Source organism: Stenella coeruleoalba (genome assembly GCF_951394435.1).
Source record: "Stenella coeruleoalba genome assembly, chromosome: 6".
Taxonomy (NCBI): Eukaryota; Metazoa; Chordata; class Mammalia; order Artiodactyla; family Delphinidae; genus Stenella; species Stenella coeruleoalba.
In genome coordinates this window covers 29,730,171-29,802,259 of record NC_137151.1, presented here as the reverse complement: position 1 = coordinate 29,802,259, position 72,089 = coordinate 29,730,171, and positions in this window count along the sequence as shown.

The following is a 72,089-nucleotide window of genomic DNA, read 5'->3' as shown; positions in this document are numbered from 1 at the left end:
GAAAGCGGGGCAGAATTGCAGGAAACCGATTTCAGGAGGTAGACTGGAATTGCATTGAAAGCATAGGAAAAGAGGCAGAACGTCCACAATGATGCACTTGGCCAAAAAGTGCGTATGCGTTTTGTCCTGAATATATTCAGGAAAAAACGCATACGCCCTTTTTGGCCAACCAAGCAAGCTTGCAAAGGAAATCTGCACTACAATGAAGTCTCACTTCCCCCCGGTCAAAAGGGCCATCTGAAAAAAGTGTAAAATCCAGAAAGGCAGGACAGGCCATGGAGAACTGGGAGCCATGTTATGCTGATGGGCGGGATGTAAATTGCCAACAGACACTCAGGAGAAGTGTATGGTGTTTCCTGAAACATCTAAAAAACAAAGCAACAGAGCCTAGGGCACTTCCACTTATGGTCCTATAGCTTAGGGAAATTAAATCAAAAAGACACAGCCACCCCAAAGTTTGGGATGCCTCCGTTTACAAGAACCTCGTTTACCGTACAAGTTCAATATCACAGAAAGTGAAAAATGGATAAAGAACATGTGGTACTTACGTACAATGCAGTATCACTCAGCAATGAAATCTATGTCATCAGGCCCGTAGCAGCATAATGAGTGGATTCAGGTACGATGATTCTAACTGAAATAAGTCACACAGAAAAAGAAACATCATAAGATATCAGTAATACACGGAATGGAAACTTGGCTACACAGGAACTGAATTACTGAACACAACAGGGTCTCAAATTTAGAAAACCAACTTATTCTTGCTTAAGGGTAAAGGTGAGTTGGGGTGCTGCATAAAACCAGAGATTGAAATGAGCACAGATAAAGTTCCTTAAGCCAAATATGGAATAGACAAGAGCTACTCCTTGCTCAACGAAATGGACTCAACACCCCATATTAAACGCCTAAGAATGTACCTGACTAGTAAGTATCTTAAAACCTATGGATTGCTATGTCTCCGAAAGAGAATCAAGCATGTGTACAGGGGCATAAACGCAGCAGTGATAGGATTGGAGAGGTTCGGTGAGCAAATGAAGACCCTTTGAAGTCATATTGCATGGTACCCATTCCACGGGTTTCAACTACCCAGGTTTAAGGTATTCTTCCTTCAGCTAAAACATGCATGTGGAACCTAGAGTATGATCAACCATGTGAACGGGAGACGTGTTCAAATATGCCTCAGTTTTCTTCCCCTGGTACTCGGGTGCAACATTCGAGACGCTTTACTAACACTCTCCCCACTTGGAGAGTCAGCGCCTTTAACCTCCTGTTTGGCCCAGTTTGCAATTTCTGTGGAAGATGAACAGGAATAGCGAGAACCAATGAGAGGCTAGCTGGAGGTGTCTGGATGGGCAAATTTAACTCTCATTTCCCACCAGGAAGAGGAAATAACCAAAGGCTCAGCGTGCCATACCGGAACCAGATTAGGGCCTGAAGCCATCCTGCGGTGTTGCGGCCAGGTCACAAGAAAGCGAGTTGAAGAAAGGAGCTCAGGGGCACTGTAATTCACAAACCTGCAGAGTTATAAATGACAGCTATCGTCCAAAAATAGACTGAACTAAGGCTGCCAAGAGGACTTGAAAGCGGGGCAGAATTGCAGGAAACCAATTTCAGGTAGTAGACTGGAATTGCATTGAAAGCATAGGAAAAGAGGCAGAACGTCCACAATGATGCACTTGGCCAAAAAGGGCGTATGCGTCTTTTCCTGAATATATTCAGGAAAAGACGCATACGCCCTTTTTGGCCAACCAAGCAAGCTTGCAAAGGAAATCTGCACTACAATGAAGTCTCACTTCCCCCCGGTCAAAAGGGCCATCTGAGAAAAGTGTAAAATCCAGAAAGGCAGGACAGTCCATGGGGAACTGGGAGCCTTGTTATGCTGATGGGCGGGATGTAAATTGCCAACAACCACTGGGGAGAAGTGTATGGTGTTTCCTGAAACATCTAAAAAACAAAGCAACAGAGCCTAGGGCACTGCCACTTATGGTCCTATAGCTTAGGGAAATTAAAATCAAAAAGACACAGCCACCCCAAAGTTTGGAACGGCTCTGTTTACAAGAACCTCGTTTACAGTACAAGTTCAACATCGCAGAAAGTAAAAAATGGATAAAGAAGTTGTGGTATTTACTTACAAAGCAATATCACTCAGCAATGAAATCTGTGTCATCAGGCCCTTAGCAGCACAATGAGTGGATTCAGGTATGATGATTTTAACTGAAGTAAGTCACACAGAAAAAGAAACATCATAAGATATCAGTAATACACGGAATGTAAACTTGGCTACACAGGAACTGAATTACAGAACAGAACAGGGTCTCAAATTTAGAAAACCAACTTATGCTTGCTTAAGGGGAAAGGTGAGTTGGGGTGCTGCATAAAACCAGAGATTGAAATGAGCACAGATAAAGTTCCTTAAGTCAAATATGGAATAGACAAGAGCTACTCCTTGCTCAATGAAATGGACTCAACACCGCATATTAAACGCCTAAGAATGTACCTGACTAGTAAGTATCTTAAAACCTAGGGATTGCTATGTCTCCGAAAGAGAATCAAGCATGTGTACAGGGGCATAAACGCAGCAGTGATAGGATTGGAGAGGTTCGGTGAGCAAATGAAGACCCTCTGAAGTCATATTGCATGGTTCCCATTAAACGGGTCTTAACTCTCCAGATTTAAGGTATTCTTCCTTCAGCTAAAACATGCATGTGGAACCCAAGTATGATCAACCATGTGAACGGGAGACGTGTTCAAATATGTCTCAGTTTTCCTCCCCTGGTACTCGGGTGCAACATTCCAGACGCTTTACTAACACTCTCCCCACTTGGAGAGTCAGCGCCTTTAACCTCCTGTTTGGCCCAGTTTGCAATTTCTGCGGAAGATGAACAGGAATAGCGAGAACCAATGAGAGACTAGCTGGAGGTGTCTGGACGGGCAAATTTAACTCTCATTTCCCACCGGGAAGAGGAAATAACCAAAGGCTCAGCGTGCCGTGCCGGAACCAGATTAGGGCCTGAAGCCATCCTGCGGTGTTGCGGCCAGGTCACAGGAAAGCGAGTTGAAGAAAGGAGCTCAGGGGCACTGTAATTCACAAACCTGCAGAGTTATAAATGACAGCTATCGTCCAAAAATAGACTGAAGTAAGGCTGCCAAGAGGACTTGAAAGCGGGGCAGAATTGCAGGAAACCGATTTCAGGAGGTAGACTGGAATTGCATTGAAAGCATAGGAAAAGAGGCAGAAGGTCCACAATGATGCACTTGGCCAAAAAGGGCGTATGCGTTTTTTCCTGAATATATTCAGGAAAAAACGCATACGCCCTTTTTGGCCAACCAAGCAAGCTTGCAAAGGAAATCTGCACTACAATGAAGTCTCACTTCCCCCCGGTCAAAAGGGCCATCTGAAAAAAGTGTAAAATCCAGAAAGGCAGGACAGGCCATGGAGAACTGGGAGCCTTGTTATGCTGATGGGCGGGATGTAAATTGCCAACAACCACTCGGGAGAAGTGTATGGTGTTTCCTGAAACATCTAAAAAACAAAGCAACAGAGCCTAGGGCACTGCCACTTATGGTCCTATAGCTTAGGGAAATTAAAATCAAAAAGACACAGCCACCCCAAAGTTTGGAACGGCTCTGTTTACAAGAACCTCGTTTACAGTACAAGTTCAACATCGCAGAAAGTGAAAAATGGATAAAGAAGTTGTGGTATTTACTTACAAAGCAATATCACTCAGCAATGAAATCTGTGTCATCAGGCACTTAGCAGCAGAATGAGTGGATTCAGGTATGATGATTCTAACTGAAATAAGTCACACAGAAAAAGAAACATCATAAGATATCAGTAATACACGGAATGGAAACTTGGCTACACAGGAACTGAATTATAGAACAGAACAGGGTCTCAAATTTAGAAAACCAACTTATGCTTGCTTAAGGGGAAAGGTGAGTTGGGGTGCTGCATAAAACCAGAGATTGAAATGAGCACAGATAAAGTTCCTTAAGCCAAATATGGAATAGACAAGAGCTACTCCTTGCTCAACGAAATGGACTCAACACCGCATATTAAACGCCTAAGAATGTACCTGACTAGTAAGTATCTTAAAACCTATGGATTGCTATGTCTCCGAAAGAGAATCAAGCATGTGTACAGGGGCATAAACGCAGCAGTGATAGGATTGGAGAGGTTCGTGAGCAAATGAAGACCCTTTGAAGTCATATTGCATGGTACCCATTCCACGGGTTTCAACTACCCAGGTTTAAGGTATTCTTCCTTCAGCTAAAACATGCATGTGGAACCTAGAGTATGATCAACCATGTGCTCGGGAGAAATGTTCAAATATGTCTCAGTTTTCGTACCCTGGTACTCGGGTGCAACATTCCAGACGCTTTACTAACACTCTCCCCACTTGGAGAGTCAGTCCCTTTAACCTCCTGTTTGGCCCAGTTTGCAATTTCTGCGGAAGATGAACAGGAATAGCGAGAACCAATGAGAGACTAGCTGGAGGTGTCTGGACGGGCAAATTTAACTCTCATTTCCCACCAGGAAGAGGAAATAACCAAAGGCTCAGCGTGCGGTACCGGAACCAGATTAGGGCCTGAAGCCATCCTGCGGTGTTGCGGCCAGGTCACAAGAAAGCGAGTTGAAGAAAGGAGCTCAGGGGCACTGTAATTCACAAACCTGCAGAGTTATAAATGACAGCTATCGTCCAAAAATAGACTGAAGTAAGGCTGCCAGGAGGACTTGAAAGCGGGGCAGAATTGCAGGAAACCGATTTCAGGAGGTAGACTGGAATTGCATTGAAAGCATAGGAAAAGAGGCAGAACGTCCACAATGATGCACTTGGCCAAAAAGTGCGTATGCGTTTTGTCCTGAATATATTCAGGAAAAAACGCATACGCCCTTTTTGGCCAACCAAGCAAGCTTGCAAAGGAAATCTGCACTACAATGAAGTCTCACTTCCCCCCGGTCAAAAGGGCCATCTGAAAAAAGTGTAAAATCCAGAAAGGCAGGACAGGCCATGGAGAACTGAGAGCCATGTTATGCTGATGGGCGGGATGTAAATTGCCAACAGACACTCAGGAGAAGTGTATGGTGTTTCCTGAAACATCTAAAAAACAAAGCAACAGAGCCTAGGGCACTTCCACTTATGGTCCTATAGCTTAGGGAAATTAAATCAAAAAGACACAGCCACCCCAATGTTTGGGACGCCTCCGTTTACAAGAACCTCGTTTACCGTACAAGTTCAATATCACAGAAAGTGAAAAATGGATAAAGAACATGTGGTACTTACGTACAATGCAGTATCACTCAGCAATGAAATCTATGTCATCAGGCCCGTAGCAGCATAATGAGTGGATTCAGGTACGATGATTCTAACTGAAATAAGTCACACAGAAAAAGAAACATCATAAGATATCACTAATACACGAAATGTAAACTTGGCTACACAGGAACTGCATTCCAAAACAGAACAGGGTCTCAAATTTAGAAAACCAACTTATGCTTGCTTAAGGGGAAAGGTGAGTTGGGGTGCTGCATAAAACCAGAGATTGAAATGAGCACAGATAAAGTTCCTTAAGCCAAATATGGAATAGACAAGAGCTACTCCTTGCTCAACGAAATGGACTCAACACCCCATATTAAACGCCTAAGAATGTACCTGACTAGTAAGTATCATAAACCTATGGATTGCTATGTCTCCAAAAGAGAATCAAGCGTGTGTACAGGGGCATAAACGCAGCAGTGATAGGATTGGAGAGGTTCGGTGAGCAAATGAAGACCCTTTGAACTCATATTGCATGGTACCCATTACACGGGTCTCAACTCTCCAGGTTTAAGGTATTCTTCCTTCAGCTAAAACATGCATGTGGAACCCAAGTATGATCAACCATGTGAACGGGAGACGTGTTCAAATATGTCTCAGTTTTCCTCCCCTGGTACTCGGGTGCAACATTCCAGATGCTTTACTAACACTCTCCCGACTTGGAGAGTCAGTCCCTTTAACCTCCTGTTTGGCCCAGTTTGCAATTTCTGCGGAAGATGAACAGGAATAGCGAGAACCAATGAGAGGCTAGCTGGAGGTGTCTGGACGGGCAAATTTAACTCTCATTTCCCACCAGGAAGAGGAAATAACCAAAGGCTCAGCGTGCCGTACCGGAACCAGATTAGGGCCTGAAGCCATCCTGCGGTGTTGCGGCCAGGTCACAAGAAAGCGAGTTGAAGAAAGGAGCTCAGGGGCACTGTAATTCACAAACCTGCAGAGTTTTAAATGACAGGTATCATCCAAAAATAGACTGAAGTAAGGCTGCCAAGAGGACTTGAAAGCGGGGCAGAATTGCAGGAAACCGATTTCAGGAGGTAGACTGGAATTGCATTGAAAGCATAGGAAAAGAGGCAGAACGTCCACAATGATGCACTTGGCCAAAAAGGGCGTATGCGTTTTTTCCTGAATATATTCAGGAAAAAACGCATACGCCCTTTTTGGCCAACCAAGCAAGCTTGCAAAGGAAATCTGCACTACAATGAAGTCTCACTTCCCCCCAGTCAAAAGGGCCATCTGAAAAATGTGTAAAATCCAGAAAGGCAGGACAGGCCATGGAGAACTGGGAGCCTTGTTATGCTGATGGGCGGGATGTAAATTGCCAACAACCACTCGGGAGAAGTGTATGGTATCTCCTGAAACATCTAAAAAACAAAGCAACAGAGCCTAGGGCACTGCCACTTATGGTCCTATAGCTTAGGGAAATTAAAATCAAAAAGACACAGCCACCCCAAAGTTTGGGACACCTCTGTTTACAAGAACCTCGTTTACAGTACAAGTTCAACATCGCAGAAAGTGAAAAATGGATAAAGAAGTTGTGGTATTTACTTACAAAGCAATATCACTCAGCAATGAAATCTATGTCATCAGTCCCTTAGCATCACAATGAGTGGATTCAGGTATGATGATTCTAACTGAAATAAGTCACACAGAAAAAGAAACATCATAAGATATCAGTAATACACGGAATGTAAACTTGGCTACACAGGAACTGAATTACAGAACAGAACAGGTTCTCAAATTTAGAAAACCAACTTATGCTTGCTTAAGGGGAAAGGTGAGTTGGGGTGCTGCATAAAACCAGAGATTGAAATGAGCACAGATAAAGTTCCTTAAGTCAAATATGGAATAGACAAGAGCTACTCCTTGCTCAACGAAATGGACTCAACACCGCATATTAAACGCCTAAGAATGTACGTGACTAGTAAGTATCGTAAAACCTATGGATTGCTATGTCTCCAAAAGAGAATCAAGCATGTGTACAGGGGCATAAACGCAGCAGTGATAGGATTGGAGAGGTTCGGTGAGCAAATGAAGACCCTTTGAAGTCATATTGCCTGGTACCCATTACACGGGTCTCAACTCTCCAGGTTTAAGGTATTCTTCCTTCAGCTAAAACATGCATGTGGAACCCAAGTATGATCAACCATGTGAACGGGAGACGTGTTCAAATATGTCTCAGTTTTCCTCCCCTGGTACTCGGGTGCAACATTCCAGATGCTTTACTAACACTCTCCCCACTTGGAGAGTCAGTGCCTTTAACCTCCTGTTTGGCCCAGTTTGCAATTTCTGCGGAAGATGAACAGGAATAGCGAGAACCAATGAGAGGCTAGCTGGAGGTGTCTGGACGGGCAAATTTAACTCTCATTTCCCACCAGGAAGAGGAAATAACCAAAGGCTCAGCGTGCCGTACCGGAACCAGATTAGGGCCTGAAGCCATCCTGCGGTGTTGCGGCCAGGTCACAAGAAAGCGAGTTGAAGAAAGGAGCTCAGGGACACTGTAATTCACAAACCTGCAGAGTTATAAATGACAGCTATCGTCCAAAAATAGACTGAAGTAAGGCTGCCAAGAGGACTTGAAAGCGGGGCAGAATTGCAGGAAACCGATTTCAGGAGGTAGACTGGAATTGCATTGAAAGCATAGGAAAAGAGGCAGAACGTCCACAATGATGCACTTGGCCAAAAAGTGCGTATGCGTTTTTTTCCTGAATGTATTCAGGAAAAAACGCATACGCCCTTTTTGGCCAACCAAGCAAGCTTGCAAAGGAAATCTGCACTACAATGAAGTCTCACTTCCCCCCGGTCAAAAGGGCCATCTGAAAAAAGTGTAAAATCCAGAAAGGCAGGACAGGCCATGGAGAACTGGGAGCCTTGTTATGCTGATGGGCGGGATGTAAATTGCCAACAACCACTCGGGAGAAGTGTATGGTGTTTCCTGAAACATCTAAAAAACAAAGCAACAGAGCCTAGGGCACTGCCACTTATGGTCCTATAGCTTAGGGAAATTAAAATCAAAAAGACACAGCCACCCCAAAGTTTTGAACGGCTCTGTTTACAAGAACCTCGTTTACAGTACAAGTTCAACATCGCAGAAAGTGAAAAATGGATAAAGAAGTTGTGGTATTTACTTACAAAGCAATATCACTCAGCAATGAAATCTGTGTCATCAGGCCCTTAGCAGCACAATGAGTGGATTCAGGTATGATGATTCTAACTGAAATAAGTCACACAGAAAAAGAAACATCATAAGATATCAGTAATACACGGAATGGAAACTTGGCTACACAGGAACTGAATTACAGAACACAACACGGTCTCAAATTTAGAAAACCAACTTATTCTTGCTTAAGGGTAAAGGTGAGTTGGGGTGCTGCATAAAACCAGAGATTGAAAGGAGCACAGATAAAGTTCCTTAAGCCAAATATGGAATAGACAAGAGCTACTCCTTGCTCAACGAAATGGACTCAACACCCCATATTAAACGCCTAAGAATGTACCTGACTAGTAAGTATCTTAAAACCTATGGATTGCTATGTCTCCGAAAGAGAATCAAGCATGTGTACAGGGGCATAAACGCAGCAGTGATAGGATTGGAGAGGTTCGGTGAGCAAATGAAGACCCTTTGAAGTCATATTGCATGGTACCCATTCCACGGGTTTCAACTACCCAGGTTTAAGGTATTCTTCCTTCAGCTAAAACATGCATGTGGAACCTAGAGTATGATCAACCATGTGAACGGGAGACGTGTTCAAATATGCCTCAGTTTTCTTCCCCTGGTACTCGGGTGCAACATTCGAGACGCTTTACTAACACTCTCCCCACATGGAGAGTCAGTCCCTTTAACCTCCTGTTTGGCCCAGTTTGCAATTTCTGCAGAAGATGAACAGGAATAGTGAGAACCAATGAGAGGCTAGCTGGAGGTGTCTGGACGGGCAAATTTAACTCTCATTTCCCACCAGGAAGAGGAATTAACCAAAGGCTCAGCATGCCGGGCCGGAACCAGATTAGGGCCTGAAGCCATCCTGCGGTGTTGCGGCCAGGTCACAAGAAAGCGAGTTGAAGAAAGGAGCTCAGGGGCACTGTAATTCACAAACCTGCAGAGTTATAAATGACAGCTATCGTCCAAAAATAGACTGAAGTAAGGCTGCCAAGAGGACTTGAAAGCGGGGCAGAATTGCAGGAAACCGATTTCAGGAGGTAGACTGGAATTGCATTGAAAGCATAGGAAAAGAGGCAGAACGTCCACAATGATGCACTTGGCCAAAAAGGGCGTATGCGTTTTTTCCTGAATATATTCAGGAAAAAACGCATACGCCCTTTTTGGCCAACCAAGCAAGCTTGCAAAGGAAATCTGCACTAAAATGAAGTCTCACTTCCCCCCCGGTCAAAAGGGCCATCTGAAAAAAGTGTAAAATCCAGAAAGGCAGGACAGGCCATGGAGAACTGGGAGCCTTGTTATGCTGATGGGCGGGATGTAAATTGCCAACAACCACTCGGGAGAAGTGTATGGTGTTTCCTGAAACATCTAAAAAACAAAGCAACAGAACCTAGGGCACTTCCACTTATGGTCCTATAGCTTAGGGAAATTAAAATCAAAAAGACACAGCCACCCCAAAGTTTGGAACGGCTCTGTTTACAAGAACCTCATTTACAGTACAAGTTCAACATCGCAGAAAGTGAAAAATGGATAAAGAAGTTGTGGTATTTACTTACAAAGCAATATCATTCAGCAATGAAATCTGTGTCATCAGGCCCTTAGCAGCACAATGAGTGGATTCAGGTATGATGATTCTAACTGAAATAAGTCACACAGAAAATGAAACATCATAAGATATCAGTAATACACGGAATGGAAACTTGGCTACACAGGAACTGAATTACAGAACAGAACAGGGTCTCAAATTTAGAAAACCAACTTATTCTTGCTTAAGGGTAAAGGTGAGTTGGGGTGCTGCATAAAACCAGAGATTGAAATGAGCACAGATAAAGTTCCTTAAGCCAAATATGGAATAGACAAGAGCTACTCCTTGCTCAACGAAATGGACTCAACACCCCATATTAAACGCCTAAGAATGTACCTGACTAGTAAGTATATTAAAACCTATGGATTGCTATGTCTCCGAAAGAGAATCAAGCATGTGTACAGGGGCAAAAACGCAGCAGTGATAGGATTGGAGAGGTTCGGTGAGCAAATGAAGACCCTTTGAAGTCATATTGCATGGTACCCATTCCACGGGTTTCAACTACCCAGGTTTAAGGTATTCTTCCTTCAGCTAAAACATGCATGTGGAACCTAGAGTATGATCAACCATGTGAACGGGAGACGTGTTCAAATATGCCTCAGTTTTCCTCCCCTGGTACTCGGGTGCAACATTCCAGACGCTTTACTAACACTCTCCCCACATGGAGAGTCAGTCCCTTTAACCTCCTGTTTGGCCCAGTTTGCAATTTCTGCAGAAGATGAACAGGAATAGCGAGAACCAATGAGGGGCTAGCTGGAGGTGTCTGGACGGGCAAATTTAACTCTCATTTCCCACCAGGAAGAGGAATTAACCAAAGGCTCATCATGCCGGGCCGGAACCAGATTAGGGCCTGAAGCCATCCTGCGGTGTTGCGGCCAGGTCACAAGAAAGCGAGTTGAAGAAAGGAGCTCAGGGACACTGTAATTCACAAACCTGCAGAGTTATAAATGACAGCTATCGTCCAAAAATGTACTGAAGTAAGGCTGCCAAGAGGACTTGAAAGCGGGGCAGAATTGCAGGAAACCGATTTCAGGAGGTAGACTGGAATTGCATTGAAAGCATAGGAAAAGAGGCAGAACGTCCACAATGAAGCACTTGGCCAAAAAGGGCGTATGCGTTTTTTCCTGAATATATTCAGGAAAAAACGCATACGCCCTTTTTGGCCAACCAAGCAAGCTTGCAAAGGAAATCTGCACTACAATGAAGTCTCACTTCCCCCCGGTCAAAAGGGCCATCTGAAAAAAGTGTAAAATCCAGAAAGGCAGGACAGGCCATGGACAACTGGGAGCCTTGTTATGCTGATGGGCGGGATGTAAATTGCCAACAGACACTCGGGAGAAGTGTATGGTGTTTCCTGAAACATCTAAAAAACAAAGCAACAGAGCCTAGGGCACTGCCACTTATGGTCCTATAGCTTAGGGAAATTAAAATCAAAAAGACACAGCCACCCCAAAGTTTGGGACGCCTCTGTTTACAAGAACCTCGTTTACAGTACAAGTTCAACATCGCAGAAAGTGAAAAATGGATAAAGAAGTTGTGGTATTTACTTACAAAGCAATATCACTCAGCAATGAAATCTATGTCATCAGGCCCTTAGCATCACAATGAGTAGATTCAGGTATGATGATTCTAACTGAAATAAGTCACACAGAAAAAGAAACATCATAAGATATCAGTAATGCACGGAATGTAAACTTGGCTACACAGGAACTGAATTCCAAAACAGAACAGGGTCTCAAATTTAGAAAACCAACTTATGCTTGCTTAAGGGTAAAGGTGAGTTGGGTTGCTGCATAAAACCAGAGATTGAAATGAGCACAGATAAAGTTCCTTAAGCCAAATATGGAATAGACAAGAGCTACTCCTTGCTCAACGAAATGGACTCAACACCGCATATTAAACGCCTAAGAATGTACCTGACTAGTAAGTATCGTAAAACCTATGGATTGCTATGTCTCCAAAAGAGAATCAAGCATGTGTACAGGGGCATAAACGCAGCAGTGATAGGATTGGAGAGGTTCGGTGAGCAAATGAAGACCCTTTGAAGTCATATTGCATGGTACCCATTACACGGGTCTCAACTCTCCAGGTTTAAGGTATTCTTCCTTCAGCTAAAACATGCATGTGGAACCCAAGTATGATCAACCATGTGAACGGGAGACGTGTTCAAATATGTCTCAGTTTTCCTCCCCTGGTACTCGGGTGCAACATTCCTGACGCTTTACTAACACTCTCCCCACTTGGAGAGTCAGCGCCTTTAACCTCCTGTTTGGCCCAGTTTGCAATTTCTGCGGAAGATGAACAGGATAAGCGAGAACCAATGAGAGACTAGCTGGAGGTGTCTGGACGGGCAAATTTAACTCTCATTTCCCACCAGGAAGAGGAAATAACCAAAGGCTCAGCGTGCCGTGCCGGAACCAGATTAGGGCCTGAAGCCATCCTGCGGTGTTGCGGCCAGGTCACAAGAAAGCGAGTTGAAGAAAGGAGCTCAGGGGCACTGTAATTCACAAACCTGCAGAGTTATAAATGACAGCTATCGTCCAAAAATAGAGTGAAGTAAGGCTGCCAAGAGGACTTGAAAGCGGGGCAGAATTGCAGGAAACCGATTTCAGGAGGTAGACTGGAATTGCATTGAAAGCATAGGAAAAGAGGCAGAACGTCCACAATGATGCACTTGGCCAAAAAGGGCGTATGCGTTTTTTCCTGAATATATTCAGGAAAAAACGCATACGCCCTTTTTGGCCAACCAAGCAAGATTGCAAAGGAAATCTGCACTACAATGAAGTCTCACTTCCCCCCGGTCAAAAGGGCCATCTGAATAAAGTGTAAAATCCAGAAAGGCAGGACAGGCCATGGAGAACTGGGAGCCTTGTTATGCTGATGGGCGGGATGTAAATTGCCAACAACCACTCGGGAGAAGTGTATGGTGTTTCCTGAAACATCTAAAAAACAAAGCAACAGAACCTAGGGCACTTCCACTTATGGTCCTATAGCTTACGGAAATTAAAATCAAAAAGACACAGCCACCCCAAAGTTTGGAACGGCTCTGTTTACAAGAACCTCGTTTACAGTACAAGTTCAACATCGCAGAAAGTGAAAAATGGATAAAGAAGTTGTGGTATTTACTTACAAAGCAATATCACTCAGCAATGAAATCTGTGTCATCAGGCCCTTAGCAGCACAATGAGAGGATTCAGGTATGATGATTCTAACTGAAATAAGTCACACAGAAAAAGAAACATCATATGATATCAGTAATACACGGAATGTAAACTTGGCTACACAGGAACTGAATTACAGAACAGAACAGGGTCTCAAATTTAGAAAAACAACTTATGCTTGCTTAAGGGGAAAGGTGAGTTGGGGTGCTGCATAAAACCAGAGATTGAAATGAGCACAGATAAAGTTCCTTAAGCCAAATATGGAATAGACAAGAGCTACTCCTTGCTCAACGAAATGGACTCAACACCGCATATTAAACGCATAAGAATGTACCTGACTAGTAAGTATCTTAAAACCTATGGATTGCTATGTCTCTGAAAGAGAATCAAGCATGTGTACAGGGGCATAAACGCAGCAGTGATAGGATTGGAGAGGTTCGGTGAGCAAATGAAGACCCTTTGAAGTCATATTGCATGGTACCCATTCCACGGGTTTCAACTACCCAGGATTTAGGTATTCTTCCTTCAGCTAAAACATGCATGTGGAACCTAGAATATGATCAACCATGTGATCGGGAGACGTGTTCAAATATGTCTCAGTTTTCCTCCCCTGGTACTCAGGTGCAACATTCCAGACGCTTTACTAACACTCTCCCCACTTGGAGAGTCAGCGCCTTTAACCTCCTGTTTGGCCCAGTTTGCAATTTCTGCGGAAGATGAACAGGATAAGCGAGAACCAATGAGAGACTAGCTGGAGGTGTCTGGACGGGCAAATTTAACTCTCATTTCCCACCAGGAAGAGGAAATAACCAAAGGCTCAGCGTGCCGTGCCGGAACCAGATTAGGGTCTGAAGCCATCCTGCGGTGTTGCGGCCAGGTCACAAGAAAGCGAGTTGAAGAAAGGAGCTCAGGGGCACTGTAATTCACAAACCTGCAGAGTTATAAATGACAGCTATCGTCCAAAAATAGACTGAAGTAAGGCTGCCAAGAGGACTTGAAAACGGGGCAGAATTGCAGGAAACCGATTTCAGGAGGTAGACTGGAATTGCATTGAAAGCATAGGAAAAGAGGCAGAACGTCCACAATGATGCACTTGGCCAAAAAGGGCGTATGCGTTTTTTCCTGAATATATTCAGGAAAAAACGCATACGCCCTTTTTGGCCAACCAAGCAAGCTTGCAAAGGAAATCTGCACTACAATGAAGTCTCACTTCCCCCCGGTCAAAAGTGCCATCTGAAAAAAGTATAAAATCCAGAAAGGCAGGACAGGCCATGGAGAACTGGGAGCCTTGTTATGCTGATGGGCGGGATGTAAATTGCCAACAGACACTCGGGAGAAGTGTATGGTGTTTCCTGAAACATCTAAAAAACAAAGCAACAGAGCCTAGGGCACTGCCACTTATGGTCCTATAGCTTAGGGAAATTAAAATCAAAAAGACACAGCCACCCCAAAGTTTGGAACGGCTCTGTTTACAAGAACCTCGTTTACAGTACAAGTTCAACATTGCAGAAAGTGAAAAATGGATAAAGAACTTGTGGTACTTACGTACAATGCAGTATCACTCAGCAATGAAATCTATGTCATCAGGCCCGTAGCAGCATAATGAGTAGATTCAGGTACGATGATTCTAACTGAAATAAGTCACACAGAAAAAGAAACATCATAAGATATCACTAATACACGGAATGTAAACTTGGCTACACAGGAACTGAATTCCAAAACAGAACAGGTTCTCAAATTTTGAAAACCAACTTATGCTTGCTTAAGGGGAAAGGTGAGTTGGGTTGCTGCATAAAACCAGAGATTGAAATGAGCACAGATAAAGTTCCTTAAGCCAAATATGGAATAGACAAGAGCTACTCCTTGCTCAATGAAATGGACTCAACACCGCATATTAAATGCCTAAGAATGTACCTGACTAGTAAGTATCTTAAAACCTATGGATTGCTATGTCTCCGAAAGAGAATCAAGCATGTGTACAGGGGCATAAACGCAGCAGTGATAGGATTGGAGAGGTTCGGTGAGCAAATGAAGACCCTTTGAAGTCATATTGCATGGTACCCATTACACGGGTCTCAACTCTCCAGGTTTAAGGTATTCTTCCTTCAGCTAAAACATGCATGTGGAACCCAAGTATGATCAACCATGTGAACGGGAGACGTGTTCAAATATGTCTCAGTTTTCCTCCCCTGGTACTCGGGTGCAACATTCCAGACGCTTTACTAACACTCTCCCCACTTGGAGAGTCAGCGCCTTTAACCTCCTGTTTGGCCCAGTTTGCAATTTCTGCGGAAGATGAACAGGAATAGCGAGAACCAATGAGAGAATAGCTGGAGGTGTCTGGATGGGCAAATTTAACTCTCATTTCCCACCAGGAAGAGGAATTAACCAAAGGCTCAGCGTACCATGCCAGAACCAGATTAGGGCCTGAAGACATCCTGCGGTGTTGCGGCCAGGTCACAAGAAAGCGAGTTGAAGAAAGGAGCTCAGGGGCACTGTAATTCACAAACCTGCAGAGTTATAAATGACAGCTATCGTCCAAAAATAGACTGAAGTAAGGCTGCCAAGAGGACTTGAAAGCGGGGCAGAATTGCAGGAAACCGATTTCAGGAGGCAGACTGGAATTGCATTGAAAGCATAGGAAAAGAGGCAGAACGTCCACAATGATGCACTTGGCCAAAAAGGGCGTATGCGTTTTTTTCTGAATATATTCAGGAAAAAACGCATATGCCCTTTTTGGCCAACCAAGCAAACTTGCAAAGGAAATCTGCACTACAATGAAGTCTCACTTCTCCCCGGTCAAAAGGGCCATCTGAAAAAAGTGTAAAATCCAGAAAGGCAGGACAGGCCATGGAGAACTGGGAGCCTTGTTATGCTGATGGGCGGGATGTAAATTGCCAACAGACACTCAGGAGAAGTGTATGGTGTTTCCTGAAACATCTATAAAACAAAGCAACAGAGCCTAGGGCACTTCCACTTATGGTCCTATAGCTTAGGGAAATTAAAATCAAAAAGACACAGCCACCCCAAAGTTTGGGACGCCTCTGTTTACAAGAACCTCGTTTACCGTACAAGTTCAATATCACAGAAAGTGAAAAATGGATAAAGAACTTGTGGTACTTACGTACAATGCAGTATCACTCAGCAATGAAATCTATGTCATCAGGCCCGTAGCAGCATAATGAGTGGATTCAGGTACGATGATTCTAACTGAAATAAGTCACACAGAAAAAGAAACATCATAAGATATCACTAATACACGGAATGTAAACTTGGCTACACAGGAACTGCATTCCAAAACAGAACAGGGTCTCAAATTTAGAATACCAACTTATGCTTGCTTAAGGGGAAAGGTGAGTTGGGGTGCTGCATAAAACCAGAGATTGAAATGAGCACAGATAAAGTTCCTTAAGCCAAATATGGAATAGACAAGAGCTACTCCTTGCTCAACGAAATGGACTCAACACCCCATATTAAACGCCTAAGAATGTACCTGACTAGTAAGTATCTTAAAACCTATGGATTGCTATGTCTCCGAAAGAGAATCAAGCATGTGTACAGGGGCATAAACGCAGCAGTGATAGGATTGGAGAGGTTCGGTGAGCAAATGAAGACCCTTTGAAGTCATATTGCATGGTACCCATTCCACGGGTTTCAACTACCCAGGTTTAAGGTATTCTTCCTTCAGCTAAAACATGCATGTGGAACCTAGAGTATGATCAACCATGTGAACGGGAGACGTGTTCAAATATGCCTCAGTTTTCTTCCCCTGGTACTCGGGTGCAACATTCGAGACGCTTTACTAACACTCTCCCCACATGGAGAGTCAGTCCCTTTAACCTCCTGTTTGGCCCAGTTTGCAATTTCTGCAGAAGATGAACAGGAATAGTGAGAACCAATGAGAGGCTAGCTGGAGGTGTCTGGACGGGCAAATTTAACTCTCATTTCCCACCAGGAAGAGGAATTAACCAAAGGCTCAGCATGCCGGGCCGGAACCAGATTAGGGCCTGAAGCCATCCTGCGGTGTTGCGGCCAGGTCACAAGAAAGCGAGTTGAAGAAAGGAGCTCAGGGGCACTGTAATTCACAAACCTGCAGAGTTATAAATGACAGCTATCGTCCAAAAATAGACTGAAGTAAGGCTGCCAAGAGGACTTGAAAGCGGGGCAGAATTGCAGGAAACCGATTTCAGGAGGTAGACTGGAATTGCATTGAAAGCATAGGAAAAGAGGCAGAACGTCCACAATGATGCACTTGGCCAAAAAGGGCGTATGCGTTTTTTCCTGAATATATTCAGGAAAAAACGCATACGCCCTTTTTGGCCAACCAAGCAAGCTTGCAAAGGAAATCTGCACTAAAATGAAGTCTCACTTCCCCCCCGGTCAAAAGGGCCATCTGAATAAAGTGTAAAATCCAGAAAGGCAGGACAGGCCATGGAGAACTGGGAGCCTTGTTATGCTGATGGGCGGGATGTAAATTGCCAACAACCACTCGGGAGAAGTGTATGGTGTTTCCTGAAACATCTAAAAAACAAAGCAACAGAACCTAGGGCACTTCCACTTATGGTCCTATAGCTTAGGGAAATTAAAATCAAAAAGACACAGCCACCCCAAACTTTGGAACGGCTCTGTTTACAAGAACCTCATTTACAGTACAAGTTCAACATCGCAGAAAGTGAAAAATGGATAAAGAAGTTGTGGTATTTACTTACAAAGCAATATCATTCAGCAATGAAATCTGTGTCATCAGGCCCTTAGCAGCACAATGAGTGGATTCAGGTATGATGATTCTAACTGAAATAAGTCACACAGAAAATGAAACATCATAAGATATCAGTAATACACGGAATGGAAACTTGGCTACACAGGAACTGAATTACAGAACAGAACAGGGTCTCAAATTTAGAAAACCAACTTATTCTTGCTTAAGGGTAAAGGTGAGTTGGGGTGCTGCATAAAACCAGAGATTGAAATGAGCACAGATAAAGTTCCTTAAGCCAAATATGGAATAGACAAGAGCTACTCCTTGCTCAACGAAATGGACTCAACACCCCATATTAAACGCCTAAGAATGTACCTGACTAGTAAGTATCTTAAAACCTATGGATTGCTATGTCTCCGAAAGAGAATCAAGCATGTGTACAGGGGCAAAAACGCAGCAGTGATAGGATTGGAGAGGTTCGGTGAGCAAATGAAGACCCTTTGAAGTCATATTGCATGGTACCCATTCCACGGGTTTCAACTACCCAGGTTTAAGGTATTCTTCCTTCAGCTAAAACATGCATGTGGAACCTAGAGTATGATCAACCATGTGAACGGGAGACGTGTTCAAATATGCCTCAGTTTTCCTCCCCTGGTACTCGGGTGCAACATTCCAGACGCTTTACTAACACTCTCCCCACATGGAGAGTCAGTCCCTTTAACCTCCTGTTTGGCCCAGTTTGCAATTTCTGCAGAAGATGAACAGGAATAGCGAGAACCAATGAGGGGCTAGCTGGAGGTGTCTGGACGGGCAAATTTAACTCTCATTTCCCACCAGGAAGAGGAATTAACCAAAGGCTCATCATGCCGGGCCGGAACCAGATTAGGGCCTGAAGCCATCCTGCGGTGTTGCGGCCAGGTCACAAGAAAGCGAGTTGAAGAAAGGAGCTCAGGGGCACTGTAATTCACAAACCTGCAGAGTTATAAATGACAGCTATCGTCCAAAAATAGACTGAAGTAAGGCTGCCAAGAGGACTTGAAAGCGGGGCAGAATTGCAGGAAACCGATTTCAGGAGGTAGACTGGAATTGCATTGAAAGCATAGGAAAAGAGGCAGAACGTCCACAATGAAGCACTTGGCCAAAAAGGGCGTATGCGTTTTTTCCTGAATATATTCAGGAAAAAACGCATACGCCCTTTTTGGCCAACCAAGCAAGCTTGCAAAGGAAATCTGCACTACAATGAAGTCTCACTTCCCCCCGGTCAAAAGGGCCATCTGAAAAAAGTGTAAAATCCAGAAAGGCAGGACAGGCCATGGAGAACTGGGAGCCTTGTTATGCTGATGGGCGGGATGTAAATTGCCAACAGACACTCGGGAGAAGTGTATGGTGTTTCCTGAAACATCTAAAAAACAAAGCAACAGAGCCTAGGGCACTGCCACTTATGGTCCTATAGCTTAGGGAAATTAAAATCAAAAAGACACAGCCACCCCAAAGTTTGGGACGCCTCTGTTTACAAGAACCTCGTTTACAGTACAAGTTCAACATCGCAGAAAGTGAAAAATGGATAAAGAAGTTGTGGTATTTACTTACAAAGCAATATCACTCAGCAATGAAATCTATGTCATCAGGCCCTTAGCATCACAATGAGTAGATTCAGGTATGATGATTCTAACTGAAATAAGTCACACAGAAAAAGAAACATCATAAGATATCAGTAATGCACGGAATGTAAACTTGGCTACACAGGAACTGAATTCCAAAACAGAACAGGGTCTCAAATTTAGAAAACCAACTTATGCTTGCTTAAGGGTAAAGGTGAGTTGGGGTGCTGCATAAAACCAGAGATTGAAATGAGCACAGATAAAGTTCCTTAAGCCAAATATGGAATAGACAAGAGCTACTCCTTGCTCAACGAAATGGACTCAACACCGCATATTAAACGCCTAAGAATGTACCTGACTAGTAAGTATCGTAAAACCTATGGATTGCTATGTCTCCAAAAGAGAATCAAGCATGTGTACAGGGGCATAAACGCAGCAGTGATAGGATTGGAGAGGTTCGGTGAGCAAATGAAGACCCTTTGAAGTCATATTGCATGGTACCCATTCCACGGGTCTCAACTCTCCAGGTTTAAGGTATTCTTCCTTCAGCTAAAACATGCATGTGGAACCCAAGTATGATCAACCATGTGAACGGGAGACGTGTTCAAATATGTCTCAGTTTTCCTCCCCTGGTACTCGGGTGCAACATTCCAGACGCTTTACTAACACTCTCCCCACTTGGAGAGTCAGCGCCTTTAACCTCCTGTTTGGCCCAGTTTGCAATTTCTGCGGAAGATGAACAGGAATAGCGAGAACCAATGAGAGGCTAGCTGGAGGTGTCTGGACGGGCAAATTTAACTCTCATTTCCCACCAGGAAGAGGAAATAACCAAAGGCTCAGCGTGCCGTACCGGAACCAGATTAGGGCCTGAAGCCATCCTGCGGTGTTGCGGCCAGCTCAAAAGAAAGCGAGTTGAAGATAGGAGCTCAGGGGCACTGTAATTCACAAACCTGCAGAGTTATAAATGACAGCTATCGTCCAAAAATAGACTGAAGTAAGGCTGCCAAGAGGACTTGAAAGCGGGACAGAATTGCAGGAAACCGATTTCAGGAGGTAGACTGGAATTGCATTGAAAGCATAGGAAAAGAGGCAGAACGTCCACAATGATGCACTTGGCCAAAAAGGGCGTATGCGTTTTTTCCTGAATATATTCAGGAGAAAACGCATACGCCCTTTTTGGCCAACCAAGCAAGCTTGCAAAGGAAATCTGCACTACAATGAAGTCTCACTTCCCCCCGGTCAAAAGGGCCATCTGAAAAAAGTGTAAAATCCAGAAAGGCAGGACAGGCCATGGAGAACTGGGAGCCTTGTTATGCTGATGGGCGGGATGTAAATTGCCAACAACCACTCGGGAGAAGTGTATGGTGTTTCCTGAAACATCTAAAAAACAAAGCAACAGAACCTAGGGCACTTCCACTTATGGTCCTATAGCTTAGGGAAATTAAAATCAAAAAGACACAGCCACCCCAAAGTTTGGAACGGCTCTGTTTACAAGAACCTCGTTTACAGTACAAGTTCAACATCGCAGAAAGTGAAAAATGGATAAAGAAGTTGTGGTATTTACTTACAAAGCAATATCACTCAGCAATGAAATCTGTGTCATCAGGCCCTTAGCAGCACAATGAGTGGATTCAGGTATGATGATTCTAACTGAAGTAAGTCACACAGAAAAAGAAACATCATAAGATATCAGTAATACACGGAATGTAAACTTGGCTACACAGGAACTGAATTACAGAACAGAACAGGGTCTCAAATTTAGAAAAACAACTTATGCTTGCTTAAGGGTAAAGGTGAGTTGGGGTGCTGCATAAAACCAGAGATTGAAATGAGCACAGATAAAGTTCCTTAAGTCAAATATGGAATAGACAAGAGCTACTCCTTGCTCAACGAAATGGACTCAACACCGCATATTAAACGCCTAAGAATGTACCTGACTAGTAAGTATCGTAAAACCTATGGATTGCTATGTCTCCGAAAGAGAATCAAGCATGTGTACAGGGGCATAAACGCAGCAGTGATAGGATTGGAGAGGTTCGGTGAGCAAATGAAGACCCTTTGAAGTCATATTGCATGGTACCCATTCCACGGGTCTCAACTCTCCAGGTTTAAGGTATTCTTCCTTCAGCTAAAACATGCATGTGGAACCCAAGTGTGATCAACCATGTGAACGGGAGACGTGTTCAAATATGTCTCAGTTTTCCTCCCCTGGTACTCGGGTGCAACATTCCAGACGCTTTACTAACACTCTCCCCACTTGGAGAGTCAGCGCCTTTAACCTCCTGTTTGGCCCAGTTTGCAATTTCTGCGGAAGATGAACAGGAATAGCGAGAACCAATGAGAGGCTAGCTGGAGGTGCCTGGACGGGCAAATTTAACTCTCATTTCCCACCAGGAAGAGGAAATAACCAAAGGCTCAGCGTGCCATACCGGAACCAGATTAGGGCCTGAAGCCATCCTGCGGTGTTGCGGCCAGCTCAAAAGAAAGCGAGTTGAAGAAAGGAGCTCAGGGGCACTGTAATTCACAAACCTGCAGAGTTATAAATGACAGCTATCGTCCAAAAATAGACTGAAGTAAGGCTGCTAAGAGGACTTGAAAGCGGGGCAGAATTGCAGGAAACCGATTTCAGGAGGTAGACTGGAATTGCATTGAAAGCATAGGAAAAGAGGCAGAACGTCCACAATGATGCACTTGGCCAAAAAGGGCGTATGCGTTTTTTCCTGAATATATTCAGGAAAAAACGCATACGCCCTTTTTGGCCAACCAAGCAAGCTTGCAAAGGAAATCTGCACTACAATGAAGTCTCACTTCCCCCCGGTCAAAAGGGCCATCTGAAAAAAGTGTAAAATCCAGAAAGGCAGGACAGGCCATGGAGAACTGGGAGCCTTGTTATGCTGATGGGCGGGATGTAAATTGCCAACAGACACTCAGGAGAAGTGTATGGTGTTTCCTGAAACATCTATAAAACAAAGCAACAGAGCCTAGGGCACTTCCACTTATGGTCCTATAGCTTAGGGAAATTAAAATCAGAAAGACACAGCCACCCCAAAGTTTGGGACGCCTCTGTTTACAAGAACCTCGTTTACCGTACAAGTTCAATATCACAGAAAGTGAAAAATGGATAAAGAACTTGTGGTACTTACGTACAATGCAGTATCACTCAGCAATGAAATCTATGTCATCAGGCCCGTAGCAGCATAATGAGTGGATTCAGGTACGATGATTCTAACTGAAATAAGTCACACAGAAAAAGAAACATCATAAGATATCACTAATACACGGAATGTAAACTTGGCTACACAGGAACTGCATTCCATAACAGAACAGGGTCTCAAATTTAGAAAACCAACTTATACTTGCTTAAGGGGAAAGGTGAGTTGGGGTGCTGCATAAAACCAGAGATTGAAATGAGCACAGATAAAGTTCCTTAAGCCAAATATGGAATAGACAAGAGCTACTCCTTGCTCAACGAAATGGACTCAGCACCCCATATTAAACGCCTAAGAATGTACCTGACTAGTAAGTATCTTAAAACCTATGGATTGCTATGTCTCCAAAAGAGTATCAAGCGTGTGTACAGGGGCATAAACGCAGCAGTGATAGGATTGGAGAGGTTCGGTGAACAAATGAAGACCCTTTGAAGTAATATTGCATGGTACCCATTACACGGGTCTCAACTCTCCAGGTTTAAGGTATTCTTCCTTCAGCTAAAACATGCATGTGGAACCCAGAGTATGATCAACCATGTGAACGGGAGACGTGTTCAAATATGTCTCAATTTTCGTACCCTGGTACTCGGGTGCAACATTCCAGACGCTTTACTAACACTCTCCCGACTTGCAGAGTCAGTCCCTTTAACCTCCTGTTTGGCCCAGTTTGCAATTTCTGCGGAAGATGAACAGGAATAGCGAGAACCAATGAGAGACTAGCTGGAGGTGTCTGGACGGGCAAATTTAACTCTCATTTCCCACCAGTAAGAAGAATTAACCAAAGGCTCAGCGTGCCGTGCCAGAACCAGATTAGGGCCTGAAGCCATCCTGCGGTGTTGCGGCCAGGTCACAAGAAAGCGAGTTGAAGAAAGGAGCTCAGGGGCACTGTAATTCACAAACCTGCAGAGTTATAAATGACAGCTATCGTCCAAAAATAGACTGAAGTAAGGCTGCCAAGAGGACTTGAAAGCGGGGCAGAATTGCAGGAAACCGATTTCAGGAGGTAGACTGGAATTGCATTGAAAGCATAGGAAAAGAGGCAGAACGTCCACAATGATGCACTTGGCCAAAAAGGGCGTATGCGTTTTTTCCTGAATATATTCAGGAAAAAACGCATACGCCCTTTTTGGCCAACCAAGCAAGCTTGCAAAGGAAATCTGCACTACAATGAAGTCTCACTTCCCCCCGGACAAAAGGGCCATCTGAAAAAAGTGTAAAATCCAGAAAGGCAGGACAGGCCATGGAGAACTGGGAGCCTTGTTATGCTGATGGGCGGGATGTAAATTGCCAACAGACATTCGGGAGAAGTGTATGGTGTTTCCTGAAACATCTAAAAAACAAAGCAACAGAATCTAGGGCACTTCCACTTATGGTCCTATAGCTTAGGGAAATTAAAATCAAAAAGACACAGCCACCCCAAAGTTTGGGACGCCTCTGTTTACAAGAACCTCGTTTACAGTACAAGTTCAACATCGCAGAAAGTGAAAAATGGATAAAGAAGTTGTGGTATTTACTTACAAAGCAATATCACTCAGCAATGAAATCTATGTCATCAGGCCCTTAGCAGCACAATGAGTGGATTCAGGTATGATGATTCTAACTGAAATAAGTCACACAGAAAAAGAAACATCATAAGATATCACTAATACACGGAATGGAAACTTGGCTACACAGGAACTGAATTACAGAACAGAACAGGGTCTCAAATTTAGAAAACCAACTTATGCTTGCTTAAGGGGAAAGGTGAGTTGGGGTGCTGCATAAAACCAGAGATTGAAATGAGCACAGATAAAGTTCCTTAAGCCAAATATGGAATAGACAAGAGCTACTCCTTGCTCAAAGAAATGGACTCAACACCGCATATTAAACGCCTAAGAATGTACCTGACTAGTAAGTATCTTAAAACCTATGGATTGCTAAGTCTCCGAAAGAGAATCAAGCATGTGTACAGGGGCATAAACGCAGCAGTGATAGGATTGGAGAGGTTCATGAGCAAATGAAGACCCTTTGAAGTCATATTGCATGGTACCCATTCCACGGCTTTCAACTACCCAGGTTTAAGGTATTCTTCCTTCAGCTAAAACATGCATGTGGAACCTAGAGTATGATCAACCATGTTATCGGGAGACGTGTTCAAATATGTCTCAGTTTTCGTACCCTGGTACTCGGGTGCAGCATTCCAGACGCTTTACTAACACTCTCCCCACTTGGAGAGTCAGTCCCTTTAACCTCCTGTTTGGCCCAGTTTGCAATTTCTGCGGAAGATGAACAGGAATAGCGAGAACCAATGAGAGACTAGCTGGAGGTGTCTGGATGGGCAAATTTAACTCTCATTTCCCACCAGGAAGAGGAATTAACCAAAGGCTCAGCGTGCCATGCCACAACCAGATTAGGGCCTGAAACCATCCTGCGGTGTTGCGGCCAGGTCACAAGAAAGCGAGTTGAAGAAAGGAGCTCAGGGGCACTGTAATTCACAAACCTGCAGAGTTATAAATGACAGCTATCGTCCAAAAATATACTGAAGTAAGGCTGCCAAGAGGACTTGAAAGCTGGGCAGAATTGCAGGAAACCGATTTCAGGAGGCAGACTGGAATTGCATTGAAAGCATAGGAAAAGAGGCAGAACGTCCACAATGATGCACTTGGCCAAAAAGGGCGTATGCGTTTTTTTCTGAATATATTCAGGAAAAAAGGCATATGCCCTTTTTGGCCAACCAAGCGAACTTGCAAAGGAAATCTGCACTACAATGAAGTCTCACTTCTCCCCGGTCAAAAGGGCCATCTGAAAAAAGTGTAAAATCCAGAAAGGCAGGACAGGCCATGGAGAACTGGGAGCCTTGTTATGCTGATGGGCGGGATGTAAATTGCCAACAGACACTCAGGAGAAGTGTATGGTGTTTCCTGAAACATCTATAAAACAAAGCAACAGAGCCTAGGGCACTTCCACTTATGGTCCTATAGCTTAGGGAAATTAAAATCAAAAAGACACAGCCACCCCAAAGTTTGGGACGCCTCTGTTTACAAGAACCTCGTTTACCGTACAAGTTCAATATCACAGAAAGTGAAAAATGGATAAAGAACTTGTGGTACTTACGTACAATGCAGTATCACTCAGCAATGAAATCTATGTCATCAGGCCCATAGCAGCATAATGAGTGGATTCAGGTACGATGATTCTAACTGAAATAAGTCACACAGAAAAAGAAACATCATAAGATATCACTAGTACACGGAATGTAAACTTGGCTACACAGGAACTGCATTCCAAAACAGAACAGGGTCTCAAATTTAGAATACCAACTTATGCTTGCTTAAGGGGAAAGGTGAGTTGGGGTGCTGCATAAAACCAGAGATTGAAATGAGCACAGATAAACTTCCTTAAGCCAAATATGGAATAGACAAGAGCTACTCCTTGCTCAACGAAATGGACTCAAAACCCCATATTAAACGCCTAAGAATGTACCTGACTAGTAAGTATCTTAAAACCTATGGATTGCTATGTCTCCAAAAGAGAATCAAGCGTGTGTACAGGGGCATAAACGCAGCAGTGATAGGATTGGAGAGGTTCGGTGAGCAAATGAAGACCCTTTGAAGTCATATTGCATGGTACCCATTACACGGGTCTCAACTCTCCAGGTTTAAGGTATTCTTCCTTCAGCTAAAACATGCATGTGGAACCCAGAGTATGATCAACCATGTGAACGGGAGACGTGTTCAAATATGTCTCAATTTTCGTACCCTGGTACTCGGGTGCAACATTCCAGACGCTTTACTAACACTCTCCCGACTTGGAGAGTCAGTCCCTTTAACCTCCTGTTTGGCCCAGTTTGCAATTTCTGCGGAAGATGAACAGGAATAGCGAGAACCAATGAGAGACTAGCTGGAGGTGTCTGGACGGGCAAATTTAACTCTCATTTCCCACCAGTAAGAAGAATTAACCAAAGGCTCAGCGTGCCGTGCCAGAACCAGATTAGGGCCTGAAGCCATCCTGCGGTGTTGCGGCCAGGTCACAAGAAAGCGAGTTGAAGAAAGGAGCTCAGGGGCACTGTAATTCACAAACCTGCAGAGTTATAAATGACAGCTATCGTCCAAAAATAGACTGAAGTAAGGCTGCCAAGAGGACTTGAAAGCAGGGCAGAATTGCAGGAAACCGATTTCAGGAGGTAGACTGGAATTGCATTGAAAGCATAGGAAAAGAGGCAGAACGTCCACAATGATGCACTTGGCCAAAAAGGGCGTATGCGTTTTTTCCTGAATATATTCAGGAAAAAACGCATACGCCCTTTTTGGCCAACCAAGCAAGCTTGCAAAGGAAATCTGCACTACAATGAAGTCTCACTTCCCCCCGGTCAAAAGGGCCATCTGAAAAAAGTGTAAAATCCAGAAAGGCAGGACAGGCCATGGAGAACTGGGAGCCTTGTTATGCTGATGGGCGGGATGTAAATTGCCAACAGACATTCGGGAGAAGTGTATGGTGTTTCCTGAAACATATAAAAAACAAAGCAACAGAATCTAGGGCACTTCCACTTATGGTCCTATAGCTTAGGGAAATTAAAATCAAAAAGACACAGCCACCCCAAAGTTTGGAACGGCTCTGTTTACAAGAACCTCGTTTACAGTACAAGTTCAACATCGCAGAAAGTGAAAAATGGATAAAGAAGTTGTGGTATTCACTTACAAACAATATCACTCAGCAATGAAATCTATGTCCTCAGGCCCTTAGCAGCACAATGAGTGGATTCAGGTATGATGATTCTAACTGAAATAAGTCACACAGAAAAAGAAACATCATAAGATATCAGTAATACACGGAATGGAAACTTGTCTACACAGGAACTGAATTACAGAACAGAACAGGGTCTCAAATTTAGAAAACCAACTTATGCTTGCTTAAGGGTAAAGGTGAGTTGGGGTGCTGCATAAAACCAGAGATTGAAATGAGCACAGATAAAGTTCCTTAAGCCAAATATGGAATAGACAAGAGCTACTCCTTGCTCAACGCAATGGACTCAACACCGCATATTAAACGCCTAAGAATGTACCTGACTAGTAAGTATCTTAAAACCTATGGATTGCTATGTCTCTGAAAGAGAATCAAGCATGTGTACAGGGGCATAAACGCAGCAGTGATAGGATTGGAGAGGTTCAGTGAGCAAATGAAGACCCTTTGAATTCATATTGCATGGTACCCATTCCACGGGTCTCAACTCTCCAGTTTTAAAGTATTCTTCCTTCAGCTAAAACATGCATGTGGAACCTAGAGTATGATCAACCATGTGATCGGGAGACTTGTTCAAATATGTCTCAGTTTTCGTACCTGGTACTCGGGTGCAACATTCCAGACGCTTTACTAACACTCTCCCCACTTGGAGAGTCAGTCCCTTTAACCTCCTGTTTGGCCTAGTTTGCAATTTCTGCGGAAGATGAACAGGAATAGCGAGAACCAATGAGAGGCTAGCTGGAGGTGTCTGGACGGGCAAATTTAACTCTCATTTCCCACCAGGAAGAGGAATTAACCAAAGGCTCAGCATGCCGGGCCGGAACCAGATTAGGGCCTGAAGCCATCCTGCGGTGTTGCGGCCAGGTCACAAGAAAGCGAGTTGAAGAAAGGAGCTCAGGGGCACTGTAATTCACAAACCTGCAGAGTTATAAATGACAGCTATCGTCCAAAAATAGACTGAAGTAAGGCTGCCAAGAGGACTTGAAAGCGGGGCAGAATTGCAGGAAACCGATTTCAGGAGGTAGACTGGAATTGCATTGAAAGCATAGGAAAAGAGGCAGAGCGTCCACAATGATGCACTTGGCCAAAAAGTGCGTATGCGTTTTTTCCTGAATATATTCAGGAAAAAACGCATACGCACTTTTTGGCCAACCAAGCAAACTTGCAAAGGAAATCTGCACTACAATGAAGTCTCACTTCCCCCCGGTCAAAAGGGCCATCTGAAAAAAGTGTAAAATCCAGAAAGGCAGGACAGGCCATGGAGAACTGGGAGCCTTGTTATGCTGATGGGCGGGATGTAAATTGCCAACAGACACTCAGGAGAAGTGTATGGTGTTTCCTGAAACATCTATAAAACAAAGCAACAGAGCCTAGGGCACTTCCACTTATGGTCCTATAGCTTAGGGAAATTAAAATCAAAAAGACACAGCCACCCCAAAGTTTGGGACGCCTCTGTTTACAAGAACCTCGTTTACCGTACAAGTTCAATATCACAGAAAGTGAAAAATGGATAAAGAACTTGTGGTACTTACGTACAATGCAATATCACTCAGCAATGAAATCTATGTCATCAGGCCCGTAGCAGCATAATGAGTGGATTCGGGTTCGATGATTCTAACTGAAATAAGTCACACAGAAAAAGAAACATCATAAGATATCACTAATACACGGAATGTAAACTTGGCTACACAGGAACTGCATTCCAAAACAGAACAGGGTCTCAAATTTAGATAACCAACTTATGCTTGCTTAAGGGGAAAGGTGAGTTGGGGTGCTGCATAAAACCAGAGATTGAAATGAGCACAGATAAAGTTCCTTAAGCCAAATATGAATAGACAAGAGCTACTCCTTGCTCAACGAAATGGACTCAACACCCCATATTAAACGCCTAAGAATGTACCTGACTAGTAAGTATCTTAAAACCTATGGATTGCTATGTCTCCAAAAGAGAATCAAGCGTGTGTACAGGGGCATAAATGCAGCAGTGATAGGATTGGAGAGGTTCGGTGAGCAAATGAAGACCCTTTGAAGTCATATTGCATGGTACCCATTCCACGGGTCTCAACTCTCCAGGTTTAAGGTATTCTTCCTTCAGCTAAAACATGCATGTGGAACCCAGAGTATGATCAACCATGTGAACGGGAGACGTGTTCAAATATGTCTCAGTTTTCCTCCCCTGGTACTCGGGTGCAACATTCCAGACGCTTTACTAACACTCTCCCCACTTGGAGAGTCAGCGCCTTTAACCTCCTGTTTGGCCCAGTTTGCAATTTCTGCGGAAGATGAACAGGAATAGCGAGAACCAATGAGAGACTAGCTGGAGGTGTCTGAACGGGCAAATTTAACTCTCATTTCCCACCAGTAAGAGGAAATAACCAAAGGCTCAGCATGCCGTGCCGGAACCAGATTAAGGCCTGAAGCCATCCTGCGGTGTTGCGGCCAGGTCACAAGAAAGCGAGTTGAAGAAAGGAGCTCAGGGGCACTGTAATTCACAAACCTGCAGAGTTATAAATGACAGCTATCGTCCAAAAATAGACTGAAGTAAGGCTGCCAAGAGGACTTGAAAGCGGGGCAGAATTGCAGGAAACCGATTTCAGGAGGTAGACTGGAATTGCATTGAAAGCATAGGAAAAGAGGCAGAACGTCCACAATGATGCACTTGGCCAAAAAGGGCGTATGCGTTTTTTCCTGAATATATTCAGGAAAAAACGCATACGCTCTTTTTGGCCAACCAAGCAAGCTTGCAAAGGAAATCTGCACTACAATGAAGTCTCACTTCCCCCTGGTCAAAAGGGCCATCTGAAAAAAGTGTAAAATCCAGAAAGGCAACAGGCCATTGAGAAGTGGGAGCCTTGTTATGCTGATGGGCAGGATGTAAATTGCCAACAGACACTTGGGAGAAGTGTATGGTGCTTCCTGAAACATCTAAAAAACAAAGCAACAGAGCCTAGGGCACTTCCACTTATGGTCCTATAGCTTAGGGAAATTAAAATCAAAAAGACACAGCCACCCCAAAGTTTGGAACGGCTCTGTTTACAAGAACCTCGTTTACAGTACAAGTTCAACATTGCAGAAAGTGAAAAATGGATAAAGAAGTTGTGGTATTCACTTACAAAGCAATATCACTCAGCAATGAAATCTATGTCATCAGGCCCTTAGCAGCACAATGAGTGGATTCAGGTATGATGATTCTAACTGAAATAAGTCACACAGAAAAAGAAACATCATAAGATATCAGTAATACACGGAATGTAAACTTGGCTACACAGGAACTGAATTACAGAACAGAACAGGGTCTCAAATTTAGAAAACCAACTTATGCTTGCTTAAGGGTAAAGGTGAGTTGGGGTGCTGCATAAAACCAGAGATTGAAATGAGCACAGATAAAGTTCCTTAAGCCAAATATGGAATAGACAAGAGCTACTCCTTGCTCAACGAAATGGACTCAACACCGCATATTAAACGCCTAAGAATGTACCTGACTAGTAAGTATCTTAAAACCTATGGATTACTATGTCTCCGAAAGAGAATCAAGCATGTGTACAGGGGCATAAACGCAGCAGCGATAGGATTGGAGAGGTTCGGTGAGCAAATGAAGACCCTTTGAAGTCATATTGCATGGTACCCATTCCACGGGTTTCAACTACCCAGGTTTAAGGTATTCTTCCTTCAGCTAAAATATGCATGTGGAACCTAGAGTATGATCAACCATGTGATCGGGAGACGTGTTCAAATATGTCTCAGTTTTCGTACCGTGGTACTTGGGTGCAACATTCCAGACGCTTTACTAACACTCTCCCGACTTGGAGAGTCAGTCCCTTTAACCTCCTGTTTGGCCCAGTTTGCAATTTCTGCGGAAGATGAACAGGAATAGCGAGAACCAATGAGAGACTAGCTGGAGGTGTCTGGACGGGCAAATTTAACTCTCATTTCCCACCAGGAAGCGGAATTAAGCAAAGGCTCAGCGTGCCGTGCCGGAACCAGATTAGGGCCTGAAGCCATCCTGCGGTGTTGCGGCCAGCTCAAAAGAAAGCGAGTTGAAGAAAGGAGCTCAGAGGCACTGTAATTCACAAACCTGCAGAGTTATAAATGACAGCTATCGTCCAAAAATAGACTGAAGTAAGGCTGCCAAGAGGACTTGAGAGCGGGGCAGAATTGCAGGAAACCGATTTCAGGAGGTAGACTGGAATTGCATTTCAAGCATAGGAAAAGAGGCAGAACGTCCACAATGATGCACTTGGCCAAAAAGGGCGTATGCGTTTTTTCCTGAATATATTCAGGAAAAAACGCATACGCCCTTTTTGGACAACCAAGCAGGCTTACAAAGGTAATCTGCACTACAATGAAGTCTCAATTCCCCCTGCTCAAAGGGGCCAATTGAAAAAAGTGTAAAATCCAGAAAGGCAGGACAGGCCATGGAGAACTGGGAGCCTTGTTATGCTGATGGGCGGGATGTAAATTGCCAACAGACACTCGGGAGAAATGTATGGTGTTTCCTGAAACATCTAAAAAACAAAGCAACAGAGCCTAGGGCACTTCCACTTATGGTCCTATAGCTTAGGGAAATTAAAATCAAAAAGACACAGCCACCCCAAAGTTTGCGACGCCTCTGTTTACAAGAACCTCGTTTACCGTACAATTTCAATATCACAGAAAGTGAAAAATGGATAAAGAAGTTGTGGTTCTTACGTACAATGCAGTATCAATCAGCAATGAAATCTATGTCATCAGGCCCGTAGCGGCATAATGAGTGGATTCAGGTACGATGATTCTAACTGAAATAAGTCACACAGAAAAAGAAACATCATAAGATATCACTAATACACGGAATGTAAGCTGGCTACACAGGAACTGAATTCCAAAACAGAACAGGGTCTCAAATTTAGAAAAACAACTTATGCTTGCTTAAGGGTAAAGGTGAGTTGGGGTGCTGCATAAAACCAGAGATTGAAATGAGCACAGATAAAGTTCCTTAAGTCAAATATGGAATAGACAAGAGCTACTCCTTGCTCAACGAAATGGACTCAACACCCCATATTAAACGCCTAAGAATATACCTGACTAGTAAGTATCTTAAAACCTATGGATTGCTATGTCTCCAAAAGAGAATCAAGCATGTGTTCAGGGGCATAAACGCAGCAGTGATAGGATTGGAGAGGTTCGGTGAGCAAATGAAGACCCTTTGAAGTCATATTGCATGGTACCCATTACACGGGTCTCAACTCTCCAGGTTTAAGGTATTCTTCCTTCAGCTAAAACATGCATGTGGAACCCAGAGTATGATCAACCGTGTGATCGGGAGACGTGTTCAAATATGTCTCAGTTTTCGTCCCCTGGTACTTCGGTGCAACATTCCAGACGCTTTACTAACACTCTCCCCACTTGGAGAGTCAGTGCCTTTAACTTCCTGTTTGGCCCAGTTTGCAATTTCTGCGGAAGATGTACAGAAATAGGGAGAACCAATGAGAGACAAGCGGGAGGTGTCTGGACGGGCAAATTTAACTCTCATTTCCCACCAGGATGAGGAATTAAACAAAGGCTCAGCGTGCCGTGCCGGAAACAGATTAGGGCCTGAAGCAATCCTGCGGTGTGGCGGCCAGCTCACAAGAAAGTGAGTTGAAGAAAGGAGCTCAGGGGCACTGTAATTCACAAACCTGCAGACTTATAAATGACAGCTATCATCCAAAAATACACTGAAGTAAGGCTGCCAAGAGGACTTGAAAGCGGGGCAGAATTGCAGGAAACCGATTTCAGGAGGTAGACTGGAATTGCATTGAAAGCATAGGAAAAGAGGCAGAACGTCCACAATGATGCACTTGGCCAAAAAGGGCGTATGCGTTTTTTCCTGAATATATTCAGGAAAAAACGCATACGCCCTTTTTGGCCAACCAAGCAAGCTTGCAAAGGAAATCTGCACTACAATGAAGTCTCACTTCCCCCCGGTCAAAAGGGCCATCTGAAAAAAGTGTAACATCCAGAAAGGCAGGACAGGCCATGGAGAACTGGGAGCCTTGTTATGCTGATGGGCGGGATGTAAATTGCCAACAACCACTCGGGAGAAGTGTATGGTGTTTCCTGAAACATCTAAAAAACAAAGCAACAGAGCCTAGGGCACTTCCACTTATGGTCCTATAGCTTAGGGAAATTAAAATCAAAAAGACACAGCCACCCCAAAGTTTGGAACGGCTCTGTTTACAAGAACCTCGTTTACAGTACAAGTTCAACATCTCAGAAAGTGAAAAATGGATAAAGAAGTTGTGGTATTTACTTACAAAGCAATATCACTCAGCAATGAAATCTATGTCATCAGGCCCTTAGCAGCACAATGAGTGGATTCAGGTATGATGATTCTAACTGAAATAAGTCACAAAGAAAAAGAAACATCATAAGATATCAGTAATACACGGAATGTAAACTTGGCTACACAGGAACTGAATTACAGAACAGAACAGGGTCTCAAATTTAGAAAACCAACTTATGCTTGCTTAAGGGTAAAGGTGAGTTCGGGTGCTGCATAAAACCAGAGATTCAAATGAGCACAGATAAAGTTCCTTAAGCCAAATATGGAATAGACAAGAGCTACTCCTTGCTCAACGAAATGGACTCAACACCCCATATTAAACGCCTAAGAATGTACCTGACTAGTAAGTAACTTAAAACCTATGGATTGCTATGTCTCCGAAAGAGAATCAAGCATGTGTACAGGGGCATAAACGCAGCAGTGATAGGATTGCATACGTTCGGTAAGCAAATGAAGTCCCTTTGAAGTCATATTGCATGGTACCCGTTCCATGGGTTTCAACTACCCAGGTTTAAGGTATTCTTCCTTCAGCTAAAACATGCATGTGGAACCCAGAGTATGATCAACCGTGTGAACGGGAGACGTGTTCAAATATGTCTCAGTTTTCGTACGCTGGTACTCGGGTGCAACATTCCAGATGCTTTACTAACACTCTCCCGACTTGGACAGTCAGTCCCTTTAACCTCCTGTTTGGCCCAGTTTGCAATTTCTGCGGAAGATGAACAGGAATAGCGAGAACCAATGAGAGACTAGCTGGAGGTGTCTGGACGGGCAAATTTAACTCTCATTTCCCACCAGGAAGAGGAATTAACCAAAGGCTCAGCGTGCCATGCCGGAACCAGATTAGGGCCTGAAGCCATCCTGCGGTGTTGCGGCCAGGTCACAAGAAAGTGAGTTGAAGAAAGGAGCTCAGGGGCACTGTAATTCTCAAACATGCAGAGTTATAAATGACAGCTATTGTCCAAAAATATACTGAAGTAAGGCTGCCAAGAGAACTAGAAAGCGGGGCAGAATTGCAGGAAACCGATTTCAGGAGGTAGACTGGAAATGCATTGAAAGCATAGTAAAAGAGGCAGAACGTCCACAATGATGCACTTGGCCAAAAAGGGCGTATGCGTTTTTTCCTGAATATATTCAGAAAAAAACGCATACGCCCTTTTTGGCCAACCAAGCAAACTTGCAAAGGAAATCTGAACTACAATGAAGTCCCACTTCCCCCCAGTCAAAAGGGCCATCTGAAAAAAGTGTAAAATTCAGAAAGTCAGGACAGGCAATGGAGAACTGGGAGCCTTGTTATGCTGATGGGCGGGAAGTAAATTGCCAACAACCACTCGGGAGAAGTGTATGGTGTTTCCTGAAACATCTAAAAAACAAAGCAACAGAGCCTAGGGCACTTCCACTTATGGTCCTATAGCTTAGGGAAATTAAAATCAAAAAGACACAGCCACCCAAAATTTGGGACGCCTCTGTTTACAAGAACCTCGTTTACTGTAAAAGTTCAATATCGCAGAAAGTGAAAAATGGATAAAGAAGTTGTGGTACTTACGTACAATGCAGTATCACTCAGCAATGAAATCTTGGTCATCAGGCCCGTAGCAGCATAGAGTGGATTCAGGTACGATGTTTCTAACTGAAATAAGTCACACAGAAAAAGAAACATCATAAGATATCAGTAATACACGGAATGTAAACTTGGCTACACAGGAACTGAATTACAGAACAGAACAGGGTCTCAAATTTAGAAAATCAACTTCTGCTTGCTTAACGGGAAAGGTGAGTTGGGGTGCTCCATAAAACCAGAGATTGAAATGAGCACAGATAAAGTTCCTTAAGCCAAATATGGAATAGACAAGAGCTACTCCTTGCTCAACGAAATGGACTCAACACCCCATATTAAACTCCTAAGAATGTACCTGACTAGTAAGTATCTTAAAACCTAGGGATTGTTATTTCTCCGAAAGAGAATCAAGCGTGTGTACTGGGGCATAAACAGAGCAGTGATAAGATTGGAGAGGTTCGGTGAGCAAATGAAGACACTTTGAAGTCATACTGCATGGTACCCATTACACGGGTCTCAACTCTCCAGCTTTAAGGTATTCTTCCTTCAGCTAAAACATGCATGTGGAACCCAGAGTATGATCAACCGTGTGATCGGGAGACGTGTTCAAATATGTCTCAGTTTTCCTCCCCTGGTACTCGGGTGCAACATTACAGACGCTTTACTAACACTCTCCCGACTTGGACAGTCAGTGCCTTTAACCTCCTGTTTGGCCCAGTTTGCAATTTCTGCGGAAGATGAACAGGAATAGCGAGAACCAATGAGAGACTAGCTGGAGGTGTCTGAACGGGCAAATTTAACTCTCATTTCCCACTAGGAAGAGTAATTAACCAAAGGCTCAGCGTGCCATGCCGGAACCAGATTAGGGCCTGAAGCCATCCTGCGGTGTTGCGGCCAGCTCACAAGAAAGTGAGTTGAAGAAAGGAGCTCAGGGGCTCTGTAATTCACAAACCTGCAGAGTTATAAATGACAGCTATCGTCCAAAAATAGACTGAAGTAAGGCTGCCAAGAGGACTTGAAAGCGGGGCAGAATTGCAGGATACCGATTTCAGGAGGTAGACTGGAATTGCATTGAAAGCGTAGGAAAAGAGGCAGAACGTCCACAATGATGCACTTTGCCAAAAGGGCATATGCGTTTTTTCCTGAATATATTCAGGAAAAAACGCATACGCCCTTTTTGGCCAACCAAGCAAGCTTGCAAAGGAAATCTGCACTACAATGAAGTCTCACTTCCCCCGGTCAAAAGGGCCATCAGAATGAAGTGTAAAATCCAGAAAGGCAGGACAGGCCATGGAGAACTGGGAGCCTTGTTATGCTGATGGGCGGGATGTAAATTGCCAACAGACACTCGGGAGAAGTGTATGGTGTTTCCTGAAACATCTAAAAAACAAAGCAACAGAGCCTAGGGCACTTCCACTTATGGTCCTATAGCTTAGGGAAATTAATATCAAAAAGACACAGCAACCCCAAAATTTGGGACGGCTCTTTTTACAGGAATCTCTTCTACGGCACAAGTTAAATATCCCAGAGAGCAAATAATGGATAAAGAAGTTGCGGTACTTATGTACAAGAGAATACCACTCAGCAATGAAATCTATGTCACCAGGCCCGTACCAGCATAATGAGTGGATTGAGGCACGATTATTCTAAGTGAAATAAGTCACACAGAAAAAGAAACATCATAAGGTATCACTAATACACGGAATGTGAACTTGGCTACACATGAACTGAATTACAAAACAGAACAGGGTCTCAAGTTTAGAAAACCAACTTATGCCTGCTTAAGGGGGAAGGTGAGTTGGGGTGCTGCATAAAAGCAGAGTTTGAAATTAGCACAGATACCGTTCCATAAGCCAAATATGTAATAGACCAGAGCTACCCCTTGCTCAACGAAATGGATTCAACAATGAGGTATCACCTCACACCTGGTAGAATAGGCATCATTGAAAATCTACAAACAAAAAATGCTGGAAAGGGTGTGGAGAAAAGGAACCCTCTCCCACTATTGTTGGGAATATAAATTGATACAGTCATTATGGAGAACAATATGGAATTTCTTAAGAAACTAACAATAGAATTACCATATGATACAGCAATCCCAGTACTGGACATATACCCAGACAAAACCATAAATCAAAAAGAGTCATTCACCGCAATGTTCAGTGCATCACTATTTACAATATCGAGGTAATGGAAGCAACCTAAATGCCCACAGACAGACGAATGCATAAAGCTGTGGTACATATATAAAATGGAATATTACTAAGCCATGAAAAGGAATGAAATTGGGTCATTTGTAGAGACGTCGATGGATCTAGAGACTGTCATACAGAGTGAAGTAAGTCAGAAAGAGAAAAACAAATCTTGTATATTCATGCATATATGTGGAACCTAGAAAAACTGTACAGATTAACCATTTTGCAAGGCATAAATAGAGCAACAGATGTAGACAACAAACGTATGGACAACAAGGGGGGAAAGCTGTTGGGGGCTGGTGGTGGGAGGAGTTGAGAGACTGGGATTGGCATGTATACATTTATATGTATAAAATAGATAACCAATAAGAACCTGCTGTATAAAAATATAAAATAAAATTCAAAATTAAAAAGAAATAAAATTTAAAAAATAAAACAGAAAAAACAATTATTCCCTGCACATACATGTATTTATATGAATAAATTATTTCCATGCTTATATCTGTAAATACAAAAAAGAGGAATAAAATCTACCTTGAACCAAAAACGAAAAAGAGAAAAAAAACACAGAACCCACCAGTTACACAGAGGAAAACCGTATCAGGGCACTTGCTCCAGTTGTAAACAATTCTGAAGTTGGTCAGTGGTGGGGAATCGTCTCCCATTCAGCCAGCAGCCCCCACGCAACAAGCGTCCTCATTGCAAAGCTGGGGCACCGTGCCGAGGCATCTGTGAGTAAACGTGAGCTGAGCCCCAGGCCAGTTGCTGCTGAACTATTCCCACCCGTCCCAGGTAAAACACCTGAATATATACAAGGACTTGAAAGCCTAGAGGAAGGGCCATAGAGCCACACGAGTGACAGCATGCCGGCCGACTTGGTGCCTGCAGCCAGCCAGGATGGTCCTGGCCCTGGGTGCTCTTCTGGAAGATTTCCATTTCCCTGCCTGAGATACCCGTCCTGTCCCTGCCCCCACTGCTTTTTTCCTTCCTCACCTCTGCCCAGGGAGAAATTCCAGCAGCAGGTATGGGTGACACATCCTCTTCTTTAGCAGGTGGCAGCCTGGCAACTGCTGCAGAAAGTCCAGCAGAGCCCCACTCACACTGGGCCACCCACAAAGCCGTGGCCTCTCACTCCCTCCCACCAGCCCAGCCCCGAGACTGCTGACAGGGCAGAGAAAATGGCGTCAGGCACGGCTGCAGGGGCTCTTGCTGCCTGGAGTGGTATTTATATTGATCTCAACCCAGGCACACCTGGGGAGGGCTGGCCGGCACGGTAAGGCTGCCCAGGTCAGCCAATCATCACCCCTCAGGGGCTCACAGTTGCAGAAAATGGAACTTGCTGAACCGGCCAGGTCCAAGGAACAGGTGTGGGCTCCTGAGAGTCAGGATAGACAAGGGGCTGCAGCTTTGGCTTGTTTTCTAATCATTTTATCTGGCCCATGAGTGGGAGACAACTTCAAGAAAACCCTCTCCTAATGAGAGGAACCCAGGAGTCAGGGAGAGGAGGGGTGGGTGGTGGTTGGAGACAGAGGCCTGGTGCCCCGGGTGCAGTGGAAGTCTCTGGAAGACCAGGTGGAGGGAGGCCTCACGGAGTGATGCCCAGGGTCACAGACCTGTCGCAGCTGCTGTTTGTTAGTTCAAGTCCTGCTCTGAGGTGCTCTGTGTCAGCTCTGAGCGACAGGTGAGCTGGGGGTGCTCTGCAATGAGGGCTATGTGCACGGTTCCTGTGTGCCCAGCCCTGCCACGGTACCTGCAAGGGTAGCTCTGTATCCTGGGAGGGGCCTGACCACGAGAGCCCCGTGGGCTGGGGTGGGGGTGGGGTACCTGCCCAGGTGAGCTCCATATTCTGGGATTGGTCTGACCACGAGAGCCCCATGGGCTGCTGGGGACCTGGTAAAGGATGTCAGGACAGTCAGTGAAGCCACCGAGGATATACCTCCAGTTGCTCCTAATTCCTACACCCTGCTGGTCATTCTACCAACCACCAGGACATGGTATTCTGTATTAGTCTTCAATGATGCCTTCTTTTGTATTCCATTAGTCCCAGAGTCACAAGAAATTTTGGCTTGAGAGTGGCAGGACTCAACATACAACTAAAACAATACTTCCGGGCCGTCTGGCCCCAAGGGTGCAAAAATTCCCACACCATCTTTGGGGAAAGCTTAGCTAAAGACCTAAAAGTTCTACCTCTGGAAAAGGAAACCCTCCTTCAATATGCAGACGACATTCTGATCACCAGCCCTACTAAGGAGGCCTCTGAACTACCAAGCCAATAAAGGATAGAAGTTGTCCAAGAAAAAGCTCAAATATCACAGACTGCGGTGACCTGCCTGGGCTTCATTCTCACAGAAGGTCAGAGAAGCCCATCCCAGGAAAGGGAAGAAACCATTTTCAGCCTTACCCCTTTCTAAAACTAGAAGACAGCTTAGGGGTTCCTGGGGAGGCCAGGGTTTGCTGCTTCTGGATCCCTAACTACAGTCTACTAGCTGGGCCTCTATATGAAACACTGAAAGGAAAAGATGATGATCCTTTTGAATAGAATCCAGAAGTGGCCTTTCAAGAATGGAAAGAGCAGTCAATTCAGACCCTTGCCCTGGAACTCCCTAATTTAGCTAAACCCTTTGACCTTTACATTCCCGGTGAAAGGTGAATCGCCATTGGAGAATTAGTGCAAAAACTGGGACCACTTGAAATGGAACAATGCAAGAATGCCATCCAGGTAGGATAAACTACGGTCACCAAGGGGCTTGGCCCACTGCCACATCTGGCCAAGATACTGGCGGTATCTAAAAACCTGGAAATCAGCAGCCCAAAAGGCCACCTCCCTCCTAAGGGAAAAGGACCCCACGTGGTGATCCTAACCACCAACCATGCCCTGAAGTTGCAGGGTTCGCTCCGTGGGCACACCGACCTCGAGTGAGGAGGCCCTCCAACTCCAACATCCAGAGAGATAACCGGGGGCAACAGGGCACCATGACGACTCGTGTGAACATCACTTGACCTGGAGTTTCTCTCATAAAACAACAAGAGTGTGTCCCAAAAGAGTAGACTACTGCTTGCAGGACTTACTGCACCCAGAGGGGAGCTAATAATCTTGGCGGGGGAACAGTATACCACACTGTCACCATAGAAAAGCCTACAGACACCGTGATGATGGTGGCCAATAAGACCGGCTGGACTCCTGTTTACTTCAAAAGGCTGTTGACTCAGTAGCCATCATGGTCCTTGATCACCACTGACCCTGGACTGTCTGGGAGTTGAGCGGGCAGGGCTCTGACACCTGGTGCTGTTTGTACGTTAATTCAGGGGCCTAATTGAAGAAAGCGCAGACTACTGGTCAGAGCATCTAGGCTGGCAGAGATGGTCAGCCTAAGGTGGCCGAACAAATGTGGGGCGGGGTGAAACCGGCCCCCACAGCGTCTCTGCACATCTCTTTCCTGGACCCTTAAAGGTCATTAGAATCTATAACACTTCCAATGCTGGTGCTCAGGTGGACGAGCAGGGAGGCAGGGGTCCTGGGGACAATCAATGTCACCGGGAGGCTGCTGGGGAGAAGCTCTGACCCTCGCCCCAGGGTATGAGGGCTCCCAACTCAGCACTCAGCAGTTACAGAAGAAGGGTCTGCACCCTCAGCACTCCAAGAATGAGGAACGGGACAAAAGGCAGAGGAGGGGTTTGTCCCCAGCAAAGCCCATTAAAAATCCCTGGGAGATAAAAATAGAATCTGGGCAATAAAGTCAAGTCTAACCTTTTTTATCCTTTGTGCTTTGTCTAATTTCACGTGCTCCTAGGGTCCCGCATGCAGAGGTTCCACACCCGGCACTTCAGACCAGATTTCCTAGTGCAGAATGGCTGGGTCGACACCTCAGCTCCTGGGGCCCAGTGCAGACTCCACGATATAGAGCCTGAGCTACAGCCAACCCGGCCCTCGAGAGCTCCGCCGCCTCCCTCCCTCCCACTGACTCTGACAGGATCTCTACACAGCAGCCCAGCCCACAGCCCACGGGGTAGTGCATGCTCTCACCTCTCCATTCTCTGATCAAAATATAAAGTTTCCTTTGCTTGTGAACCAAACTCAGTCTCGATCTGTTGGCCCCAATGACACTGGGCAGGGGGACACTTGTTGGGGTCCACTCTGGAGGATCAGTAACAGAAATTGAGACTATTGTAACCTCAATGAACAGATGTGTGAGCCAAACTGTAGTTAACATAGAACAGTGTATAAGGCTCGGGTAAAATAAGATGTTTTTAACACTTCCATTTGATATTTCCATCACTTTTTATAAGCAAGTTCAGTGAAAAGGTTTGTCTTATTTGTCAGGTCAATATTAGAGAAACGAAGTGATTTCTTTCCAAGGATGTACATCTAATAATCTTGGTTAAACCTTCAATCTTGTTTTAAATGCTTTTCCATTGAAAATGATATCTCTCTTTCAGCTCCCCCATTTCTGAGAAGTATAAAATCTTATAATTTATTATTACCAAAGGGGAAAGGTGGGAGGAGGGATAAATTAACAGTTTGGAATGAACACATACACACTGCTATGTATAAAATAGATCATCAACAAGGAACTACTGTATAGCACAGGGAACTACACTCAACATTTTGCAATAACCTATAAGGGGAAATAATCTGAAAAAGAATAGATATTTTTATTGACATCATCTATCAATGACAGTTAAAGTGTAGCCTAAGGGAAGCTGGTGGTGAGTGCTTCTGACCCTGAAGACTTCAATCATCTAAAGTTTGGACTCTGCCTACTTCCCAAGGCCCTTAACGAACATATGTGTAGCTGTAGCTTAAAAACTTCCCCAGTTTGGGTTTCGGGGAGACACTGATTTTGAAAAAGCCCTGGTGTTCTCCTTACATGAATGGGACTCTTCCTACTGCTAAAACATGTCTGTCACACCCAGAGGATGGTATACCGTCTGATCGGGAAGAGTTTGGAAAAGGCATCTCATCTCCTCATCTCCTGGTGCTCGGGTTCACCCCTCCAGCGTCTTTACTAACAGTCTCCCCACTTGGAGATGTCAGCACTGTCAACATCCTGTTGCGTACAGTTTGGAATTTGTCCAGAGGATGAAGCGGAAGGATGAGGAACAATGAGAGACAAGTCCTAGGTGTTCAGACAGGCACATGTCACTCTAATTTCCAATCAGGAAGACGAATTGACCAAAGGCTAGGGTTGCCCATGGAAACAGTATAGGGCTTGAGGAAATCCCACTGCTTTGTGGCCAGTTCCCATAAACACGAGTTGAACAATGGAACTCAGGGGCAGTAAAATTCACAAAACTGCAGAGTTGAAAATATCCATCACTGAAAAATGTCTTGAGGAAAGTCAGAGAAAAGGACTTGTAAGCAAGGGAGAATGGCAGGAAAGGGATTTGAGGAGGTAGAAAGGACTCGCCATTAAGCACAAGAAAAGGAGCTGAACATTGCCAACATTGCAGTTGGCCAAAAAGGGTGTATGCGTTCTTTTCTGTATATATTCAAGAAAAGGGCATACACTTTTTTAGCCAACCAAACAGGTGGGCACTGGAAGTCAATACTACAAAAGATATCACTTCGCATCAGTCAGAAGAGCCATCCTCATAAAGCGTAAACAACAGAAATGCAGGACAGGGCAACGAGAAGAGGGAGCCCTGTGAGACTTATAGTGGAAATGTATATTGCCAACGGCCATTCTGGAGAAGTGTATTGTGTTTACTAAAGCATCTAAAAAATGAGCTACAGAGCATAGGGCACTTGCACTCATGGGCGTATATCTTGGGAAAAACAAAAATCGAGAGGACACAGGCACCCCAATGTTTACCCCCTCTCTGTTTAAAAGATCCTCGACTAGGATATAACTCAAATGTCTCTGGAGGGAAAAAATGGATAGAGATGTGGTACTTAGGTAGAGTGGAATATTATTCAGCCTGGAAATCAATGAAATATGGCCAGTTGTAACAACTCCGGAGGAGTTACGTATGATCATTCTAAGTGACAGAATTCAAAAAGAAAAAGACACATATCATAAGATATCACTTAAAGGTGGAATCCAAAATGGCTACACATGAAATAAATTACAAAACAAAAACATAGTCAAATATGTAGAAAACATGCATAAGGCTGCTAAACGGGAAAAGTGGGGAGGGGTGAGGCATCATCCAGGAGGTTGAAATTAGCAAAGATACCATTCCAAATACCAAACTGATAATCAACAAGGCCTACACGGTAGCTAAAAGAACTGCACTCAGCACACTCAAGTCACCGGAAAAGAATATATACGACTGGTAAGAATCTGAAAAAGAATTTATTGATGTCTCTCTGTACGTGAATCAAGTGGATGTACAGCAGCAAGAAACAGAGCTTTGAAAATCAGCTGTAACCAATATAGTAATAAATTGAAAAAAATAAACGACAGAGAGACAGAGAAAACCTCTTACAACTTTTCCTCAGGGACGGTGATGCAACATGGATTGAACACATCTAGACCCACAGCAGGATGAGACATAAGGCTGGAAACTGTTTGCGCTAAGAGAAATGTGAGGTTGGGTGAGGAAATGCACACCCTTTAAAGTAATACTACCTGGTACCCATTCAATGGGTCCCAAATCTGCAGGTTCAAGGGATCTTCCTACAGCTAAAACATGCATGGAAAACCCAGAGGACTGTACACCATGTGATCGGGAGATGTGTCTAAAATGCACCTCATTTATCCTCTCCTGGTGCTCCTGTTCACCATTCCAGCCACGCTACTTAGAATCTCCCCACTTGGAGAATCAGCACATTTAAACTTCTGTTTCACACATTTTGCAAATTGTGAGGAGGATGAACGGGAAGAGGGGGAACCAATGAGAGAAGAGTTGTTGGGGTTTGGACGGGCACATATCACTCTAATTTCCCATTAAGAATAAGAATTAAAGAAAGGCTCAGCCTGCCTCGCCGGAGCCAAAATAGGGCCTGAAGCAATCCTGCGGGTTTGAGGCCAGCTCACAAAAGAGCAACTTAAAAAATGGAGCTCAGGGTCACTGCAATTCACAAACCTGCAGAGTTATAAATGAAAACTAACGTCCAAAAATATGTTGAGGTAAGGCAAAGAAGAGGATCTGAATGCAAGACAGAATTGCAAGAAACAGATTTCAAGAGATAGATTGGACTCGTCTTTAACGCACATGAAAAGCGGCAGAATTTCGACAATGATGCAGTTGGCCCAAAAGGGCGTATGCGTTTTTTCCTGATTATATCCAGGAAAAAACGCATACACACTTTATGGGCAACGAAGCAAGCAAGCAATGCAAATGTGCACAACAAAGAAGTCTCACTTCCCCCCGGTCAAAAGGGCCATCCTAAAAAATTGTAAAAACCAGAAATGCAGGACAGGCCATGGAGAACAGGGAGCCTTTATACGCTGATGGGCAGTGTGTGAACTGCCGAGAGCCACTCTGGAGAAGTGTATGGTGGTTCCTAAATCATCTAAAAAACAGAGCTACAGAGCATAGGACACTTCCAATCATGGGAGTATATCTAGGGAAGTCTAAAAATCAACAAGACACAAGCACACCACAGTTTAGGGCTACTCTGTTTACAAGAACCTCAACTTCAGTACACCTTAAATACCCCAGGAAAGAGAACAATGGATAAAGAAGATGTGGTACTTATGTACAATGGAATATCTCTTCACCATGAAATCAATGTAATAAGGCTAGTAGAAGGATAAAGAGTGGATTTAGGTCCGATAATACTACTTGAAATAAGTCAAACAGAAAAAGAAACATATCATAAGATATCACTTATAGAGGGAGGGTAAATATGGCTGCACAAGAAATGAATTACAGAACAGAACAGTGTCTCACATTTAGAAAACACACTTATGTCAGCTTAAGGGGAAAGGAGAGGTGGGGTGATGCATAAAACCAGAGTTTGAAATTAGCACAGATACCGTTCAATAAACCAAATAGGTATTAGACAAGATCTACACCTTGCTCAATGAACAGGCCTCAACACACCCTATACACCGCAGAGAAATATATCTGAGGAATAAGAATCTTAAAACCCATGTATTGATATATCTCCATAAGGGAATCAAGTGTGTGCAGAGCGGCACAAACACAGCAGTGAAAAGGAGCTAAACCCCATTATAGAAATAAATTTTAAAAACAAAACGCTGAAACAATGAAAGAGAGAAAAATTCTTACAAAATTCGCTCAGGGGCTGTGATGCAACCTGGATTGACCACATATAAACCCACAGCTGGATAAGACATAAGGCTGGACACTTGGGGCTGAGAGGATTGGTGAGCTTTGGTGAGCAACTGCCGAAAGTTTAATGCAATACTTCATGCTACTCATTCCAAGGGTCCCAACACTCCAGGTTGAAGGGAATCTTCCTACAGCTAAACCATGCTTGGGAAACCCAGCGACTGGTATACCATATGATTGGGAAAGGTTTCTAAAACGCACCTCATTTTTCCTCTCCTGGGGCTCCGGATCGACATTCCAGCCGCTTTACTAACAACATCCCCACATGGAGTCAATGCCTTTAAGTTCTGGTATCGCACAGTCTGCAGTTAGTGCAGAGGATGAATGGGAATAGGGGGAACCAGTGAGAAACTAGCTGTAGCGGTTTCAATGGGCACATGTCACTCTAATATCACATCAGTAAGAAGAATTAACCAAAGGCACAGCAAGGTGCCACAGAAGAAAAATAGGGCTTCAAGGAATCCTGTGGTTATGGGGCAAGACCACAAAAATAAGAGCTAAAAAATGGAGCTAAGGGCCACTGCAATTCAAAAACGTGCAGAGTTATAAAGGCCAACTATTTTTAAAAAATATATTGAGGTAAGGCTATGAAGAGGCATTGAGGGTAAGGCAGAATTGCAGGAAACCGATTTCAGGAGGTAGACTGGAATTGCATTGAAAGCATATGAAGAGAGTCAGAAACTCGACAATGATGCACTTGGCCAAAAAGGGCATATGCGTTTTTTCCTAAATATATTCAGGAAAAAACGCATATGCACTTTCTGGCCAACCAAGCAAGCTTGCAAAGGAAATCTGCACTACAATGAAGTCTCACTTCCACCTGGTCAAAAGGGCCATCTGAAAAAAGTGTAAAATCCAGAAAGGCAGGACAGGCCATGGAGAACTGGGAGCCTTGTTATGCTGATGGGCGGGATGTAAATTGCCAACAGACACTCGGGAGAAGTGTATGGTGTTTCCTGAAACATCTAAAAAACAAAGCAACAGAACCTAGGGCACTTCCACTTATGGTCCTATAGCTTAGGGAAATTAAAATCAAAAAGACACAGCCACCCCAAAGTTTCGAACGGCTCTGTTTACAAGAACCTCATTTACAGTACAAGTTCAACATCGCAGAAAGTGAAAAATGGATAAAGAAGTTGTGGTATTTACTTACAAAGCAATATCACTCAGCAATGAAATCTGTGTCATCAGGCCCTTAGCAGCACAATGAGTGGATTCAGGTATGATGATTCTAACTGAAATAAGTCACACAGAAAAAGAAACATCATAAGATATCAGTAATACACGGAATGTAAACTTGGCTACACAGGAACTGAATTACAGAACAGAACAGGGACTAAAATTTAGAAAACCAACTTATGCTTGCTTAAGGGGAAAGGTGAGTTGGGGTGCTGCATAAAACCAGAGATTGAAATGAGCACAGATAAAGTTCCTTAAGTCAAATATGGAATAGACAAGAGCTACTCCTTGCTCAACGAAATGGACTCAACACCGCATATTAAACTCCTAAGAATGTACCTGACTAGTAAGTATCTTAAAACCTAGGGATTGCTATGTCTCCGAAAGAGAATCAAGCATGTGTACAGGGGCATAAACGCAGCAGTGATAGGATTGGAGAGGTTCGGTGAGCAAATGAAGACCCTTTGAAGTCATATTGCATGGTACCCATTCCACGGGTTTCACCTACCCAGGTTTTAGGTATTCTTCCTTCAGCTAAAACATGCATGTGGAACCCAGAGTATGATCAACCATGTGATCGGGAGACGTTTTCAAATATGTCTCAGTTTTCCTCCCCTGGTACTCGGGTGCAACATTCCAGACGCTTTACTAACACTCTCCCCACTTGGAGAGTCAGCGCCTTTAACCTGCTGTTTGGCGCAGTTTGCAATTTCTGCGGAAGATGAACAGGAATAGCGAGAACCAATGAGAGACTAGCTGGAGGTGTCTGGACGGGCAAATTTAACTCTCATTTCCCACCAGGAAGAGGAAATAACCAAAGGCTCAGCGTGCCGTACCGGAACCAGATTAGGGCATGAAGCCAACCTGCGGTGTTGCGGCCAGCTCAAAAGAAAGCGAGTTGAAGAAAGGAGCTCAGGGGCACTGTAATTCACAAACCTGCAGAGTTATAAATGACAGCTATCGTCCAAAAATAGACTGAAGTAAGGCTGCCAAGAGGACTTGAAAGTGGGGCAGAATTGCAGGAAACCGATTTCAGGAGGTAGACTGGAATTGCATTGAAAGCATAGGAAAAGAGGCAGAACGTCCACAATGATGCACTTGGCCAAAAAGGGCGTATGCGTTTTTTCCTGAATATATTCAGGAAAAAACGCATACGCCCTTTTTGGCCAACCAAGCAAGCTTGCAAAGGAAATCTGCACTAAAATGAAGTCTCACTTCCCCCCGGTCAAAAGGGCCATCTGAAAAAAGTGTAAAATCCAGAAAGGCAGGACAGGCCATGGAGAACTGGGAGCCTTGTTATGCTGAAGGGCGGGACGAAAATTGTCAACAACCACTCGGGAGAAGTGTATGGTGTTTCCTGAAACATCTAAAAAACAAAGCAACAGAACCTAGGGCACTTCCACTTATGGTCCTATAGCTTAGGGAAATTAAAATCAAAAAGACATAGCCACCCCAAAGTTTGGAACGGCTCTGTTTACAAGAACCTCGTTTACAGTACAAGTTCAATATCGCAGAAAGTGAAAAATGGATAAAGAACTTGTGGTATTTACTTACAAAGCAATATCACTCAGCAATGAAATCTGTGTCATCAGGCACTTAGCAGCACAATGAGTGGATTCAGGTATGATGATTCTAACTGAAATAAGTCACACAGAAAAAGAAACATCATAAGATATCAGTAATACACAGAATGTAAACTTGGCTACACAGGAACTGAATTACAGAACAGAACAGGGTCTCAAATTTAGAAAACCAACTTATGCTTGCTTAAGGGTAAAGGTGAGTTGGGGTGCTGCATAAAACCAGAGATTGCAATGAGCACAGATAAAGTTCCTTAAGTCAAATATGGAATAGACAAGAGCTACTCCTTGCTCAATGAAATGGACTCAACACCGCATATTAAACGCCTAAGAATGTACCTGACTAGTAAGTATCTTAAAACCTATGGATTGCTATGTCTCTGAAAGAGAATCAAGCATGTGTACAGGGGCATAAACGCAGCAGTGATAGGATTGGAGAGGTTCGGTGAGCAAATGAAGACCCTTTGAAGTCATATTGCATGGTACCCATTACACGGGTCTTAACTCTCCAGGTTTAAGGTATTCTTCCTTCAGCTAAAACATGCATGTGGAACCCAAGTATGATCAACCATGTGAACGGGAGACGTGTTCAAATATGTCTCAGTTTTCCTCCCCTGGTACTCGGGTGCAACATTCCAGACGCTTTACTAACACTCTCCCCACTTGGAGAGTCAGCGCCTTTAACCTCCTGTTTGGCCCAGTTTGCAGTTTCTGCGGAAGATGAACAGGAATAGCGAGAACCAATGAGAGACTAGCTGGAGGTGTCTGGACGGGCAAATTTAACTCTCATTTCCCACCAGGAAGAGGAAATAACCAAAGGCTCAGCGTGCCGTGCCGGAACCAGATTAGGGCCTGAAGCCATCCTGCGGTGTTGCGGCCAGGTCACAAGAAAGCGAGTTGAAGAAAGGAGCTCAGGGGCACTGTAATTCACAAACCTGCAGAGTTATAAATGACAGCTATCGTCCAAAAATAGACTGAAGTAAGGCTGCCAAGAGGACTTGAAAGCGGGGCAGAATTGCAGGAAACCGATTTCAGGAGGTAGACTGGAATTGCATTGAAAGCATAGGAAAAGAGGCAGAACGTCCACAATGATGCACTTGGCCAAAAAGGGCGTATGCGTTTTTTCCTGAATATATTCAGGAAAAAACGCATACGCCCTTTTTGGCCAACCAAGCAAGCTTGCAAAGGAAATCTGCACTACAATGAAGTCTCACATTCCCCCGGTCAAAAGGGCCATCTGAATAAAGTCTAAAATCCAGAAAGGCAGGACAGGCCATGGAGAACTGGGAGCCTTGTTATGCTGATGGGCGGGATGTAAATTGCCAACAACCACTCGGGAGAAGTGTATGGTGTTTCCTGAAACATCTAAAAAACAAAGCAACAGAACCTAGGGCACTTCCACTTATGGTCCTATAGCTTAGGGAAATTAAAATCAAAAAGACACAGCCACCCCAAAGTTTGGAACGGCTCTGTTTACAAGAACCTCGTTTACAGTACAAGTTCAACATCGCAGAAAGTGAAAAATGGATAAAGAACTGGTGGTATTTACTTACAAAGCAATATCACTCAGCAATGAAATCTGTGTCATCAGGCCCTTAGCAGCACAATGAGTGGATTCAGGTATGATGATTCTAACTGAAATAAGTCACACAGAAAAAGAAACATCATAAGATATCAGTAATACATGGAATGTAAACTTGGCTACACAGGAACTGAATTACAGAACAGAACAGGGTCTCAAATTTAGAAAACCAACTTATGCTTGCTTAAGGGGAAAGGTGAGTTGGGGTGCTGCATAAAACCAGAGATTGAAATGAGCACAGATAAAGTTCCTTAAGTCAAATATGGAATAGACAAGAGCTACTCCTTGCTCAACGAATTGGACTCAACACCGCATATTAAACGCCTAAGAATGTACCTGACTAGTAAGTATCTTAAAACCTATGGATTGCTATGTCTCCGAAAGAGAATCAAGCATGTGTACAGGAGCATAAACGCAGCAGTGATAGGATTGGAGAGGTTCGGTGAGCAAATGAAGACCCTTTGAAGTCATATTGCATGGTACCCATTCCACGGGTTTCAACTACCCAGGTTTTAGGTATTCTTCCTTCAGCTAAAACATGCATGTGGAACCCAGAGTATGATCAACCATGTGATCGGGAGACGTGTTCAAATATGTATCAGTTTTCCTCCCCTGGTACTCGGGTGCAACATTCCAGACGCTTTACTAACAGTCTCCCCACTTGGAGAGTCAGCGCCTTTAACCTCCTGTTTGGCCCAGTTTGCAATTTCTGCGGAAGATGAACAGGAATAGCGAGAACCAATGAGAGGCTAGCTGGAGGTGTCTGGACGGGCAAATTTAACTCTCATTTCCCACCAGGAAGAGGAAATAACCAAAGGCTCAGCGTGCCGTACCAGAACCAGATTAGGGCATGAAGCCATCCTGCGGTGTTGCGGCCAGCTCAAAAGAAAGCGAGTTGAAGAAAGGAGCTCAGGGGCACTGTAATTCACAAACCTGCAGAGTTATAAATGACAGCTATCGTCCAAAAATAGACTGAAGTAAGGCTGCCAAGAGGACTTGAAAGCGGGGCAGAATTGCAGGAAACCGATTTCAGGAGGTAGACTGGAATTGCATTGAAAGCATAGGAAAAGAGGCAGAACGTCCACAATGATGCACTTGGCCAAAAAGGGCGTATGCGTTTTTTCCTGAATATATTCAGGAAAAAACGCATACGCCCTTTTTGGCCAACCAAGCAAGCTTGCAAAGGAAATCTGCACTACAATGAAGTCTCACTTCCCCCCGGTCAAAAGGGCCATCTGAAAAAAGTGTAAAATCCAGAAAGGCAGGACAGGCCATGGAGAAATGGGAGCCTTGTTATGCTGAAGGGCGGGATGTAAATTGCCAACAACCACTCGGGAGAAGTGTATGGTGTTTCCTGAAACATCTAAAAAACAAAGCAACAGAACCTAGGGCACTTCCACTTATGGTCCTATAGCTTAGGGAAATTAAAATCAAAAAGACATAGCCACCCCAAAGTTTGGAACGGCTCTGTTTACAAGAACCTCGTTTACAGTACAAGTTCAATATCGCAGAAAGTGAAAAATGGATAAAGAACTTGTGGTATTTACTTACAAAGCAATATCACTCAGCAATGAAATCTGTGTCATCAGGCACTTAGCAGCACAATGAGTGGATTCAGGTATGATGATTCTAACTGAAATAAGTCACACAGAAAAAGAAACATCATAAGATATCAGTAATACACAGAATGTAAACTTGGCTACACAGGAACTGAATTACAGAACAGAACAGGGTCTCAAATTTAGAAAACCAACTTATGCTTGCTTAAGGGTAAAGGTGAGTTGGGGTGCTGCATAAAACCAGAGATTGCAATGAGCACAGATAAAGTTCCTTAAGTCAAATATGGAATAGACAAGAGCTACTCCTTGCTCAATGAAATGGACTCAACACCGCATATTAAACGCCTAAGAATGTACCTGACTAGTAAGTATCTTAAAACCTATGGATTGCTATGTCTCTGAAAGAGAATCAAGCATGTGTACAGGGGCATAAACGCAGCAGTGATAGGATTGGAGAGGTTCGGTGAGCAAATGAAGACCCTTTGAAGTCATATTGCATGGTACCCATTACACGGGTCTTAACTCTCCAGGTTTAAGGTATTCTTCCTTCAGCTAAAACATGCATGTGGAACCCAAGTATGATCAACCATGTGAACGGGAGACGTGTTCAAATATGTCTCAGTTTTCCTCCCCTGGTACTCGGGTGCAACATTCCAGACGCTTTACTAACACTCTCCCCACTTGGAGAGTCAGCGCCTTTAACCTCCTGTTTGGCCCAGTTTGCAGTTTCTGCGGAAGATGAACAGGAATAGCGAGAACCAATGAGAGACTAGCTGGAGGTGTCTGGACGGGCAAATTTAACTCTCATTTCCCACCAGGAAGAGGAAATAACCAAAGGCTCAGCGTGCCGTGCCGGAACCAGATTAGGGCCTGAAGCCATCCTGCGGTGTTGCGGCCAGGTCACAAGAAAGCGAGTTGAAGAAAGGAGCTCAGGGGCACTGTAATTCACAAACCTGCAGAGTTATAAATGACAGCTATCGTCCAAAAATAGACTGAAGTAAGGCTGCCAAGAGGACTTGAAAGCGGGGCAGAATTGCAGGAAACCGATTTCAGGAGGTAGACTGGAATTGCATTGAAAGCATAGGAAAAGAGGCAGAACGTCCACAATGATGCACTTGGCCAAAAAGGGCGTATGCGTTTTTTCCTGAATATATTCAGGAAAAAACGCATACGCCCTTTTTGGCCAACCAAGCAAGCTTGCAAAGGAAATCTGCACTACAATGAAGTCTCACATTCCCCCGGTCAAAAGGGCCATCTGAATAAAGTCTAAAATCCAGAAAGGCAGGACAGGCCATGGAGAACTGGGAGCCTTGTTATGCTGATGGGCGGGATGTAAATTGCCAACAACCACTCGGGAGAAGTGTATGGTGTTTCCTGAAACATCTAAAAAACAAAGCAACAGAACCTAGGGCACTTCCACTTATGGTCCTATAGCTTAGGGAAATTAAAATCAAAAAGACACAGCCACCCCAAAGTTTGGAACGGCTCTGTTTACAAGAACCTCGTTTACAGTACAAGTTCAACATCGCAGAAAGTGAAAAATGGATAAAGAACTGGTGGTATTTACTTACAAAGCAATATCACTCAGCAATGAAATCTGTGTCATCAGGCCCTTAGCAGCACAATGAGTGGATTCAGGTATGATGATTCTAACTGAAATAAGTCACACAGAAAAAGAAACATCATAAGATATCAGTAATACATGGAATGTAAACTTGGCTACACAGGAACTGAATTACAGAACAGAACAGGGTCTCAAATTTAGAAAACCAACTTATGCTTGCTTAAGGGGAAAGGTGAGTTGGGGTGCTGCATAAAACCAGAGATTGAAATGAGCACAGATAAAGTTCCTTAAGTCAAATATGGAATAGACAAGAGCTACTCCTTGCTCAACGAATTGGACTCAACACCGCATATTAAACGCCTAAGAATGTACCTGACTAGTAAGTATCTTAAAACCTATGGATTGCTATGTCTCCGAAAGAGAATCAAGCATGTGTACAGGAGCATAAACGCAGCAGTGATAGGATTGGAGAGGTTCGGTGAGCAAATGAAGACCCTTTGAAGTCATATTGCATGGTACCCATTCCACGGGTTTCAACTACCCAGGTTTTAGGTATTCTTCCTTCAGCTAAAACATGCATGTGGAACCCAGAGTATGATCAACCATGTGATCGGGAGACGTGTTCAAATATGTATCAGTTTTCCTCCCCTGGTACTCGGGTGCAACATTCCAGACGCTTTACTAACAGTCTCCCCACTTGGAGAGTCAGCGCCTTTAACCTCCTGTTTGGCCCAGTTTGCAATTTCTGCGGAAGATGAACAGGAATAGCGAGAACCAATGAGAGGCTAGCTGGAGGTGTCTGGACGGGCAAATTTAACTCTCATTTCCCACCAGGAAGAGGAAATAACCAAAGGCTCAGCGTGCCGTACCAGAACCAGATTAGGGCATGAAGCCATCCTGCGGTGTTGCGGCCAGCTCAAAAGAAAGCGAGTTGAAGAAAGGAGCTCAGGGGCACTGTAATTCACAAACCTGCAGAGTTATAAATGACAGCTATCGTCCAAAAATAGACTGAAGTAAGGCTGCCAAGAGGACTTGAAAGCGGGGCAGAATTGCAGGAAACCGATTTCAGGAGGTAGACTGGAATTGCATTGAAAGCATAGGAAAAGAGGCAGAACGTCCACAATGATGCACTTGGCCAAAAAGGGCGTATGCGTTTTTTCCTGAATATATTCAGGAAAAAACGCATACGCCCTTTTTGGCCAACCAAGCAAGCTTGCAAAGGAAATCTGCACTACAATGAAGTCTCACTTCCCCCCGGTCAAAAGGGCCATCTGAAAAAAGTGTAAAATCCAGAAAGGCAGGACAGGCCATGGAGAAATGGGAGCCTTGTTATGCTGAAGGGCGGGATGTAAATTGCCAACAACCACTCGGGAGAAGTGTATGGTGTTTCCTGAAACATCTAAAAAACAAAGCAACAGAACCTAGGGCACTTCCACTTATGGTCCTATAGCTTAGGGAAATTAAAATCAAAAACACACAGCCACCCCAAAGTTTAAAGCGGCTCCGTTTACAAGAACCTCGTTTACAGTACAAGTTCAACATCGCAGAAAGTGAAAAATGGATAAAGAAGTTGTGGTATTTACTTACAAAGCAATATCACTCAGCAATGAAATCTGTGTCATCAGGCACTTAGCAGCACAATGAGTGGATTCAGGTATGATGATTCTAACTGAAATAAGTCACACAGAAAAAGAAACATCATAAGATATCAGTAATACACAGAATGTAAACTTGGCTACACAGGAACTGAATTACAGAACAGAACAGGGTCTCAAATTAAACGACCAACTTATGCTTGCTTAAGGGGAAAGGTGAGTTGGGGTGCTGCATAAAACCAGAGATTGAAATGAGCACAGATAAAGTTCCTTAAGCCAAATATGGAATAGACAAGAGCTACTCCTTGCTCAACGATATGGACTCAACACCGCATATTAAACTCCTAAGAATGTACCTGAGTAGTAAGTATCTTAAAACCTAGGGATTGCTATGTCTCCGAAAGAGAATCAAGCATGTGTACAGGGGCATAAACGCAGCAGTGATAGGATTGGAGAGGTTCGGTGAGCAAATGAAGACCCTTTGAAGTCATATTGCATGGTACCCATTCCCCGGGTTTCAACTACCCAGGTTTTAGGTATTCTTCCTTCAGCTAAAACATGCATGTGGAACCGAGAGTATGATCAAGCATGTGATCGGGAGACGTGTTCAAATATGTCTCAGTTTTCCTCCCCTGGTACTCGGGTGCAACATTCCAGACGCTTTACTAACAGTCTCCCCACTTGGAGAGTCAGCGCCTTTAACCTCCTGTTTGGCCCAGTTTGCAATTTCTGCGGAAGATGAACAGGAATAGCGAGAACCAATGAGAGGCTAGCTGGAGGTGTCTGGACGGGCAAATTTAACTGTCATTTCCCACCAGGAAGAGGAAATAACCAAAGGCTCAGCGTGCCGTACCGGAACCAGATTAGGGCATGAAGCCAACCTGCGATGTTGCGGCCAGCTCAAAAGAAAGCGAGTTGAAGAAAGGAGCTCAGGGGCACTGTAATTCACAAACCTGCAGAGTTATAAATGACAGCTATCGTCCAAAAATAGACTGAAGTAAGGCTGCCAAGAGGACTTGAAAGCGGGGCAGAATTGCAGGAAACCGATTTCAGGAGGTAGACTGGAATTGCATTGAAAGCATAGGAAAAGAGGCAGAACGTCCACAATGATGCACTTGGCCAAAAAGGGCGTATGCGTTTTTTCCTGAATATATTCAGGAAAAAACGCATACGCCCTTTTTGGCCAACCAAGCAAGCTTGCAAAGGAAATCTGCACTACAATGAAGTTTCACTTCCCCCAGGTCAAAAGGGCCATCTGAAAAAAGTGTAAAATCCAGAAAGGCAGGACAGGCCATGGAGAAATGGGAGCCTTGTTATGCTGAAGGGCGGGATGTAAATTGCCAACAACCACTCGGGAGAAGTGTATGGTGTTTCCTGAAACATCTAAAAAACAAAGCAACAGAACCTAGGGCACTTCCACTTATGGTCCTATAGCTTAGGGAAATTAAAATCAAAAACATACAGCCACCCCAAAGTTTAAAGCGGCTCCGTTTACAAGAACCTCGTTTACAGTACAAGTTCAACATCGCAGAAAGTGAAAAATGGATAAACAAGTTGTGGTATTTACTTACAAAGCTATATCACTCAGCAATGAAATCTATGTCATCAGGCCCGTAGCAGCATAATGAGTGGATTCAGGTACGATGATTCTAACTGAAATAAGTCACACAGAAAAAGAAACATCATAAGATATCACTAATACACGGAATGTAAACTTGGCTACACAGGAACTGCATTCCAAAACAGAACAGGGTCTCAAATTTAGAAAACCAACTTATGCTTGCTTAAGGGGAAAGGTGAGTTGGGGTGCTGCATAAAACCAGAGATTGAAATGAGCACAGATAAAGTTCCTTAAGCCAAATATGGAATAGACAAGAGCTACTCCTTGCTCAACGAAATGGACTCAAAACTCCATATTAAACGACTAAGAATGTACCTGACTAGTAAGTATCTTAAAACCTATGGATTGCTATGTCCCAAAAGAGAATCAAGCGTGTGTACAGGGGCATAAATGCAGCAGTGGTAGGATTGCAGAGGTTCGTGAGCAAATGAAGACCCTTTGAAGTCATATTGCATGGTACCCATTACACGGGTCTCAACTCTCCAGGTTTAAGGTATTCTTCCTTCAGCTAAAACATGCATGTGGAACCCAGAGTATGATCAACCATGTGAACGGGAGACGTGTTCAAATATGTCTCAGTTTTCCTCCCCTGGTACTCGGGTGCAACATTCCAGACGCTTTACTAACACTCTCCCGAATAGGAGAGTCAGTCCCTTTAACCTCCTGTTTGGCCCAGTTTGCAATTTCTGCGGAAGATGAACAGGAATAGCGAGAACCAATGAGAGGCTAGCTGGAGGTGTCTGGACGGGCAAATTTAACTCTCATTTCCCACCAGGAAGAGGAAATAACCAAAGGCTCAGCGTACCGTACCGGAACCAGATTAGGGCATGAAGCCATCCTGCGGTGTTGCGGGCAGCTCAAAAGAAAGCGAGTTGAAGAAAGGAGTTCAGGGGCACTGTAATTCACAGACCTGCAGAGTTATAAATGACAGCTATCGTCCAAAAATAGACTGAAGTAAGGCTGCCAAGAGGACTTGAAAGCGGGGCAGAATTGCAGGAAACCGATTTCAGGAGGTAGACTGGAATTGCATTGAAAGCATAGGAAAAGAGGCAGAACGTCCACAATGATGCACTTGGCCAAAAAGGGCGTATGCGTTTTTTCCTGAATATATTCAGGAAAAAACGCATACGCCCTTTTTGGCCAACCAAGCAAGCTTGCAAAGGAAATCTGCACTACAATGAAGTCTCACTTCCCCCCGGTCAAAAGGGCCATCTGAAAAAAGTGTAAAATCCAGAAAGGCAGGACAGGCCATGGAGAACTGGGAGACTTGTTATGCTGATGGGCGGGATGTAAATTGCCAACAACCACTCGGGAGAAGTGTATGGTGTTTCCTGAAACATCTAAAAAACAAAGCAACAGAACCTAGGGCACTTCCACTTATGGTCCTATAGCTTAGGGAAATTAAAATCAAAAAGACACAGCCACCCCAAAGTTTGGAACGGCTCTGTTTACAAGAACCTCGTTTACAGTACAAGTTCAACATCGCAGAAAGTGAAAAATGGATAAAGAACTTGTGGTATTTACTTACAAAGCAATATCACTCAGCAATGAAATCTGTGTCATCAGGCCCTTAGCAGCACAATGAGTGGATTCAGGTATGATGATTCTAACTGAAATAAGTCACACAGAAAAAGAAACATCATAAGATATCACTAATACACGGAATGTAAACTTGGCTACACAGGAACTGCATTACAGAACAGAACAGGGTCTCAAATTTAGAAAACCAACTTATGCTTGCTTAAGGGGAAAGGTGAGTTGGGGTGCTGCATAAAACCAGAGATTGAAATGAGCACAGATAAAGTTCCTTAAGCCAAATATGGAATAGACAAGAGCTACTCCTTGCTCAACGAAATGGACTCAACACCGCATATTAAACTCCTAAGAATGTACCTGACTAGTAAGTATCTTAAAACCTAGGGATTGCTATGTCTCCGAAAGAGAATCAAGCATGTGTACAGGGGCATAAACGCAGCAGTGATAGGATTGGAGAGGTTCGGTGAGCAAATGAAGACCCTTTGAAGTCATATTGCATGGTACCCATTCCACGGGTTTCAACTACCCAGGTTTTAGGTATTCTTCCTTCAGCTAAAACATGCATGTGGAACCGAGAGTATGATCAACCATGTGATCGGGAGACGTGTTCAAATATGTCTCAGTTTTCCTCCCCTGGTACTCGGGTGCAACATTCCAGACGCTTTACTAACACTCTCCCCACTTGGAGAGTCAGCGCCTTTAACCTCCTGTTTGGCCCAGTTTGCAATTTCTGCGGAAGATGAACAGGAATAGCGAGAACCAATGAGAGGCTAGCTGGAGGTGTCTGGACGGGCAAATTTAACTCTCATTTCCCACCAGGAAGAGGAAATAACCAAAGGCTCAGCGTGCCATACCGGAACCAGATTAGGGCCTGAAGCCATCCTGCGGTGTTGCGGCCAGCTCACAAGAAAGCGAGTTGAAGAAAGGAGCTCAGGGGCACTGTAATTCACAAACCTGCAGAGTTATAAATGACAGCTATCGTCCAAAAATAGACTGAAGTAAGGCTGCCAAGAGGACTTGAAAGCGGGGCAGAATTGCAGGAAACCGATTTCAGGAGGTAGACTGTAATTGCATTGAAAGCATAGGAAAAGAGGCAGAACGTCCACAATGATGCACTTGGCCAAAAAGGGCGTATGCGTTTTTTCCTGAATATATTCAGGAAAAAACGCATACGCCCTTTTTGGCCAACCAAGCAAGCTTGCAATGGAATCTGCACTACAATGAAGTCTCACTTCCCCCCGGTCAAAAGGGCCATCTGAAAAAAGTGTAAAATCCAGAAAGGCAGGACAGGCCATGGAGAACTGGGAGCCTTGTTATGCTGATGGGCGGGATGTAAATTGCCAACAGACACTCAGGAGAAGTGTATGGTGTTTCCTGAAACATCTAAAAAACAAAGCAACAGAGCCTAGGGCACTTCCACTTATGGTCCTATAGCTTAGGGAAATTAAAATCAAAAAGACACAGCCACCCCAAAATTTGGAACGGCTCTGTTTACAAGAACCTCGTTTACAGTACAAGTTCAACATCGCAGAAAGTGAAAAATGGATAAAGAAGTTGTGGTATTTACTTACAAAGCAATATCACTCAGCAATGAAATCTATGTCATCAGGCCCTTAGCAGCACAATGAGTGGATTCAGGTATGATGATTCTAACTGAAATAAGTCACACAGAAAAAGAAACATCATAAGATATCAGTAATACACGGAATGGAAACTTGGCTACACAGGAACTGAATTACAGAACAGAACAGGGTCTCAAATTTAGAAAACCAACTTATGCTTGCTTAAGGGGAAAGGTGAGTTGGGGTGCTGCATAAAACCAGAGATTGAAAGGAGCACAGATAAAGTTCCTTAAGCCAAATATGGAATAGACAAGAGCTACTCCTTGCTCAACGAAATGGACTCAACACCGCATATTAAACGCCTAAGAATGTACCTGACTAGTAAGTATCTTAAAACCTATGGATTGCTATGTCTCCGAAAGAGAATCAAGCATGTGTACAGGGGCATAAACGCAGCAGTGATAGGATTGGAGAGGTTCGTGAGCAAATGAAGACCCTTTGAAGTCATATTGCATGGTACCCATTCCACGGGTTTCAACTACCCAGGTTTAAGGTATTCTTCCTTCAGCTAAAACATGCATGTGGAACCTAGAGTATGATCAACCATGTGATCGGGAGACGTGTTCAAATATGTCTCAGTTTTCGTACCCTGGTACTCGGGTGCCACATTCCAGACGCTTTACTAACACTCTCCCCACTTGGAGAGTCAATCCCTTTAACCTCCTGTTTGGCACAGTTTGCAATTTCTGTGGAAGATGAACAGGAATAGCGAGAACCAATGAGAGACTAGCTGGAGGTGTCTGGATGGGCAAATTTAACTCTCATTTCCCACCAGGAAGAGGAATTAAACAAAGGCTCAGCGTGCCGTGCCAGAACCAGATTAGGGCCTGAAGACATCCTGCGGTGTTGCGGCCAGGTCACAAGAAAGCGAGTTGAAGAAAGGAGCTCAGGGGCACTGTAATTCACAAACCTGCAGAGTTATAAATGACAGCTATCGTCCAAAAATAGACTGAAGTAAGGCTGCCAAGAGGACTTGAAAGCGGGGCAGAATTGCAGGAAACCGATTTCAGGAGGTAGACTGGAATTGCATTGAAAGCATAGGAAAAGAGGCAGAACGTCCACAATGATGCACTTGGCCAAAAAGGGCGTATGCGTTTTTTCCTGAATATATTCAGGAAAAAACGGATACGCCCTTTTTGGCCAACCAAGCAAACTTGCAAAGGAAATCTGCACTACAATGAAGTCTCACTTCCCCCCGGTCAAAAGGGCCATCTGAAAAAAGTGTAAAATCCAGAAAGGCAGGACAGGCCATGGAGAACTGGGAGCCTTGTTATGCTGATGAGCGGGATGTAAATTGCCAACAGACACTCAGGAGAAGTGTATGGTGTTTCCTGAAACATCTAAAAAACAAAGCAACAGAGCCTAGGGCACTTCCACTTATGGTCCTATAGCTTAGGGAAATTAAAATCAAAAAGACACAGCCACCCCAAAGTTTGGGACGCCTCCGTTTACAAGAACCTCGTTTACCGTACAAGTTCAATATCACAGAAAGTGAAAAATGGATAAAGAACTTGTGGTACTTACGTACAATGCAGTATCACTCAGCAATGAAATCTGTGTCATCAGGCCCTTACCAGCACAATGAGTGGATTCAGGTATGATGATTCTAACTGAAATAAGTCACACAGAAAAAGAAACATCATAAGATATCAGTAATACACGGAATGTAAACTTGGCTACACAGGAACTGAATTACAGAACAGAACAGGGTCTCAAATTTAGAAAACCAACTTATGCTTGCTTAAGGGTAAAGGTGAGTTGGGGTGCTGCATAAAACCAGAGATTGAAATGAGCACAGATAAACTTCCTTAAGCCAAATATGGAATAGACAAGAGCTACTACTTGCTCAACGAATTGGACTCAACACCGCATATTAAACGCCTAAGAATGTACCTGACTAGTAAGTATCTTAAAACCTATGGATTGCTATGTCTCCGAAAGAGAATCAAGCATGTGTACAGGAGCATAAACGCAGCAGTGATAGGATTGGAGAGGTTCGGTGAGCAAATGAAGACCCTTTGAAGTCATATTGCATGGTACCCATTCCACGGGTTTCAACTACACAGGTTTTATGTATTCTTCCTTCAGCTAAAACATGCATGTGGAACCCAGAGTATGATCAACCATGTGATCGGGAGACGTGTTCAAATATGTCTCAGTTTTCCTCCCCTGGTACTCGGGTGCAACATTCCAGACGCTTTACTAACAGTCTCCCCACTTGGAGAGTCAGCGCCTTTAACCTCCTGTTTGGCCCAGTTTGCAATTTCTGCGGAAGATGAACAGGAATAGCGAGAACCAATGAGAGGCTAGCTGGAGGTGTCTGGACGGGCAAATTTAACTCTCATTTCCCACCAAGAAGAGGAAATAACCAAAGGCTCAGCGTGCCGTACCGGAACCAGATTAGGGCATGAAGCCATCCTGCGGCGTTGCGGCCAGCTCAAAAGAAAGCGAGTTGAAGAAAGGAGCTCAGGGGCACTGTAATTCACAAACCTGCAGAGTTATAAATGACAGCTATCGTCCAAAAATAGACTGAAGTAAGGCTGCCAAGAGGACTTGAAAGCGGGGCAGAATTGCAGGAAACCGATTTCAGGAGGTAGACTGGAATTGCATTGAAAGCATAGGAAAAGAGGCAGAACGTCCACAATGATGCACTTGGCCAAAAAGGGCGTATGCGTTTTTTCCTGAATATATTCAGGAAAAAACGCATACGCCCTTTTTGGCCAACCAAACAAGCTTGCAAAGGAAATCTGCACTACAATGAAGTCTCACTTCCCTCCGGTCAAAAGGGCCATCTGTAAAAAGTGTAAAATCCAGAAAGGCAGGACAGGCCATGGAGAAATGGGAGCCTTGTTTTGCTGAAGGGCGGGATGTAAATTGCCAACAACCACTCGGGAGAAGTGTATGGTGTTTTCTGAAACATCTAAAAAACAAAGCAACAGAACCTAGGGCACTTCCACTTATGGTCCTATAGCTTAGGGAAATTAAAATCAAAAACACACAGCCACCCCAAAGTTTAAAGCAGCTCCGTTTACAAGAACCTCGTTTACAGTACAAGTTCAACATCGCAAAAAGTGAAAAATGGATAAAGAAGTTGTGGTATTTACTTACAAAGCAATATCACTCAGCAATGAAATCTGTGTCATCAGGCACTTAGCAGCACAATGAGTGGATTCAGGTATGATGATTCTAACTGAAATAAGTCACACAGAAAAAGAAACATCATAAGATATCAGTAATACACAGAATGTAAACTTGGCTACACAGGAACTGAATTACAGAACAGAACAGGGTCTCAAATTTAGAGAACCAACTTATGCTTGCTTAAGGGGAAAAGTGAGTTGGGGTGCTGCATAAAACCAGAGATTGAAATGAGCACAGATAAAGTTCCTTAAGCCAAATATGGAATAGACAAGAGCTACTCCTTGCTCAACGAAATGGACTCAACACCGCATATTAAACTCCTAAGAATGTACCTGAGTAGTAAGTATCTTAAAACCTAGGGATTGCTATGTCTCCGAAAGAGAATCAAGCATGTGTACAGGGGCATAAACGCAGCAGTGATAGGATTGGAGAGGTTCGGTGAGCAAATGAAGACCCTTTGAAGTCATATTGCATGGTACCCATTCCACGGGTTTCAACTACCCAGGTTTTAGGTATTCTTCCTTCAGCTAAAACATGCATGTGGAACCGAGAGTATGATCAAGCATGTGATCGGGAGACGTGTTCAAATATGTCTCAGTTTTCCTCCCCTGGTACTCGGGTGCAACATTCCAGACGCTTTACTAACAGTCTCCCCACTTGGAGAGTCAGCGCCTTTAACCTCCTGTTTGGCCCAGTTTGCAATTTCTGCGGAAGATGAACAGGAATAGCGAGAACCAATGAGAGGCTAGCTGGAGGTGTCTGGACGGGCAAATTTAACTGTCATTTCCCACCAGGAAGAGGAAATAACCAAAGGCTCAGCGTGCCGTACCGGAACCAGATTAGGGCCTGAAGCCATCCTGCGGTGTTGCGGCCAGCTCAAAAGAAAGCGAGTTGAAGAAAGGAGCTCAGGGGCACTGTAATTCACAAACCTGCAGAGTTATAAATGACAGCTATCGTCCAAAAATAGACTGAAGTAAGGCTGCCAAGAGGACTTGAAAGCGGGACAGAATTGCAGGAAACCGATTTCAGGAGGTAGACTGGAATTGCATTGAAAGCATAGGAAAAGAGGCAGAACGTCCACAATGATGCACTTGGCCAAAAAGGGCGTATGCGTTTTTTCCTGAATATATTCAGGAAAAAACGCATACGCCCTTTTTGGCCAACCAAGCAAGCTTGCAAAGGAAATCTGCACTACAATGAAGTCTCACTTCCCCCCGGTCAAAAGGGCCATCTGAAAAAAGTGTAAAATCCAGAAAGGCAGGACAGGCCATGGAGAACTGGGAGCCTTGTTATGCTGATGGGCGGGATGTAAATTGCCAACAACCACTCAGGAGAAGTGTATGGTGTTTCCTGAAACATCTAAAAAACAAAGCAACAGAACCTAGGGCACTTCCACTTATGGTCCTATAGCTTAGGGAAATTAAATTCAAAAAGACACAGCCACTCGAAAGTTTGGAACGGCTCTGTTTACAAGAACCTCGTTTACAGTACAAGTTCAACATCGCAGAAAGTGAAAAATGGATAAAGAAGTTGTGGTATTTACGTACAAAGCAATATCACTCAGCAATGAAATCTGTGTCATCAGGCCCTTAGCAGCACAATGAGTGGATTCAGGTGTGATGATTCTAACTGAAATAAGTCACACAGAAAAAGAAACATCATAAGATATCAGTAATACATGGAATGTAAACTTGGCTACACAGGAACTGAATTACAGAACAGAACAGGGACTCAAATTTAGAAAACCAACTTATGCTTGCTTAAGGGGAAAGGTGAGTTGGGGTGCTGCATAAAACCAGAGATTGAAATGAGCACAGATAAAGTTCCTTAAGTCAAATATGGAATAGACAAGAGCTACTCCTTGCTCAACGAAATGGACTCAACACCGCATATTAAACGCCTAAGAATGTACCTGACTAGTAAGTATCTTAAAACCTATGGATTGCTATGTCCCCGAAAGAGAATCAAGCATGTGTACAGGGGCATAAACGCAGCAGTGATAGGATTGGAGAGGTTCGGTGAGCAAATGAAGACCCTTTGAAGTCATATTGCATGGTACCCATTCCACGGGTTTCAACTACCCAGGTTTAAGGTATTCTTCCTTCAGCTAAAACATGCATGTGGAACCCAAGTATGATCAACCATGTGAACGGGAGACGTGTTCAAATATGTCTCAGTTTTCGTACCCTGGTACTCGGGTGCAACATTCCAGACGCTTTACTAACAGTCTCCCCACTTGAAGAGTCAGCGCCTTTAACCTCCTGTTTGGCCCAGTTTGCAATTTCTGCGGAAGATGAACAGGAATAGCGAGAACCAATGTGAGACTAGCTGGAGGTGTCTGGACGGGCAAATTTAACTCTCATTTCCCACCAGGAAGAGGAAATAACCAAAGGCTCAGCGTGCCGAGCCGGAACCAGATTAGGGCCTGAAGCCATCCTGCGGTGTTGCGGCCAGCTCACAAGAAAGCGAGTTGAAGAAAGGAGCTCAGGGGCACTGTAATTAACAAACCTGCAGAGTTATAAATGACAGCTATCGTCCAAAAATAGACTGAAGTAAGGCTGCCAAGAGGACTTGAAAGCGGGGCAGAATTGCAGGAAACCGATTTCAGGAGGTAGACTGGAATTGCATTGAAAGCATAGGAAAAGAGGCAGAACGTCCACAATGATGCACTTGGCCAAAAAGGGCGTATGCGTTTTTTCCTGAATATATTCAGGAAAAAACGCATACGCCCTTTTTGGCCAACCAAGCAAACTTGCAAAAGAAATCTGCACTACAATGAAGTCTCACTTCTCCCCGGTCAAAAGGGCCATCTGAAAAAAGTGTAAAATCCAGAAAGGCAGGACAGGCCATGGAGAACTGGGAGCCTTGTTATGCTGATGGGCGGGATGTAAATTGCCAACAGACACTCAGGAGAAGTGTATGGTGTTTCCTGAAACATCTAAAAAACAAAGCAACAGAGCCTAGGGCACTTCCACTTATGGTCCTATAGCTTAGGGAAATTAAAATCAAAAAGACACAGCCACCCCAAAGTTTGGGACGCCTCCGTTTACAAGAACCTCGTTTACCGTACAACTTCAATATCACAGAAAGTGAAAAATGGATAAAGAACTTGTGGTACTTAGGTACAATGCAGTATCACTCAGCAATGAAATCTATGTCATCAGGCCCGTAGCAGCATAATGAGTGGATTCAGGTACGATGATTCTAACTGAAATAAGTCACACAGAAAAAGAAACATCATAAGATATCACTAATACACGGAATGTAAACTTGGCTACACAGGAACTGCATTCTAAAACAGAACAGGGTCTCAAATTTAGAAAACCAACTTATGCTTGCTTAAGGGGAAAGGTGAGTTGGGGTGCTGCATAAAACCAGAGATTGAAATGAGCACAGATAAAGTTCCTTAAGCCAAATATGGAATAGACAAGAGCTACTCCTTGCTCAACGAAATGGACTCAAAACCCCATATTAAACGCCTAAGAATGTACCTGACTAGTAAGTATCTTAAAACCTATGGATTGCTATGTCCCAAAAGAGAATCAAGCGTGTGTACAGGGGCATAAACGCAGCAGTGGTAGGATTGCAGAGGTTCGTGAGCAAATGAAGACCCTTTGAAGTCATATTGCATGGTACCCATTACACGGGTCTCAACTCTCCAGGTTTAAGGTATTCTTCCTTCAGCTAAAACATGCATGTGGAACCCAGAGTATGATCAACCATGTGAACGGGAGACGTGTTCAAATATGTCTCAGTTTTCCTCCCCTGGTACTCGGGTGCAACATTCCAGACGCTTTACTAACACTCTCCCGAATAGGAGAGTCAGTCCCTTTAACCTCCTGTTTGGCCCAGTTTGCAATTTCTGTGGAAGATGAACAGGAATAGCGAGAACCAATGTGAGACTAGCTGGAGGTGTCTGGACGGGCAAATTTAATTCTCATTTCCCACCAGGAAGAGGAAATAACCAAAGGCTCAGCGTGCCGTGCCGGAACCAGATTAGGGCATTAAGCCATCCTGCGGTGTTGCGGCCAGCTCACAAGAAAGCGAGTTTAAGAAAGGAGCTCAGGGGCACTGTAATTCACAAACCTGCAGAGTTATAAATGACAGCTATCGTCCAAAAATAGACTGAAGTAAGGCTGCCAAGAGGACTTGAAAGCGGGGCAGAATTGCAGGAAACCGATTTCAGGAGGTAGACTGGAATTGCATTGAAAGCATAGGAAAAGAGGCAGAACGTCCACAATGATGCACTTGGCCAAAAAGGGCGTATGCGTTTTTTCCTGAATATATTCAGGAAAAAACGCATACGCCCTTTTTGGCCAACCAAGCAAGCTTGCAAAGGAAATCTGCACTACAATGAAGTCTCACTTCCCCCCGGTCAAAAGGGCCATCTGAAAAAAGTGTAAAATCCAGAAAGGCAGGACAGGCCATGGAGAAATGGGAGCCTTGTTATGCTGATGGGCGGGATGTAAATTGCCAACAACCACTCGGGAGAAGTGTATGGTGTTTCCTGAAACATCTAAAAAACAAAGCAACAGAACCTAGGGCACTTCCACTTATGGTCCTATAGCTTAGGGAAATTAAAATCAAAAAGACACAGCCACCCCAAAGTTTGAAACGGCTCCGTTTACAAGAACCTCGTTTACAGTACAAGTTCAACATCGCAGAAAGTGAAAAATGGATAAAGAAGTTGTGGTATTTACTTACAAAGCAATATCACTCAGCAATGAAATCTGTGTCATCAGGCACTTAGCAGCACAATGAGTGGATTCAGGTATGGTGATTCTAACTGAAATAAGTCACACAGAAAAAGAAACATCATAAGATATCAGTAATACACGGAATGTAAACTTGGCTACAGAGGAACTGAATTACAGAACAGAACAGGGTCCCAAATTTAGAAAACCAACTTATGCTTGCTTAAGGGGAAAGGTGAGTTGGGGTGCTGCATAAAACCAGAGATTGAAATGAGCACAGATAAAGTTCCTTAAGCCAAATATGGAATAGACAAGAGCTACTCCTTGCTCAACGAAATGGACTCAACACCGCATATTAAACGCCTAAGAATGTACCTGACTAGTAAGTATCTTAAAACCTATGGATTGCTATGTCTCCGAAAGAGAATCAAGCATGTGTACAGGGGCATAAACGCAGCAGTGATAGGATTGGAGAGGTTCGGTGAGCAAATGAAGACCCTTTGAAGTCATATTGCATGGTACCCATTCACGGGTTTCAACTACCCAGGTTTTAGGTATTCTTCCTTCAGCTAAAACATGCATGTGGAACCCAGAGTATGATCAAGCATGTGATCGGGAGACGTGTTCAAATATGTCTCAGTTTTCCTCCCCTGGTACTCGGGTGCAACATTCCAGACGCTTTACTAACAGTCTCCCCACTTGGAGAGTCAGCGCCTTTAACCTCCTGTTTGGCCCAGTTTGCAATTTCTGCGGAAGATGAACAGGAATAGCGAGAACCAATGAGAGGCTAGCTGAAGGTGTCTGGACGGGCAAATTTAACTCTCATTTCCCACCAGGAAGAGGAAATAACCAAAGGCTCAGCGTGCCGTACCGGAACCAGATTAGGGCATGAAGCCATCCTGCGGTGTTGCGGCCAGCTCAAAAGAAAGCGAGTTGAAGAAAGGAGCTCAGGGGCACTGTAATTCACAAACCTGCAGAGTTATAAATGACAGCTATCGTCCAAAAATAGACTGAAGTAAGGCTGCCAAGAGGACTTGAAAGCGGGGCAGAATTGCAGGAAACCGATTTCAGGAGGTAGACTGGAATTGCATTGAAAGCATAGGAAAAGAGGCAGAACGTCCACAATGATGCACTTGGCCAAAAAGGGCGTATGCGGTTTTTCCTGAATATATTCAGGAAAAAACGCATACGCCCTTTTTGGCCAACCAAGCAAGCTTGCAAAGGAAATCTGCACTACAATGAAGTCTCACTTCCCCCCGGTCAAAAGGGCCATCTGAAAAAAGTGTAAAATCCAGAAAGGCAGGACAGGCCATGGAGAAATGGGAGCCTTGTTATGCTGAAGGGCGGGATGTAAATTGCCAACAACCACTCGGGAGACGTGTATGGTGTTTCCTGAAACATCTAAAAAACAAAGCAACAGAACCTAGGGCACTTCCACTTACGGTCCTATAGCTTAGGGAAATTAAAATCAAAAAGACACAGCCACCCCAAAGTTTGAAACGGCTCCGTTTACAAGAACCTCCTTTACAGTACAAGTTCAACATCGCAGAAAGTGAAAAATGGATAAAGAAGTTGTGGTATTTACTTACAAAGCAATATCACTCAGCAATGAAATCTGTGTCATCAGGCCCTTAGCAGCACAATGAGTGGATTCAGGTATGATGATTCTAACTGAAATAAGTCACACAGAAAAAGAAACATCATAAGATATCAGTAATACACAGAATGTAAACTTGGCTACAGAGGAACTGAATTACAGAACAGAACAGGGTCTCAAATTTAGAAAACCAACTTATGCTTGCTTAAGGGTAAAGGTGAGTTGTGGTGCTGCATAAAACCAGAGATTGAAAGGAGCACAGATAAAGTTCCTTAAGTCAAATATGGAATAGACAAGAGCTACTCCTTGCTCAACGAAATGGACTCAACACCGCATATTAAACGCCTAAGAAGGTACCTGACTAGTAAGTATCTTAAAACCTATGGATTGCTATGTCTCTGAAAGAGAATCAAGCATGTGTACAGGGGCATAAACGCAGCAGTGATAGGATTGGAGAGGTTCGTGAGCAAATGAAGACCCTTTGAAGTCATATTGCATGGTACCCATTCCACGGGTTTCAACCACCCAGGTTTAAGGTATTCTTCCTTCAGCTAAAACATGCATGTGGAACCTAGAGTATGATCAACCATGTGATCGGGAGACGTGTTCAAATATGTCTCAGTTTTCGTACCCTGGTACTCGGGTGCAACATTCCAGACGCTTTACTAACACTCTCCCGACTTGGAGAGTCAGTCCCTTTAACCTCCTGTTTGGCCCAGTTTGCAATTTCTGCGGAAGATGAACAGGAATAGCGAGAACCAATGAGAGACTAGCTGGAGGTGTCTGGACGGGCAAATTTAACTCTCATTTCCCACCAGGAAGAGGAATTAACCAAAGGCTCAGCGTGCCGTACCGGAACCAGATTAGGGCCTGAAGCCATCCTGCGGTGTTGCGGCCAGCTGACAACAAAGCGAGTTGAAGAAAGGAGCTCAGGGGCACTGTAATTCACAAACCTGCAGACTTATAAATGACAGCTATCGTCCAAAAATAGACTGAAGTAAGGCTGCCAAGAGGACTTGAAAGCGGGGCAGAATTGCAGGAAACCGATTTCAGGAGGTAGACTGGAATTGCATTGAAAGCATAGGAAAAGAGGCAGAACGTCCACAATGATGCACTTGGCCAAAAAGGGCGTATGCGTTTTTTCCTGAATATATTCAGGAAAAAACGCATACGCCCTTTTTGGCCAACCAAGCAAGCTTGCAAAGGAAATCTGCACTACAATGAAGTCTCACTTCCCCCCGGTCAAAAGGGCCATCTGAAAAAAGTGTAAAATCCAGAAAGGCAGGACAGGCCATGGAGAACTGGGAGCCTTGTTATGCTGATGGGCGGGATGTAAATTGCCAACAGACACTCGGGAGAAGTGTATGGTGTTTCCTGAAACATCTAAAAAACAAAGCAACAGAACCTAGGGCACTTCCACTTATGGTCCTATAGCTTAGGGAAATTAAAATCTAAAAGACACAGCCACCCCAAAGTTTGGAACGGCTCCGTTTACAAGAACCTCGTTTACAGTACAAGTTCAACATCGCAGAAAGTGAAAAATGGATAATGAACTTGTGATATTTACTTACAAAGCAATATCACTCAGCAATGAAATGTGTGTCATCAGGCCCTTAGCAGCACAATGAGTGGATTCAGGTATGGTGATTCTAACTGAAATAAGTCACACAGAAAAAGAAACATCATAAGATATCAGTAATACACAGAATGTAAACTTGGCTACAGAGGAACTGAATTACAGAACAGAACAGGGTCTCAAATTTAGAAAACCAACTTATGCTTGCTTAAGGGGAAAGGTGAGTTGGGGTGCTGCATAAAACCAGAGATTGAAATGAGCACAGATAAAGTTCCTTAAGCCAAATATGGAATAGACAAGAGCTACTCCTTGCTCAACGAAATGGACTCAACACCGCATATTAAACGCCTAAGAATGTACCTGACTAGTAAGTATCTTAAAACCTATGGATTGCTATGTCTCCGAAAGAGAATCAAGCATGTGTACAGGGGCATAAACGCAGCAGTGATAGGATTGGAGAGGTTCGGTGAGCAAATGAAGACCCTTTGAAGTCATATTGCATGGTACCCATTCACGGGTTTCAACTACCCAGGTTTTAGGTATTCTTCCTTCAGCTAAAACATGCATGTGGAACCCAGAGTATGATCAAGCATGTGATCGGGAGACGTGTTCAAATATGTCTTAGTTTTCCTCCCCTGGTACTCGGGTGCAACATTCCAGACGCTTTACTAACAGTCTCCCCACTTGGAGAGTCAGCGCCTTTAACCTCCTGTTTGGCCCAGTTTGCAATTTCTGCGGAAGATGAACAGGAATAGCGAGAACCAATGAGAGGCTAGCTGAAGGTGTCTGGACGGGCAAATTTAACTCTCATTTCCCACCAGGAAGAGGAAATAACCAAAGGCTCAGCGTGCCGTACCGGAACCAGATTAGGGCATGAAGCCATCCTGCGGTGTTGCGGCCAGCTCAAAAGAAAGCGAGTTGAAGAAAGGAGCTCAGGGGCACTGTAATTCACAAACCTGCAGAGTTATAAATGACAGCTATCGTCCAAAAATAGACTGAAGTAAGGCTGCCAAGAGGACTTGAAAGCGGGGCAGAATTGCAGGAAACCGATTTCAGGAGGTAGACTGGAATTGCATTGAAAGCATAGGAAAAGAGGCAGAACGTCCACAATGATGCACTTGGCCAAAAAGGGCGTATGCGGTTTTTCCTGAATATATTCAGGAAAAAACGCATACGCCCTTTTTGGCCAACCAAGCAAGCTTGCAAAGGAAATCTGCACTACAATGAAGTCTCACTTCCCCCCGGTCAAAAGGGCCATCTGAAAAAAGTGTAAAATCCAGAAAGGCAGGACAGGCCATGGAGAAATGGGAGCCTTGTTATGCTGAAGGGCGGGATGTAAATTGCCAACAACCACTCGGGAGACGTGTATGGTGTTTCCTGAAACATCTAAAAAACAAAGCAACAGAACCTAGGGCACTTCCACTTATGGTCCTATAGCTTAGGGAAATTAAAATCAAAAAGACACAGCCACCCCAAAGTTTGAAACGGCTCCGTTTACA